The following is a 56951-nucleotide window of genomic DNA, read 5'->3' as shown; positions in this document are numbered from 1 at the left end:
GGGACTGCTGCTGCTGCCGTCACCGCCGCCTCCCTCCGGCCTCCCCGCTGGTGTAGCCGCCGCTGCTCCTTGGCGGCCCGAGAGCCCTCCCCGGCTGGCGGAGGACGGCGAGGAGCCCGCCGAGGTGGGGCGGCTGCTGCTCCGGAGTCCCCGCCGCCCTGCGCCGCTGCCTTCTCCATGGAGCGCGCGGGGAGAGCGCGAGGAGGCAGCCTCGGCCATGAAGCGCTGACTTGCTCAGGGAGCGAGCGCGAGGAAATGACGGAGAAACACCCTTCGCGCCCTCGCGCCCTCCAGACTGACCTGGCCGGCTTCCTTTCCGGCGGGTCAGCGCTGCCTATTGGCGGCCGCAAATTGTCCTTCTCGTTGCCTCACGTCGCGGCACACCAGCCACCGTCTTGCGGCACAGTAGTGTGCCGCGGAACAGTGGTTGAGAAACGCTGGTTTAGACCACAGTGCTACCCACGTCCCTTGAATTAAAGAGTAGACCTGGTGAAACCAATGGGCATGATTAACTGAAGTACCTTGATTTCAACAGGTTGATGCGGAGCAGAATTTAGCTGAATACAATCCTCTAAGTCAGAGATGGCCAAACTTGGCCCTCTAGCTCTTTTGGGACTGCAATTCTCATCAACCCTGACCACTGGTCCTGTTAGCTAGGGATGGTGGGAGTTGTAGTCCCAAAACAGCTGGAGGGCCAAATTTGGCCATCACTGCTCTAAGAATAGAGCTGTTTCTGTAGCCCAGATCTGAAGGTGGTGCCCTGAAGGAGCCTGAGGCTTGTGAGAATAGATCTGGAAGCAAACAAAACTAAGGTAACAATAACCATTTCTTGCATTCTGTAGAATCTAATGATCTGATGTTACTCTCTTCAACATAGACATTGAATGCTAGAAAGTGCTCCTTCCCAAGTATGTTGAAGGGAGCTTCCCTGACATAAAATTGTTAATAAAGCTTTTCCTGCCACTGCTCTGTGATTTAATGGAGGGGATTACAGTACTTTTGTTTTCTAAAAGCCTGACAATCTCCACTAGAATGGTTAGACTGGAGTCCTTGAGTCTGGAAAAATGGCTCCACTTAGCTGTTTCATTATCTTTTTTAAGAAGACACAAGACCTTCTTTTCATTGGGTGTAATGCAGAAGGGATCCAGGACCTATCAGAAACAGTTTGGATTCTGAGAAGGGGAATGCAGCCAGGTTATTATTGGATACTTGGACACAATTACGGCCATTGGAGCCCTTACTTCCAGCTGGTTGTCAATTCAGATGGTTGCTGTGATAAACATACTCAACTGAATAGTCATATAAGGGGAGAGATGCAACCCAGACATCTGTTTTTGGAACTGCCCAGCAACTTCCCAAGCTGGTAACTTGCAAATTAAGTTTTTTTAACTTGGGGGTAAGATTTTAATATAACAGGATGTCCACCTATTACTCTTGCATTGGCTGGAGATTGTTCAAAAGCCACCATCACAATGTGGCATCACACTGCTTTCACTCTTCCTAGGCTTTTCTAGTCTAAATTTCAAGGAAAATTCCAGATGCATCCAAGCACTCCCCCTTGGGACAGATGTTTTGTACAACTCCCAGCATACCTGATCATTGACCTTATGGGCTGGGAATGATAGTAGTCCAGAACATCTGGAAGACACTAGATTGGAGAAGACTGTGTTACAGGAAAGCTCATCCAAAGAGGTTTCAAATCAGAAAAAAGGAAGTCCTGCATACAGGGTTTTGAGGGGCCATCATGTCAGTAGGGAAATAGAATATATACCAGACTGGTACACGTGATCATAGTGGGTATCATACCAGTTCAGTGTCTCTGGCACATGCTGGAGCATGTCTCCAAGCCAGTAGCTACTAGCAGAAGTTGAGTGTTTAGGCAAGCTAATCTCTGGCTCCCTGCTTGTCTTTTTTGGAGTAGGGATGGGAGAGGAAGAACCCTTTTGCCTAATGGTCAATTCTTGCTATTGGGTTCTCTCTTGCCATTAATGTAATGTAGTGGCTCAAGCTGAGATCTCCCATCTCCACAAAGGCAGGCAAGGAGAAAGTCACTGCTTGTTGCTAGTTTGTTGTCCCCTGACAACATTCCCAATAATTCAGAATGTCCTCCTGAGCCTGCCCGATAAATTTTTGTGCTTGATTTTCAACACATGGGTAAGTAGTACATAGCTTGCCAACTTTTTTTTAATTCATAGAGCCAATGAGTGCAGCTAACAAATGTTTCTATCATTCAATGACAAATACACAGCATCTGTTCTTCATTTAGCCACATTATCTACTTTTTCCACAAAAATAATCAGCCCTTCAGCATGGTTGCTCACTTTGCTAATTGAATGGGACAATAAAAGCTATGGCAAAGAAATCAAAACATCCTCCTCTTTGTTATAAATCACAGAGGACGCACACATTGATCACTTTGATGCTCGATGACCCGGGAGTGGCAAGAACAGCTTTATGCAACTGTAGAACTCAATTCACCTACAAAAAACTTTCTACCTCTAGAACACACAACCCCAATAGCTAGACTAGGATTGCTCACAGAAGACCTGCTAATGAGCAATCATTCTGATTTGGTGAGCTAGACAACATTGTGTCAAACAAGTGTTGTCTCACCCTTTCTAATGTGTTTTCCTGTCTTTTTCCTTATAGCAAAAAGTCTGATCTTTGGGGAATTGGGTGCACATGCCCTCAGGGTTAGGGTCTCAGTCCTAGGAAGTATAAGCCTTTCATCCAAGGACTTGCCAACATGGGTTGAAGGTGCAGTGCAGTTGCAGAAAGGCAAGTTCAAGCATGGAGAATCAGTCTTGGTCCAAACATGATCCGGAAACAAGAACCAGCAACAGTTGAAGGTCAATCTCACAGGGAGTTCAGAAAACATATAACACAGCAAGGCAAGGGGATCTAGAATCAGAAACAAGGATCTAAAGATCAAGGAACAAGAGACCCGAGTTGTTTCCAGCAACCAGAAGGCTCAAAAAGACAACCGTATAAACTCTGGCCTCCGAGAGTGTACCCCAACCCCAGCTGCTAATACTAGTTTCACAGATTGACTAGTTTCTCACAAGTAGACCCCCTTGTAAGCCATGCAATGGCCCTGGGTCTATAGACACACACCATGTTGTTGCTCTTTGGTATTGCATCCCATTTAAGAACAAGCATTCTAAAAGGAGCTCAAATGACAAACCTATTTTTCCATTGCCAGAGAAAGTAAAACTGTAAATAGAAAGATGCCAAGGCTGTCCAGGCTCTCTTCAGTCCCAACTTTTCCCACCAAGGAGTTGCTCAAAACAGCTTAAACATTAAAAAAAATATTGAGGGAAGATTTCAATGTTATGCTAAGACATTTAGGGCAAGCATTTCAGTTCTATAGAAATGGCAGGAACCATTGCAGCAGAAAAGAAATCTGATGCCATCTTGGCCTTTCAGAAATTAGAATTGCAATGCAATAGATACAATTTAAAGATAGATTTTATTCTCTGATGACTTACTCATGCAAACTGCACATTGAAGAAAAACAGTACAGTTTGTGAAACATGTCAAATGCAAGGATCTCGAATGCGAAGTACAGAAGTAGTGTGACATACATTTTAAAACGGAATCTGTGATTATACAACTGTTCTCTTGTTTGCTGAACATAGGATTTTAACTAATCCCTTCATTAAAATCATTTACATCTCTCCTTGCACATATTTAGATTTACTTTACAACAGCAACAGCTTTATTACTAAAAAAACAAACGAACAAAAAACTTTTTATTAAATAAGGTTTAAAAATAGGACTGTATTATACAACGTCAGGCACTGCTAATGCATGAACACCATTCATTTCAGTGGGCTGCTTAGGAGCAGAAAGGAAGGTGGGTAGCAAGAGCAGTGCCTGGCAGATTATTCCTAGATTTAGTGGAGGAAACATAACCACTTTGTTCTTCCAATCCACACACACTCCACCCCGATCCATAGGAGGAGGAGTATGTGTGGAAGCCGGCTTCTACGTGTATATGAACTTGTGGAATTGCAAACCATGAGTATGCATCAGGCACACATACAAATGTAGACGTCATATACCTGCACTGCATTGCTTTCAACTGTATTCACATCTCCATCCCAGTGTGACTAGAGTTGAATCCTCCAGAGAGGATTTTCTTATAGAATTCACAGTTTGTGCTGGAGACTTCGTCACTATACTTGTGGGTTAAAAATAAAATAAAATTAAAGCTTGTTTCTGAAATTAACCCTTTAAAACTGATAAAATGAAGGTGTCTGGAGCACTTTTTGTAAAAAAAAACAAACTTGTTTCCTTACATTTTTAATACACAAAATATTTAAATTCTTATTTTCAGACTTAAAGCACTGAAATGATATATACATAATTTTAGGACTTCGTTCATCTTCCATTATAGTTTGGTTGCAAATCATACAAATTAAGAGTTGCTCTCTGCCATTACCACCAATTAAAATCCAATGATTTAAAACTGAGTATTTCATAGTTTGATGGCACCCTAGGTTAAAACAGAGCATAGAACATATGAGTTACACAAACCCACAATAAATGCATTAAATGTTTGTTATATACATAATGGAATTCTTTTTTTACTGCCAGATGCTGCTAATGTGTAGTTTTTCTCTGCTGTTATGCAAAGATTTTCGGGTATGAAAGCACATACCTATTTTTTTCCTTTTTGCACTTTTACAACTTAATCGTAAAATATTATATATTTTTAACATGAGTACAGAATTAAAATAGATAATGGCACATTAAAAAAACTCAATATCCTGCAGATGATTGGATAATGAGAAAAAGTGTACCTACAATCATCTTATCAGAAACAAACTACATCATGGAATGTTAGTTATCCAAATTCACACGGTAAATAACATTTCAAAAACTGCAATCACCTACCAAGCCAGCATCACACTGAAGGCATCTTTAAACATTCAAGCACAGATTGCCGGCATAACTACTGAACCATTCTCTCGCTCTCTCATTCATACACACATACACACGTCACACTATAATTACATTGTTTCCACGGTACGGTAAATATTGATTTTTTTTCTCCCCACAAGAAAAGTATCAAAATTTTGCTACTAAAAGATGACAGTGCTTACACAAGAATAAAGTACAAGTTACCTTGCAAATACAATACAATAACAAAAAAAAAGTCTTGAGTAGTTTGATGAGGGAATTTCAAGCTTTCCTGGCACCCATACTATCTTGCAGTATGAATAAGCTCCTCTTTAAGACTCAAGAAACCACAAAATATCAAGTGAGCTTTGAAAAAGTATTCCATCTTTCACAACCCTGTTCAGAATCTTTCTTTTGTTCTTAGTTGTTTAGGGTATAGCTGCAGGTTTTTGTTTTTGCAGCAGAAGCAAAGCTCCTGATTTTATAAAATGGAAGTGCTAGCTAAGCTGACATCTATTTTTAAAAAGAAAATCTAGCTAGTTATGACCCTGATCAAGATTACATATGTGCATAAAAAGTACTGTATTCCATATACTGTACTGGCCCTGTTAAACAAAATTCTTTAAAAATACCCAAACAGTTAAAAAGCCAAAGAAAATGCTACACAATATAATCAAACATATTCTCCCAAAGTTCCCCCCCCCTCTCATAATGTGCAAAACAATATAAAGGCAAAAAAGACTAAAAGCAAATTTCCTGTTCCTGTCTTTTTCTCTTGCCTAGTGCTTTAATGATCTTGTAGAGTTTACGAAGTCAATAGGATTCTATGCAGAACTTTGGTATAAAATATTACAAGATTACTATCACAGTTTTTTGGGTGAGCATTTTACGTGACTGCTTGGAATACCACCAAATTAAAGTAGTAAGTACATTTAAACTGTACCAACACTTTACATGACGAGCACTGAAAATAACTAGCAATCCTAATTAGGAAAGGAAAATGAACTTGGTGTCTATTAAGAGACTACAACCCGCTGTGCCATTCCTGTTCGCCAACTTTCAAAGCCAAATTCAAGTTTGAATTTTACAGATGAATCATTTTTAAGCTACAGATTTCTCCTAAATGAAGGCTGCTTTCCTTGGTTTCCCTTTGAAGTTGCTAAGGAGTATCTAAAAACAATGCAAGTTTTTAATCAACTTCCTGAAGGCTGCGACTGAGATGGAGGAGCCATTACAATCTGCGAAAGCACTGGCTCTGTACTCTGGTCTGCCATCTGGGTGAGAACCGATGTAGCCACTGCTTCTGCCTTGGAGGTTGAGCTTACACCATTGGAAGTGCTGACCGAACTATGCTGAATAGCTTCTGTGTGAGGACTACTTGGCACGGAAATGTCTTCAGAACTATCATCTTTATCTGTAGCTGAAAAAGAGAACAAAAACATTTCCATGTCCTCGTCAATGAAATGTGCAATTAGAATATGAAATGCTAGTTCCATATGCTGTATAAATTCCTGAAGGATTTTGATGATAGCCAAAGCAGAGGGACTGAAATATTGGATTAGGAAAAAGTACACTTATTTTAAGGTTATGTTCTAACAAATTCAAAAACTTTGGGAATTTTTACTGGAATACCTAAATATTTTAAGATGTGACAGCTCAATAGCATGCAGTTCCCTTCTGTTATTTAGATTGTAAGAAAAAAAGGAAGGTACTGACAACTTAACATAATAATTCTAGCATACTTGAAGAGCTGTGTGCATAAATGTGTGTTTCCTGGAAAACTTAACAGAAAAAAGTTAAATATAATTCTTGACTGTTGATTGAACCAGCACTGCAACCATTCTAGTTTACCAAATGTAACATGTATTGTAATCATTCATTACATTATTAATTAATTTTATGAAACAAAGTGCAACATTGTTGTAAAAAAAATGGAAACCTTTCTACATCACAGATGGACACATTAAGAGGATTTTAATTTTCATCAACCCTATAAAGTGGGCATGATGGAGAAAATAATGTTGTACATAATTTCATTGTATAGGTAAATTCTACATTCTGACACAGCTGTTTTTTTGTATCTGCAGGCACCTATGTTGTCAAGACTACTGAACAAAAGCAAATGAAGACTTGACAGAGAAAGGGTTTCTGATTTGCTTCCACTGAAGGATGACACTGACAAGACAGTGGGTGGGTGGAGGCAATTTGCAGCCCCAAGCACTACCTCTCCCAATTCTCTAAAACTACTCCTTTTTGTGGGGGGGGGCAACAAGAATTGCAGGGGGGATTCTCAATTCTGCATCCCACTTCCCATAATGGGAGCATCTCGTAAGCAGAGTTCTGCTCACAGGGTCTTGAGATCCAAAGCAATTAGTTACTACAAGTCCTTTCCCAAATAGCTGGCCTTTGCACTGAAGAGTTGCGCTAATTCAGACTTGTCTAACAAATGCTTCCAGTACACCAGGATCTTCTCTGAGGGAATCTCCTGAAATGTCATCACAGTTAAGGATTACAACGTGTCCGTTTTGGATGTAGCCTTTTTCAAGTGAAGCTATTTGGTATTGCACTTTAACCTTTAATGTGCATGAACTTGCCAGTTAAGGGACCTGCACAAGGTCAGAAATGCTGTAGCAATTATTATAGGGTTTATGCTTAGCTTATTCTAAACATCTAAGATGGAGCCTGAGGAAGATGCGAACATTGCCTAGCTGCACAATGCAAGGAAGAAGCTTTTGTTTATTAAGAATATACTAGGCTATACAGACTACAGGCTGTAATTCAAGGTCAAGCAAATGTTCCATCTGTGCAACCATATCAGCTTGCCAGAGGGAACAATCCTGCCTCCCCCCCCCAAGACAATTTTGAGGGAAAGGTCCACTGAGCTAGCGGAAGCCCTTGCACAGGGCTTCTTCCAGCGACAGGGCTCTTTAGGTGAACCTTGCCCTATAAATCTGATTCTGCCCAATCCATCTTATTGCATATTTACAATGAGCTATTATGTATAGTTATTCCTGCAGACCATAATCCAATATCTGCCAATAGTGACAACACACACTGCAAATGAGTTTGCAACAATAGTGCAAATTTTGGAGTATGCACTTTTTCTCTGTGTGTGTTAGTACTTTAAACTTGCAAGCTAAATGTACAACCAGATAGTTCTCTTTCATAATATCAGCATTCAAGACACCTAAGCACATTCAGCAAACTATGCATGCATAATGTAATCCTATAGCTGCTTCTATATGGAATAATGTTGTTTTGTCAGATGGGAACCATAATGGCCTCATCCCTGCAACAATCATTGTTAATATAAATTCAAAACATATTTCTGCACGGTTTCAATTTGCTCCAATATGCCACTTTCCATCCTGTCAAAATGACTGGAGATCAAAAGGACCGAGATTTATAAGCTCAAAACTGACAAAATCGGAGTTCTAAATATATACAGCCACAGAGTGTTGTAAATCTCCGGAATCTCTTAAATTAAAAAATATTGCCCATTCTGATGAAACTGCTTACAATGACTACAAGTAAAGATGGTGGCCATTAAGTTTTATCGCAAGCACCTGAGGAACTGTTCGCATGCAATACAAAATGTTCTTTTATTCTCCTAAATTACTGACACTGGCAAATTAAAACGAAGTGGCTACATATGGCAGAAACAATCTTCACATTTACAAATATACTGAAATATCACTAAATCATAAAAATGAAAGCTGTGGGTTATATATTATGAATGTTGCCTAATGCATTCCCAGCTCAGTTATTTGTTACAAATTTGTGTACAATGGACAAAATTGGCCATTTATTCTACAGCAGCAGCTGGTTCTAGCGCTGAGTATTATATCCAAAAAGAAAAGAAAGAAACACACAATTAACCTTTGAAATGCTGAAAAAGTAAAAGCATTAAGAACATTTCCCCAGCATTTTACCAATTTTACTTTTACCATAAGCATTAAAGCTCATTCTTCCTTCACCAAATAAAATTATGGTAAACATTTATTTCATTTTATTTCTGGTGGAAAAATTGGTAAACAACATAAAGAGATTCTATCTCACAGCTATGACCTGTGAAATAACTATTTTTATTTTTTATTAAAAAAAAGTAATTGGATACTATTAAACTGCATACAATCTCTAAATATTAATACATACCATGCTGTAACTCAATACTTTTTTAAAAATTGTAAGAATCCAGAAGAAGATTCAATATGTCATTGCATTTATCTTGCAACAGCCTTGTAGGAATTGTTATATTTAAAGTGAAGTATTTGAACATCACTTCTCAGTTGTAATGTTATCTCTGTTTGCTTTGGCAGTATTTCACTGGTACAGCCTAAGCCTATATAGGTAATGGAACATTACTCACTATGATAGCCAGACTTCTTCTGCATGGCTGTTACAGGGCAATCTTTATGAGCTAGAAGAAGCTGTTTCAGCTGCGCCACTTCATTTCTCAGCAGGGTGACTTCACTCTAAAGAAGAAGAAAAAAGTTATACACTTTACCAGGATCAAGTTACATACATTTCAAACTGAGATTTACAAGCTTTCATAAAGACAAATGCAAGACACAGCACACACTTTCTAGGCACATTAACACAACAGTTTATCTATGAACTGCAGCAGTTTTGGCTAAGCAGCTTGTTTGTTTTGTAGATTCAAAGAAAATATTGGGAGTTGCTTTACATTTGGTCTATTACAGGCGTCGGCAACATTTTCTGGCCGTGGACCAGATCATATCCACGGACCATCGTCCGTGGGCTGGACATGCCTGGGACATGCGCCGAAGCGATTTCCGTCGCCGTGCTGCCCATCTCTGGGGCTCCGGAAATCGCTTCTGCGCATGCCCAGATGCGATTTTCTGCTTCTGGACATGCGCAGAAGCGATTTCCAGAGCCCCAGAGATGAGCAGCGCGGAAACGGAAATCGCTTCTGCGCATGCCCAGACATGATTTTCTGCTTCCGGACATGTGCAGAAGCGATTTCCGGAGCCCCGGAGATGGGCAGCGCGGCGATGGAAATCGCTTCTGCGCATGTCCAGAAGCAGAAAATCGCATCTGGGCATGCGCAGAAGCGATTTTCGGCACCACTCGGCGATTCCCCGCGCTGCGCCGGTTTAGCGCAGCGCGTGGGGGACTTGCCGAGCGGGCGGCTCGGTGACCAGGCTGCTTGTGGGCCAGATAAAAGGTCTCCATGGGCCGGAGGTTGCCGACGTATGGTCTATTACATTCAACTCCTTGTGATTCCTTGCTTCTATATGCAGTCTGATATAGATATCAAAACGTTGTGCATCACATTTTAAGGGAAGTTTGTGGCATTGACTAATTCTTTTGCCATTACAGATAATTGAATGGAGAATTCTAATGTGACATTTTTAAGATGAATACAGTACATTAAGGAAGTGGGGAATTTAACATATACTGGATATAGTTCCATTGATCTCCCAATATTTTTAATTGTCGCTATACAAAAAGATGTAAGTATCAATATTCGTCTGACCTCATTCTGCTGAGGCAGAAGCTGGGGATTTTTCTGCTGTAGCTAAAACAACTTCCTACAAGTCCAGCAAGAAAAGCCAAAGGTTGAGCCCACTTCTAAACTCTAAAAGTGAGCCTCACCATACAGTAATATTTTTATATTTCATATTCATATGTTTCAAACAGTATTTCCCAGCTCATTTATTCTGTAAAATTGACAAAACTAGAATGATTGACAAAACCAGCACTATTTCACAGCTAACATGCTGTGGAAGCCAAACGTATCAAAACACATATTCAACTTAAGTCATCATGGGTTATTACTACCTGGCTGTGCCAGCTTTATCAAATGATAAATCATTTTGGAATACAGGATTAATATTTTCAGATAACGAATAGTTTAAATAATTTATCTGCCATTCAGTTTTCTTTACAAGTCATTCTGTTCTTCACCTTTGCCAGTTTTGTTGCTGGCAGACTATAAAAAAAATCTCTGCTTTACATGAAAGAGATTAACCCTTGAGACTCTGCCGTGTGTGTGTGTGTGTTCCATTCTATGCTCATAAAAATATGTTTAAGTAGGAAAAATCCATACAGAAATGTCCATTGTCTTTTAATGCAAATAAAAACATAGATGAGTGACATCTATGGGCCAGCCTCCCCCAACCTGGTGCCCTCCAAATGTTTTTGTGTATATTCTTATTTAGCTACCGTCAGCCTTGCCAATCATATACACAGGCCTCCTGCACTTACATTACACTGTTCTCTGATTTGTTTCTACATATTCCATTATACCTTGAAAGTGAAGGATTAGCCAAGAAGGCAAAAATCTTTGACCTTAGTTGGTCTTTAAGGTGCTACTGAAGGATTTTATTTTACTTCAATCTTACAGTTGTCTTCAGTTTTTTTTTTTAATAATGCATGGGTAGATACACCTGACTGGCTCTGGAACTTTGCTGGAGCACATCTACACTGTGAAATGGGTACAAGCAGCTCACGCCCACCACGCCTCTTAAAGCAGGCTTGCATTATATGCAATGCCCGATGGCCACTTGTAACCTCACCTCACCCTATGTGCACCCCACTGGGGTACGTTCCAGATATTCAGAGCTTGCACCCTTTCCCCATCTCTTTTTTGGGGAGAAGGCAAAAGAAATGGAGCTCCTGAGACACTTATGGGGAGGGAAAGATGAAATATTATGGGGCGACGGGGTTCAGTTCCCAGCACTCCACCATATGATGGGACATAGGGTGTCATACCCTGCCGTGTGCCGGCAATCACACATCATTTGGACGAGCCGAAAATTACACTGTTTGCTCTGGACCTGTAAAATGGATTCAACTGCTTGGGCTTGCCGATCGGAAGGTCGGCGGTTCGAATCCCCGCGACGGGGTGAGCTCCCATTGCTCGGTCCCAGCTCCTGCCAACCTAGCAGTTTGTGTGCTGCTCTGGTTTCGCCAGAAGTGGCTTAGTCATGCTGACCACATGATCCGGAAAAACTGTCTGCAGAAGCCTGTAAAGTGAGATGAGCACTGCAACCTCAGAGTCATTCGCGACTGGAGCTAATGGTCAGGGGTCCCTTTACCTTTACTCAACTTTCATAGCGGAAGCCAACACAAGGATTCCTTTCCTCCCCCACCCAAAAATCAAAAGGAGATCATCCTTTCTGGCAAGTAGAACAATCATATTGGCATAGCGTTGAATTCCACCTATTGCCTTTAATTATTGTATTACATTATTATCAGATTATTGTTTTAAAATTGCAAACAAGCAGAAGGAAGTACCTGTAATTGACCATTTAATGAGCTCAAGTCTTCAGCTTTCTTCTCCAAAGACTGCACCCAAACTTTTCTTTTTTGTCTACACCTTGATGCTGCCGCCCTATTCCGCTCTAGGAATTTCCGCCTTTTCTCATCAGGATCTTCATTTGCTGCCCTTCGTCGTCGACCCCCTGTATTTGGCGTTTGCGGTGCAAGCTGTGCTGGAGAAGCCTGCAAGAAGCAAGGAATGCCAGAGACCATTGCCACAAAACTTTTAGTTCGAGCTTAAACTTTGGACAGAAATTCACATTCCTCTAATATACCACACAGCATTGACTACAATGATCTCATTTAGAGCAGAATATAAATTAAACACATACAATCTTGAACTTTCGTTTTAAAGAGTTTCACAGTAAAAACAAAATGCACTGTTGACATGTTGGCTATAGCAGACATTAACCAAACACAGGTTGGCAATGTGATGCCACAGTACTAAAGTTCCAACTAATAATAATATAATAATAATAATAATAATAATAATAATAATAATAATAATAATAATTTATTTATACCCCGCCCATCTGGCTGGGTTTCCCCAGCCACTCTGGGTGGCTTCCAACAGAAATATTAGAATACACTAATTTCTTAAAGATTAAAAGCTTCCCTAAGCAGGGCTGCCTTCAGATGTCCTCTAAAAGTCTGGTAGTTGTTTTTCTCTTTGACATCTGGTAGGAGGGCGTTCCACAGGGCGGGTGCCACTACTGAGAAGGCCCTCTGTCTGGTTCCCTGTAACTTGGCTTCTTGCAGCGAGGGAACCACCAGAAGGCCCTCGGCACTGGACCTCAGTGTCCGGGCAGAGCGATGGAGGTGGAGACGCTCCTTCAGGTATACTGGACCGAGGCCGTTTAGGGCTTTAAAACTCAGCAGCAACACTTTGACTTGTGCTCAGAAACGTACTGGGAGCCAATGCAGGTCTTTCAAGACCAGTGTTATGTGGTCTCGGCGGCTGCTCCCAGTCACCAGTCTAGCTGCCGCATTCTGGATTGTAGTTTCCAGGTCACCTTCAAAGGTAGCCCTACATAGAGTGCATTGCAGTAGTCCAAGCAAGAGATAACTAGAGCATGCACTCTGGCGAGACAGTCCGCGGGCAGGTAGGGTCTCAGCCTGCATACCAGATGGAGCTGATAAACAGCTGCCCTGGATACAGAATTAACCTGCCCGCCTCCATGGACAGCTGTGAGTCCAAAATGACTCCCAGGCTGCACACCTGGTCCTTCAGGAGCACAGTTACCCCATTCAGGACCAGGGAGTCCTCCACACCTACCTGCCCGCCTCCTGTCCCCCACAAACAGTACTTCTGCTTGTCAGGATTCAAACTCATGAAACCTTACCCAAATTTGGGGCATTCTCCCAACCCCACTGCAACCCTGTAAAAAAATAAATAAACCCACCATATTCACTAGACTCCCCCTTTGGAGAAGCTTTTCAGGGATGCAGAGGGGAAGAGAAATGATAGATTGGTTGTGTGAACTATCTAATACTTGCACAACCACTGGATACATCACAGAAGATACTATTATAGAGGCAGAGTGGAGCTGAATTAAATGGCTTTTCCACCCTCACTTTAGGGTGGGGTTTCTCTCTCTTTTTGTATTGAAAAAGAGGAAATTCTAGGATTAAAAAAATCTTTGGTGTAAGAGTTCAAGCACTTGCAACACAGGGCTGGTTCATATGCAATGCTAAGCCAATGTTTAGTCAATGAGCCTCAGTGAGCCTGAAGAAAGAATACAGTGGTACCTCATGTTGCGAATGGGATCTGTTCCAGCGGCCCGTTTGCAACATGAAAAGGCCACAACATGAAGTGCCACATCTGCGCACGTGGCACTTCTGCACATGCGCGCAGGTCACGGACACGCCGAACCTGGAAGTAACCTGTTCTGGGACTTCCGGGTTTGGCGCGTCCATAACCTGAAAAGACGCAACATGAAGCAGACATATCCTGAGGTGTGACTGTAGACGCTAAACAAGTCAACTACAAACCATGGGTTATGAAGTTACCTTGTTTAGCAACCTGGTTTGTTGTAAGCCAAGATTGCTGGTTTGCACATAACACTAAGCTAAGAGTCTGTCAGGAAGCAACACAGGATGTTTATATGGTAGCAAACAGCATCTTACCGGTGTTTCAGTAGTAGATGTAGCAGGCTGCTGCAGCGACTGTGGCCGTGCTTCCTCTGACTGAGTTCTAACCAACCCACTTGTTTGTCCCTTTGCAGTATCTCCATTTGTGACTTGAGAGTGCTGCTGGGTTAAGGCAGCTTTTAATCTCTGAAAGACAAAAATGAATTTTTCCACGATGAACAATTGCAGGCTGCAATAGTCAACTTACTCTGTTGTTCACTAGCTTAAGAGTTGCCTGTGAAAGCTGCTCATGCCCAATTTTTGGAGATTCTCCTCCTGCTGCAGCTCTATTCCATAACCTCTCATGAAGACCCCCAAAATTCCAGGAGAGGCTTTTTGGAGGGTGCAGGGTGCTGCCATGAGAAGGGAGGAAACTTCCCTTGTGCGAGTGCACATCCACTCGCACAGCACTGGAAACAACCCACTACTTTCATTCTAAGCATATGCAGTGGTACCTCAGTTTACAAACTTAATCCATTCCAGAAGTCCGTTCTTAAACCGAAACAGTTTTAAACCGAGGCGCACTTTCCCTAATGAGGCCTCCCGCCGCCGGTGTCCTTCCACCATTCAGCTTTCGTTCGTAGACCGAGGTAAAGTTCACTAACTTCCAGTCTTGCGGAGTTCTTATACCGAATAGTTTGTAAACAGGGCTGTTATTAAACAGAGGTACTACTGTACAGGCAACTCCCGATTTGTGCAGGATTTGCATTCAATGTCACTGCACGCCTGTGTGAAATTGTGTTCAACTAAAACACCCCATTCTGCCTCCGCCCCACCCTTTCAGCGAAGTCTTTTATGACATTTCCAGGTCACTTCCAGGTTCAATGCTGTGCACATGTGCGCAACTGCACACACATCAGTCGCGCCTAAAACAAGAGTTGCCCTTACTTCATTTTGCCTCCCATGTCTTTTTCCTTTTAAAAAGAACTGACTAATACCACTTGTTCTAGTTCCAGAAAATTATAGATCCACAATGTTAACAAGATGATGGGTATGAAACACAGAGTTAAAATGGTTAGCAAAAATACTATTATATGGTTAAGGTATCAGTATATTTCTGAGCTAGTAAGAAGGGGTACTTCAGGTTGTGATGTGGGTTATACACCCCCCCCCCAAAGTGATCCAGTGCTTTTGGCCAAATACAAGTACCAAAAACATCAAAGGGACCAAAGGATAACAATAGGTATCTGTTCCATAGTTCCAATAGCTAAAGATGATCACTAAAAATATTACGTTCTTTAATCAGTGGGTTGATAATATGGTAACACTTGCAACCTATGAATGGACTGCTTACAGCAGACGTAGACTTTGCTTGGATAAACATGATAATATTTGGAAGGAATTTATACAAAATGTAGTAGACTGTTAATATTTCTATTCGTATTAGGATAATAATATCAAATTTATAAAAGAATGTATGGGTTAGGGTATTTTTTGTATATATTCATATAATGTTTTCCACCTTTACACAGTTCTGTGTTTTGTTCTTTTTCCTTTTCTTGTGTATCACTTTACTGCTTTATATTGGATTTTTTTACAATAAAAATTAATAAATGCAAAAAAAACTATTTAAAACCCCCTAAAATATTACATTGTGTTTCTAACTACATAGTATATATGGTTATAGAAAGAATATCCAGCCACAGGTGTCCCCCTCCCCAAGCTATTTTGCTTAAGGAGCAAAGCTAAACTGGCTCGGAACTTGCTGCTTCACTCAGCCAGCAACCTCCCCGCCCCCCTCAACTGGGAAATATATCACTGTATATTCACAGAAGCATTCACAAGCCACAGAAGTATTTTGGCTCAGCCAGCACCAGGTCCTCAGCCTTCAGGACTGTATTCCCTCCAGTCAAATTGCTGATGCAGGGCAACAACCGCTTCTGAGAAGGGATGCCTCTAGTCCCCAAGGAATTTAAGAATTTAGGCCATCCACCCCCTGCCCCCACCATAGCATTAATGGACAAAAAATGGACCAAGTCACTGAAGAAAGGAGTGATGAAGTTGGAGAACTGAGCCACGGGACAAGGGAAATCACAACACCTATAGGAAGAGTGCCAAACGATGCCATTCTTTCCGGGACAGCCCTGTGTAACAAGTTTGAATAGTTGTTCCTAAATAGTCTCAAATATTTTAAAGCCTTCATAGTTTACCAAAATGTTCCAATAATCAACCCAATAATTTCAACCTGTTAAGTAGATTCACTGCTACCATTTGGAAGTCTGCTCTTCCTCCAAGGAGCTTGGGGCAATTTACACGTACCCCCAACCACCCAATGAAGTAGGTAAGGTTGAGAGAGAATTTGCTCAAGGCTACCCACTAAGCTGTAGAACTGAGCTCTTTATTCACTGCACCATACTGTTGATAGTGATTGTTAATGTTCTCTCTAGTGATATAATAAAATACATATTTAAAGTATAATTAGAAATGATGAAGTACATTGATAGTCATTCAATTTGTATTTGCAACATTGCTCAAACACTGACTACATTCTAATCCTGAACAGCAAAGGCATCTTTTTAGTATAAAAAATATGTATACCCTTCAAAATAAATCCCTATCACATCTGTCAGAATTGGTAGGAATAGATCACTCCATCACGAGTTCACAGAAACAAGAGGATATATTGTAGAAACAATTTATGAAAAAGTCAGATCCATATTTCATATCTGCCACAAAACCTCATCAGAATAATAACCCTCCTTCTCCTGGGTGTTATCTTACCATCTGCTGCTCTATTACTTATCTTTATTTTGCAACTAATTAACAGCATAATCTTCTAAATTCAGCAAGTTAATTATCATTATTGTGGTCTTTGCAGCATCATCAGTCCTTATGAAGTCTTGTCTCTCCCCTCCCCCCAGAGAATCTATGAAAATGAAGTAGGTTGGGAGAGGGTCTGTTTCTTTAGAGCAGGCTCATTAGGTGTTTGCTGATTAGCTCGGCATGCAGAGAGGCAGGTCAGGAGAATTCTGCCGAACACAAGGTCCCATGCCGAGCTCAACAAAGTTAATGTGAGTTTCTGAACATTTGCCAGGCTGCCCTCTGTCAACTCTCAGTAGTAACCCCTGCAGAAAACCTACTGGCTACCCACTATGCTTCAGGTATTTCTCAGTTTGTTAAAAAAAAAATGTATGCAGAAAACCACAGAGAGCATCACTTACAATTTTTTTTAAAGAGGCAAGGCAATCCTAATTCAGAGGGTCTTATTTGTTTTTATATAGAAATGATTTGTTAACTCTGCACTCGCTACAAATATAACATTTCAGATGCTTTCAGAAACAAAATAAAAGATGATCATTAAATGAATTCACCCCCAATCGAGAGATTTGAAGACACTTGTATCTATTATCTATGTACTGCCATTAGCATGCATTCCAATCTACAGAGTACAAAGGAACAGGTACTTGTCCCAGGGAGGCTGCAATAGAAAATTCAACAAAGGAAGCTGGATCCAGAGTAACTGTGACTGAAGGGAGTTGGTGGAAGGTGACTTTCTTGCCCCCTTCTCCCACCTACAGCTTCACAAGCTGTCTGAAACATCTCTCCTTAGGGTTAGGGGAACCTGCTAAATGGGGTGGGCTAGAGTGCGAGGGTTAACAGGGACTGATCACTCAAAATGAGGCTAGGCACCTTCTGTGAGCAGCAGCTCGGCTCATGGATGATTTTTGACAATCTTCCCCCTCAGTCTCTCAAGATATGCACAGGAAGGAGCGTAACACAGACATTTTAGAGGTAATGATGAAGCTCTGTATCATCATCTAATGAATTTGTGCTTCAAGTTTTATAATTCTAATAATATTATGTTCAAAGACTATATATGCTGGTTAAGGGCACCCTACCCTCAAATATAAGTCAAGCATCACCAGAGCTCTAAACATTGATATGTTGTATGTAGGTACTGAAATACTATTATTTTTCCCATAAGTGCTTAGTAAAAGGTAAAGAGACCCCTGACCATTAGGTCCAGTCGTGACCGACTCTGGGGTTGTGTGCTCATCTCGCATTATTGGCCGAGGGAGCCGGCGTATAGCTTCCAGGTCATGTGGCCGCATGACAAAGCCGCTTCTGGCAAACCAGAGCAGCACATGGAAACGCCGTTTACCTTCCTGCTGTAGCAGTTCCTATTTATCTACTTGCATTTTGACGTGCTTTCGAACTGCTAGGTTGGCAGGAGCTGGGACCGAGCAACAGGAGCTCACCCCGCCACAGGGATTCGAACCGCTGACCTTCTGATCAGCAAGCCCTAGGCTCAGTGGTTTAACCACAGCGCCACCTGGGTCCCTAAGTGCTTAGTATGTACCGACTAAAATTGCAATTCAATCCCCTACAGCTTCAACTGAACTTGTTTGCCAGTGCATGCATGTTTGCAGTCATCTGTTAATCTCCCTGATATGTTTCAGTAGAAACTGTTTTACAAATTATTTTTCTGTATTTTCTTGTTATTTTATACCTCTGTTTCTCAAACTTGGATCTCCAGCTACGGTTGGACTACAACTCCCATCACCCCTAGGCAGCAGGATTAGTGGTCAGGTATGGTGGGAGTTGCAGTCCAAAAAAAACAGCTGGAGACCCAAGTTTGAGAAACACTGTGCTATACTGTATGACACCCTGTGCATTTTTTTAATTGAAAAATGGGGTAAAACCTATGTTACACAATCATAATTTGCAATTTCAACCTTTGTTGAAAGTTGGTCAACCAAAGCCTAACTAAATGGAATCAGATTTCCTCCCTAGATTCACCTATTTCAGCATCCAGGGCCTTTCCTATTTACAACTGGCAGCACTGTCACTCATTCTTTTAACAGGTAGGTAGCCGTGTTGGTCTGACGTAGTCAAAACAAAAAATAAAAAAATTCCTTCCAGTAGCACCTTAGAGACCAACTAAGTTTGTCATACGTATGAGCTTTTGTGTGCATGCATCTGAAGAAGTATCTGAAGAAGTGTGCATGCACACGAAAGCTCATACCTATGACAAACTTAGTTGGTCTCTAAGGTGCTACCGGAAGGAATTTTTTTAATTTTTTGTTTCATTCTTTTTATATATATATATATATAAAGTCATTTGGATTAAATCTAAGACAGTGGTAATTATGTAAACATTAAGAAGTATGGAAAGTAAGACACAGAAGTCTCTCTCTCTCTCTCTCTCTCTCTCTGTGTGTGTGTGTGTGTGTGCATTCACAACTTAGGAATATAGAGGAACCTACTTTTCAGCATGATCTGCCATGTAAGTTGTGTAATTCTAAGCTGGCAACACTACAAAATGCCACTAGAGAGCACAAAGCAGATTTAAATGCAAGACAAACACTCTAGGCGGGACATGTAATTACAGTATAAGGTATATAATGGGCAGAAGGGTATTATGTTAGATGAATGCAGGATAAACATATCAGACAAATTAATTACTGCTTTCGTTTCTAAATTTCTCATTTCTCAGGATGAGAAAAAAGAAAAAGGAATTTTCAGTCATGATGTATGCAGACACTGACTAGGATTTAACGTATAAAATATACTGAAATAAGCAATAAAAATATTTGTACTGTCATATGTAATGTTAGAAGTAAAAGGATCCAATAATCAGTAAATTAGTACTAGTGGAATAAAAACGGGAGATTTTAAAATGTGGGTGGGTTTTAAAACTTGAGATAACCCCCCCCCCCCAAGTGATCCTCTAAAACTTTGACACATTCCCAAACCATGCATTAATCAACAGAAGCATTTTCTAATTGTGTCATCTGAACTGAAGCAATTATTAACATTGCTGAAGAGGTAATAAATTCTAACTGGTTCATTAAGGGTTGCCATATTCCCTAAAGTGAAAATCCGGACATTCTTGGGAACATCTCTCCCCCCCCCACTCCCCATTAATTTTTTAGGCTCTTTAAAGGCTTTTTAAAGCTTGTTTTTTTAAAATTGCTGTGCTTGCCATACGTCCGGGTTTTCACTGACATTTTGCTGATTCAGCAAGAATCCACCCAAATGCCATTTTCAGATCTCGATTCCTGGGCAGGTCTAGGAAAATCCAGACATATGGCAATCCTAGGTTCATAGCTCTGCTATATATATATAAGGAACGATTAATATACCTGCATTTGAAACTCAAAGGGTGACAGCCCTACATTTTTACTGAACCTATACAAAAATCAGAACAGTACTCATGCTCCTTTGTCTTCTTCTCCAGGATAAATCCAGTCAGATACAGTTCCTCAGATTGTGTCCAGGCCCTGCAGCTCTCTCTGCATCCAAGAAACAAGGTTTTGATGGCTACTTTTTAAAAAAAATATCCATCACCTCACTGAAAGAAACAGTTGAAATGCAAATATTCACCAAATTTTATCAACTAAGGAGACTGCTAAAATTTAAACACAGCTATTTCTCCTGTGCTTTCGCAATATGTGCTTCTTTTATATTTGTATAACAAAAAACGTTTGCCATATTGCGCATATAAAGGTTCACAACATGCTGCTACATTGTTTTTCTTTTCTGACACATAAATTCTACAAAGTATTCTGAGCAATTCCATGTCAGATAACGCTGAACTACCAACACCAGTCCTGAGTTAACAAAGTTATAATATGACTGCTATTCCTTCTCACACATCTTTTAAGAGTTAAATTTCTGGTTCAGACCAGGAGGAACATAGCCTTAAGGAGACCACTCTGTCGGTGCAAACATTTCTGCTTGCCTGATTGAACAATCTCTGCTGTGTTTTATTTTTGGGGGGGGGGGTCCTCTCAATCCCCCTTCAGCCAATTGTGGGGGGAAGAGGCAGTGTGGGGGGGGGGGGAGCAGCCCGGTTAGCAGAATCGAGCCCAGCAAAGTTTGCTACAATATAGATGATTTCTTCCACTTCTCCCTTTTCACATGTGGAAGTTGAAAGGTTATACTTTGCAGAGTTGGAAAACTTATATTTTGAGTAAATGAATTTCTTGTTTTGTCTGAACTCAAGAAACTAGCTTATTCTAACTATGACTTGTTAATAAATCAGGATCAAATGATGTTTGCTATCCTGGTTTGTTTTAATTAGGTAAAGGTAAAGGGGCCCCTGACCATTGGGTCCAGTCGTGACCGACTCTGGGGTTGCACGCTCATCTCGTTTTATTGGCCAAGGGAGCTGGCGTACAGCATGTGGCCAGCATGACAAAGCTGCTTCTGGCGAACCAGAGCAGCACGGAAACACCGTTTACCTTCCCGCTGTAGCGGTACCTATTTATCTACTTGCACTTTGACGTGCTTTCGAACTGCTAGGTTGGCAGGAGCTGGGACCGAGCAATGGGAGCTCACCCCGTCACAGGGATTCGAACCGCCGACCTTCTGATCAGCAAGCCCTAGGCTCTGTGGTTTAACCCACAGCGCCACCTGCGTCCCTTATTGTTTTAATTAGTCACAGTTAAAATAAGGCAGGCCCTCCCAAGATTGAACGTAACAGGAATTGACAGTTTCCCTAAAGTGAAAGTGAACACTTTCAACCTGCTGCTCTTGAGGGCAAAGATGTGAGGGAGCCTTATTCACAACACCAAACAACAGTGTATTATTACATACAAACTCTGTCAATTTCTTGGCTATTTCTCATAAAAGGCATTTTCCTGATAATTCTGTAGTTGCTCTTGTATTTTTTTCTTTTCTTAACAAAGGGTTTTTATATATCATCCTTTCAATAACACACTGGCTTAACAATAATGTAATACTTCTATACATATTCATGGGCAGAGCTTATTTCATTTTAGGTCTGCAACAGTGAGAATCTAAGCATGATAGCCAGATGCAGCATCCCACTTACACAACCAATTTTCACTAGCACAAAAGAGATTTACTCATCCTCCCTCCCTCCCTGCCACAGCCCCTGCAGTTACCCAGATGTGCTTTGGAGGCCATCTGAGGGTTGTAGGAAGGAGGAAATGAAGTCCTGCCATGCCCACCGGTGCAACATTGTACTTATCAAAACTTTCATTTCTATGCAGTACGTATAAAATTAGCAGCCCATGCCGGAGCAGATTTCAAAAATAAAATAAAATAATCCATGACATTCTTTATTACTGTGTATCCTTGACTTTGTGAAAGGTCACCACTGAATTTCATCTGCTACACACCAGCAGCGATCATCTTAAACACCTACAGTGATAGTTTCATTCTAATTTCATTGCAGAAGGAACGTAGCTCAGTGGTAGAGCATCTGCTGTGTAATCATAATGTTCCAGCTTTAATTCCCAGAAATTCCAGGTAGCACTGGGAGTGTCCCCCATCTGAAACCCTAGAGAGTCACTGCCGGTCAGTGAAGATAATAGTGAACTAGATGGATTCAATATAAGGCAGTTTCCTATGTTCCAGCTGGCCACAACATGTGCATGTTACCCCTGCAATGTTGAACACAAAGCAGGTATGCAAGGTCCCTTTCCAACATAATCATGACATCACCAGTCACCTAAAATGCTTCATGTTGGGAATTAACCAATTTAAAATGAGGTACCCTCTCTCTAGCTACCAGGTAGATTTAGTAATCTCTGTTAATGCACACATTTGTCTGCTACTGCATTTCTACAATAAATGGAACAAGTAGTCTCTCTCTTTCCTCTCTGTCTTTGATTTTCTATCCCAATGCCAGCCCCCTCCTTCCCAGCCAAACAGCATTTTGCATTCGCTGAGCATACTCAGTCCTGGTTTTTTGTTTTGTTTTTGTTTGGTTCTCTAAGATTTTGCCTCCTGCCAAAGATCTTTTGGTCTTTTGAAAACCTCAGGGTTTCCCTGCACATGCCAATACCCCCTTCTTGCTTGTAGGTGGTGCTGTTTTGGATACATAAGGATAGGCACTTGAGAGAATGAATTTGCTATTAGTATAGATGCTAAACCAGGCATCCCCAAACTTCGGCCCTCCTGATGTTTTGGACTACAATTCCCATCTTCCCCAACCACTGGTCCTGTTAGCTAGGGATCATGGGAGTTGTAGGCCAAAACAGCTGGAGGGCCGCAGTTTGGGGATGCCTGTGCTAAACAAAGGCAATTAAATAAAGATTTCATTGGAAGCACTAATTTATGCACCATAAGGAAGCCAATGATTGATTTAAGCAATAAAAATATGATTCTGTAATTGTATAATTTACAGAGGTATCTTTTAACACCCTGTTTGATACCACAAATTAGGTAATTTTAATTGCCACTTCCCGTGGTTCCTTTTCACTTGATAAGCAGAGTAGGGAGATCAGAATGTAGCAGAATTCCAGGCAATCCAAAAATTTGTGATTACCATCAAATGTCTTCAGAATTTTCCCAACCGTTCTTCTATTCACTAACAATGGCTGTACTTGGGTGTCACACTAAAATATGGTTTAGTGTGGAGTGGGCAAACTGTTTCTATTAAAGGCCACATTCCACTGAGGGTCATTTCTTACAGCCTATATGTGGACAGTGGGCAGGGCCAATTGTGGGCAACCCTTTTCTCTTTCCTCCTTTTTCTGCTGCCCCTTTTCAGCAGGCTGCCAAAGGAGAGACGGATTGCTCTTGCCACAGAGCTGACTGCTTGCATGGTCTCTCCCCCACTCTTCCATTATTCCACCTGTTCCTCCCCCCATGAAATTAGGCAAAAAATTGCACTAAATTAGGTCAAAGGGTGCCCATCCCTGGTTCAACAAGACATGAGTGAATCTAGTGCTCCAGGCTCACTTACTACTTGCACACAGCTGGGAGGAGACATTTGGGAGCTTTCATTTCTTGTTTGGATTAACTGAGCATGCTGTGTCCTGCAACTATAACTTCAGAAATCATGTTTTGAAGTTACCATGTACCAGGTTTAGTTTCAAATCAGTCTGGACAATGTAAGAAGCCCTGGTTAAGCAAAACCAAAACGTGAAAGCTTCCAAGCTCCTCCTTCTAATGTGTGGGAAGATTGGGGGAGGGAGGTATGAGCTCAGGACGAGGCAAGATCCATTAATGTCTTGCCATTGTTTAGTAACGTTAGTATGACGTCTGAACTCAGCCATTGCTTTCTGGCCATAGGGGTCTTTTCACTGATTCTTTACAATGGGTGGAAATTCAAACTGCTGAACAGTATCTAAGCCAAGAAAGGGAATTTTCAGTCACTTGTATGGTGCATTCAGTGCATTAATGCGGAACAGAACTATAACTTGTAAATTGTACATTGGCCCACTCTACAGAAAGATCCACTAATGTACAATTTGTGATGGCACTATGCGATAGCAAATGATAAATACTTTGAAAGTTACAAAATGCTGTATAAGTGTTAGGTATTATTTACTCTTGCTGTGGTTGTTATTAAGTAGTCTTTTCTCAATGTCCTGCTTTCCAAAATGCAATAGTACTGCACAACACACAAATAGTCACATAGCTAATATCTTTGGGACTGAAAGTACAGTTCACTTATATGTATGTAAAACAAAATTAGGTTGTATATAAAACAAAATAAATAAAAACCAAATGTATTACAGTGGTACCTCTACTTACAAATAACTCTACTTACGAATGGAGCTCCGTCCGCCATCTTGGATGCGGTTTAGATAGGATTTTTTCTACTTACGAATTTTTAGATAGGATTTTTTCTACTTACGATTTTTTTCTCCCAATGCATTCCTATGGGATTCAACTTACAATTTTTTTCTACTTACAAATGTGCATTTGGAACGCATTAAATTCATAAGTAGAGGTACTACTGTATTGGATTTTCTGGCTCACTTTCTATATTATGCCTAAATTCATCTTATTGAAGAACTTACCAATTTTGCCTCTGACTGCACAGGTTGAGGAGATGAAGGTCCTGGAATTCCTGGGATACTAGGCACCATGGTGACAGGTCTAACAAGCTGTTCAATATAATCAAGAATTAATACACAATTAAAAGCATATTCTACTTTATAACAGCTAGGGTGCCTGTTCTTTCCAGTAAAAGATTGCTCATTGAGCAGTTTTAGTGCCAGCTTTTTGAGGCCATTGTCTGAGATTGTGTGTAGTTCACAAGGAGGGTCTTCTCAGTGGTGGCCCCCTAACTGTGGATACCCTGTGAATATTTGTCAGGAGCCAACACTACTACCATCCAGGTGCCAAATTAAGAAGACTCTTATTCATCTAGGTTCTTTAATGGTTGAATTTGAGCTCTGTTTTATACCGGTAGTTCTGTTTTTTTTACTATTTTTATTGACTATTCCTTCATTAATTATACCTACTTTTTATTTGGTTCTGTGCCTTTTTAATAGTTTGTTTACTGTTATGGCTTTAGATTTGGACATTGGTGTAATTTTACTAGCAGAACCTCCATTCCAACAAGTCTATTTAAAAGTGGGTAGCATGATGTGTTCAGTTGGGGAAAACCAACTTTCACCTACCCCATTCTTCTCACAAGTCTGGGTTGTGGATATAAGAGTTTATTAATAGCTGTTGTGTAGTGCTTCACCCTGTCTTTCTTCCCTCTCAGTCACCTAAAGCAGGGGTGGCTCATAGCCATACCTGACCCTGAAAATTTTTTTTATAGCCGTCTAAGACCCCATCAAATATCATTTAAAAAAAAAATTATATAAAAATGTTGACTATCATTGCGAGTCCTCTGCTGTGGTCACCCAAGGCCCTGCTACACACACACACACGTTAGTTTTAACTACAGTCGTACCTCGGGTTACGACCACCTCGGGTTGCGAACAATTCGGGTTATGAACTCCGTAAACCCGGAAGTATTTTTTACCGCACGCACGTCCCGCGCATGCGCAGAAGCGGCGCTCGCGCTTTGCGCATGCGCAAAATGGCGGTTCGGGTCACGTTCGGGTTACGAACTTTTCGGGTTACGAACTGCGACCCGGAATGGATCGTGTTCGTAACCCGAGGTATTACTGTATATGCTCCCACGGGTTCCCCACTGTAATACCACATTTTTGGGTCGCCCCTATTTCTCTTTTTTCCTGCAATGACAATTTTTGTGACACCCAATATTATTTCCCCCCTGAATTTAATAATGCATAATTAATTATTAAAAACAACTGAAAATAGCTGAGGGGAAAGATTTTTTGGAAGGCAGCCATGGGAACCACAGTTCTCACCGCATCCACTTTTATACTTTAACCACACCCACTTTGACATGCAGTCCCAGGAACAGTGAAGTTCAGTTTCCTATGCTCTCAACTGTTTCTTCTCCTGGGAACGTGCCTGGGATGGGGTTCAACCCCCCAATGGTCAGCGTGTGGACCTCTGACCACCTGCTATCCTCCTAACTGGCTTCTACCACTCGTTCTCTTCTGGATCAAGTGGTGCTAGAGACATAGCTGTTTCCAAGAATTAGGATTTGAGGACTGAGCCTTTTCAAAAGTCTGGGAGAACGCGTTTATGCTGTATATACACACACATATACACACACTTACTGGAACTGCCGTTGGGACATGCACGTTAGAATTTGTGATCGCGGCAGGAATAGCGACAGGCATGGTTTGTCCATTAGGAAGGTGCAACAGCAGTGGGAAGGGACCTGGCACCGGTCTAAGAAAACAAATGGAAAAAGAAAAACACTTATGGTACAAAGTACATTGCATGTTTCACTCTTTGGCAGTACAGTGGTACCTCGACTTATGAAGACAATCCGTTCCGCGGCCGTCTTCGTAAGTTGAGGTTTTTGGATGTCGAAGCGCCCGCGATTCTGCTCATGTGCTGACCACGCACGCTGCTCTGCGCAGGCACAGAACATGTGTGCCAGGTGCGCGGGGCGAAAGGACTTCTGGGGGTTGTCGACTTCGGAAGTCGAAACCTTCGGAAGTCGAAGCATGACTGTATGTATATTATTGATATGCCAATTTAAAGACAGGATCCATAGATAGAGGAAGGAGACTGCATTTCTGTTTGCCTGATGGAACCATCACTGCCTCCCCCCCCCCAGCAATGTTCTGGGGGCTCTCCTGACTACAGAGAGAGGATATGGAAGAGGCGCATGGAAATCCCTGTTGCACTAGCAGGAGTCCTTGCACTGGCTTCTGCTAGAGGAACAGGTTAGTTGAATCTGGCCCATATTTTGGAACCAGACTTGCTTTATGTTGGACCAAGAACCAGAAGCTTCTGCTGAAGGAAGGGGGCAGGTGGTTTTCATTAAGTCACCCTTCCCCCGGCAATCCAAGCACCATCTCCCATACTGTTTCAGAGGGAGAAAGAGATATTGTCAAAAATCACATCCCCACCTTCAGTTGAAGCCTTTCATGAGTAGAGATCAACTCACAGGAACTCAAGATCCAAGCCAGAGAGATTCTGACTTATCCAAGAACAAGAGTGTTGCTGGATCCCCCCCCACGTGTGTGTGTGTGTGTGTGTGTGTGTGTGTGTGTGTGTGTGTATCTTGGAATTAGTTTTTTAAAAGACAGTCCTTCTAGCCATTAAAACCTTATGAGGTATTTTATCTTTAAATAAGATCAATCTAAAAAATGATTAGTATAAAGGAGGAGATAATATTTAAGAACCATAAACACGCCTTACAAAGGTATTTCACTAGTTGTAAATATACAGAAAACTTACACTATTGGCCGGTTGGAGGAGGGAGCATGGGTTATGACAGTGCTAGAAGTTGGTGAAGGTATGGCTTGCTGAATAATGACACTTGAGTCAGAACTTGCAAGCAACACATTAGGAACCTGTAGAGAAGCTGGACGAACAATTGTGGATGTAGGCTGGGCAGTCTGCTGCAGTGACACTTCCTACAGGAAACAGGAAACATTTGTTAACATTAGTTTTACCATTCAGTTTTTCCTCTATGGATAATAGAAACATCCAGTTGTATCTGTATTGGATTTGAAATTGTTTTTATATATGCAACTGCTTTATTTTATATGCAGCAAGCAATTGTTTCTGTCATGTTTCTGTTGTATTGTGAAATTGCTTCATGGAAAGCAATTCATAAATAAGGAAATCTATGTTGATGTAGCTGCCAAGGTGCAGGAGTTCCTCAATTTAGTCTCTCCTAACATGGGCACATTCACATTAGCCTCTGTCGCTATATCAATGTGCAATACTGGCATTGACTTTCCATGTGGATCTCTGGACTGTAATCTCCTTGACATCATGGCAGGGAAGACTGCATGACAACTGCATGACAACTGTGTATGCTTTAGAAATGTTCGCAACAATACTGTACTTTAATAATAATTCAGAACAACAAACTTTGCCTTTCAGATGACCAAATATAGAGGCTTTAGTAAACTGCATGATTTGGGACTCTCTTGTGTTCAGACTATTGAAGTGCTGTAATTAATAACATAGGTGGAGAGGGGGACACAGGATGAGCAAAAATGTTTGAAGCTCTTAAGTTTCTTGAACTTACTGGTACAGATCACTCTTTTAAATCATGAGAAATTACTACCTTTTCGTCACTGGTAGTGGACTCTGGATGAGGTAAAGGACTATCCTGGTGAGTTGTCTCAACAACAGAAGGCTCTTCAATCTTATTTCGTATAATTGGTGTTGCGAGAGGCGATAAATCTAGAGGCATCTAGAAGAATTATCAGGTAGATGCATTTTAAAATCTGAGCAGGGCTCTCTTCAAAGAGTAGGCAATTTACAGTGATGCTAATATCCTGGCCAGCAGTATTGTCATCTCTTTTTAGACAAGTGTTGGCAGTAATAGCTAATGAAAGGAAATTACATTCTGCCACACTTTCCCTCGTTAAAAAAGTATTACTCACGTTACAAGCAAGAGGAGTTCATCCCTGGCAACAACACAAAGCAGATGCCAGTTAGGACACTTTTTATACTTTTATTTCCTTTTTCAAGCAAAATAGCAATAAATGACAGTAAGTATTTTGGTGTCATTTGGAATTATTCCTAGCACCCCAGCTATGAGAGTAGTCTAGTTTGCACATCATGTTAAACCATAGTTTAACCATAGTGCCTGCTTTCCTCCTCCTGTCTTCCACCAGCTGGGAGGAAACATTGGTTTAGCATTATGTGTAAAGGTGTGCACTTAGTTTAGAGCTTGTGTTTGTAGAAATAAACCATGAGCGCTGGTCCACACACAATACTAATCCAGTATTGCCTCCCACCTGGGGAAGTCATAAACAGGAAAAGAGCAAAGCTGGCAGAATTGAGAAGCATGCATCAGCATGACACTTGTTCACATTATAGAGTTGGGGTTTTTTATGTGATTGACTTGTCATGACAGATTGACAGAAAGGTTACTTCACAGAATACTTCCTCCAAGTGTGGTTTCTATATTTTTCTAAAATATAAGGATTAACAAGAATGACATTTTTTTCTACCGGTGCAAGAGTCCTGGTGGTGAAGGGAACCCAAACAATTGGTAGTCTACACAGTGATTTAGCTTTGATCGTCTTTATAAACATACTTTTTTAATATCATCTTCAGAAGCTTTTTTGAATTCATTTTCAAAAGGACTTGCAAGCTCATTGAATAAACCAACTTCTTCACAATTCTTCAGGAATCGAGTTGGCGTTGGAGTCTGATCTAAAATTTAAAAATATATATATGATTTTCCCAATTATATATTGGCTTTTATACATATTTTCAAATTAATGTCAATTTTTATGTTTCAATCACTCTAAAATTTGCAACTGATCCTGACCAGGAGTGCAGTATAATTAAAGGTTTCACTGTTAATGTATCCTTTAATGAAAAACAATGCTACCTTTTTGCCAAATCTTTCCTTTTAAAATCAGTACTGTATCGCCAAAACACACAACATAATCAGAAGGGAAAAAAAGTAAATTCTATGTGTGTTTGGTTTGCAAAAGTCTTAGACACCTTACAGACTGGGCAACAAGAAATCACAGATTTTAAGAGAAAGAGATTCCTTGAATTTTTGCTGCTGCTGTGGCTGAATGATATGCTTTTCCTGTTCTTAATCAGCCTGCCTATGGACAACTGAAAAAAGAGAGTATGACAATGCACTGAAAAGTGTAGATTAAGGTGTTTTAAAATGGCATGCAGCTGTAGGGATGTGCCTCCCTCCCTGAATATATAGAAGAAATCTGGGAACAATTTAAATAGGTAGCATTTAAGATTGAAAATTATCTCTTAATCTTTAGTTTATGAATAAAACAGCTGGAGCTAAAAAAAAAGCATAAGGATTACTTTATTTTTAAAAACAAAACAGTATTGCACCTTGGCTGCAATTCTTCACCCATTTGCCAAGGAATAATTTCCATTCATCCAAACAGCACTTATTCTAAAGCAAGCAAGAAGATGATTGCAACCATAGCAAAACATTCTAATGACAATGAACTTCAATTTCAACCATAATTGTTTAACTAATAGAAAATAAAATACTATCCCAACACACAATAAACTTACATTGTGGGATTAACAAAGGAATAGTTGTAATGATCACTACATAATGGCTGAAATTTAAAGATAAAGGGGAAAAATACTGAGGAAATCATGGCATTCTATTGCTTGTGCTTTATGCAACATCTAAAGATTAAAGATGTGTGCAGAAATCAAGACACGTATTATTCACGGAGTAGTGATCTGATACTTTTCATATAGTACTTACATTGCCTGCAAAGGATCAATACTGCACACAATTCCACTGTATCCAATACAGTAGAAAAGTGTATAATGTACTTTACTGCAATTCACAGTATCTGCTTATCAGGTGTTGGCTTTCATGAAAAATCAATGCCTTGGGTCCAGAGAAGAGCAAGAAGAATTCTATGTGTCTAGTAACAAGGGAGAATTGGCAAAACTTGTATAGAGTCTTGTTTGAGTACATGTGTCTTTCTGTTCATGCAAGGCACTTTTGGATGCAACCCATTACTAAACTGGTAATTACTTCTGGTGAATAACCACCGTTTCAGGAAAAAGTAGTGGGTAAATGTTATTAGCATGCACTTTTGATGGGCTAATCCTTAAAATGCAATTCCCTAGAGTCAAGCAAGGGTTGCTTTCAGACCCTCCTCTTCATTCTTTATGTTTAACAAAACATTCTCTTTATTCGCTATCCAGCCAGAATTTTTCAAAAGAGGGGGTTGAGATGAAAAGTTCACCATAGAGGAAGGAACTGAAAAAGAAATTAGAAGATCAGAGAGTATAAACTTTGACCAACTGCTCTTGAGACCAAAAATATTTTATGCTATAGCTAAATTTATAAGAAGCAAAATGACCTATATTTATCAAATACCCATTTACAAATATATGACATTGATTTGACTAGGATGGTGCATGTAAGTGTTTTCTATCATCAGTGCCTTACTCTAATTGCGAGGTATGATTTGCTGTGACAACCCTTACAAATAGAATTTCAGTTTCATTGGACTGCTCATTATTTATTAGTCAAAGCCTATATAGACAGATGATTAATTTTATAAAAGTAAAGGACAACACAGTTTACAAATTCATTTCATATTCATATCTTTTGATGTTGCTTCTGATGAGCCTAGAGATTTCGAATCATATACAGAAAATACAAAGTGTGTGCACATTCCAAAAGAAAGATGGATTAATAGAAACATATACTAACCAGCTACAATGACACTGTCATTACGAGCTGGACCAAATTTCAGTGTCATCTCATGTTTATGTTTATGGACAGCCAAATGATCCTCGTTGGTAAAACGCTGTGGCAAAAAGTTTTAAAATATAGTTATAAATTTTAATTTTGACTAAAGTGATAACAACATGGAAAATCATTTTCATAACAGGTTAAAACCCATTAGCAAGATGTTAACATCTGATTTTTTTTTTTAAATGACAGTCTGGATGGTAAAGTAGGAAAACGATAAAAGTAAGTTTCATTGGACAAAAGGGTGTTTTTTTTAAAAAAATATAATAATCTGCAAGATATCCTCAACATATAAATAGCACCAGCATAAATACTAAGAGGTCAATTACCAACTTTTGATAAAGGTTTCACTCCACCTATAACCTTGTTTTGAGCAGCTGAATAATATCAAGATTGTAGCTGCTCAGGCAGACTCACAATGGGATTGTCTGTATACAAAGTGATTCAATTAATGGCAGAAAATTATTCAAGGGAATGATAGAGAGAAGGGAATATGCCTTTTCTTTAAAATCTCTTATACCAAACTCCCAAGTCTATTTTTGTACTTGGCAAAGCTTAACAGACACTTTGGGGTTTCCTTAGTGCAGCTTCTGAGAAACAAACTTTTTGAAAAATTCAAGTGTAAATACAGGTGCACGCCCTGCTGGAAGCTGGAGATTATACATAATACAGCAGTGCTGCCATTGTATTTATCAGAATATAAATTTTCTGTTTCCCAAAAATGAAATGCTGTGGGGGGTGGGGTGGGGAGAGTAGCCTGCAAAACTCAAACAAAGAAGAAAACACTCAAAAACAACATTCATTTCTGAATGTTGTTTTCCTGACATACCTACTCTTTTCTCACACTTGTTAATACTCCAGTATATAGAATGATTTACAAAGGTGAAACTAGTGTGCTAAATTTTAAAATATTGAATATTAATTGCTCCTAAGCTACTGCATTACAATATATTGGCTAAGGCTCCATCAGTATAGCTGGCCATGAGTGTTGATGAACTTCACCCCACACCCTTTTCACGAACTGGCTAATCTGTTTTAAATCTAGTACTGACCTGTATTATTCTTGCAATGGACTTGACTTGGTATGGCCAGAAAGCTTTCTCTGCTGTCAAAGGGCTTAATGCAGACCACAAGTACAACAGCCCTACTGGCTGTGAATGTCTATTTTGCATGTCACATTAAACCATAGTTTAAAAACAAACTGATGTGTGCTACACTCCTTCTCCTGCTCCCACTGGGGATGAAACAAGCCAGAGCCTGGCTTGTCATGTTGTCCTAATCTGAGCTCGTGGTTTGTTTCCTTCACACAAACTGCAAGTGGTAAACCACTGTGATATAGTTTTATGATACATAAATATTTTAACAAATAAATAAACAGAAACAAACCATGGTAACTGCTCATGGTAGCCAGCTGAGCAGCACAACAGTAGTTTCTCTGTGTGTAATACTCTCTCTCTGTGTAACATTGATATTTAATTAAATCAGTTTTGAACACAGAACTCAGTGGAAAACACATTGCAGAAATGCTACTACAAACAACCTTTACGAACCATGCTGATGTTGTTCTAAAGTGACTTCAGGGCTGAGAGAGAAGTTTCAAATGCAGAAAGAAGTAGTTGAATCAGTCGAAAGGTTAAGAAGTTGCTTCTTTTTCAAAATCAAAGAAACTACATTAAATTTGCTGTTGAAGCTGATTATACCCAAAATAGATTCTACCACTGCAACAGCCATTCCATTACAAGAAACATTGACCATGCAACATGAGCTTCCACTAGAGTAAAATGTTTTTATGCACTGGGCTCATCTGCATGTCCTCAAAACTTGGTTTTAACTTGCCTGCTCCTGCCTTTTTGGGGCACGAACCACATTATGTATTCCTTCCCTGTTCACAATTTGGATGTCCTGCAGCAAAAATTTGCTCCCCACCACCCCAATTCCAAGAGTATCACAGTTTTTCCTCACATACCAATATAATATGCCCATAAAGCACATTAGGGATATACCATTTATTGCCTTGTCTTGGATTTTCTTGCCGCGCCCACAACCACGTCACATAGACCTTTGCCCCTCCCTGCCTCGTTTTTCTTTTCTTTCTGCCCATTTCTAGGTGCAACTTTCTATCCTTTCCAGGTGGATTTACCTGGGATGGAGCTCCTTTGCACTCAATATGAGTAGGAGTGCCTGACTGTGTTGTTAGCACACCAAACCCAAAGCCCTATCCTCACTCCCTACTCCTTCAACTTGCAAGAGCTCTCCTGCTCACTCACTGCTTCAAAGTGTGTCCAATAGAACTTTCACCCAGGTAAATGGGGCTGAGATTCCAGCCATAGCGAGGGGAGCAAAAACTGGACTGCAAAAACAGTCCACCATCTCCTCTCAACTTTCTTATGGCTCTCCTTGGCAAACAAACTTACAGGAGAGTAGCGCAGCCACCCACAAATACCCCTCCCCCCAAAACTATTTGTGGGCAAACACACATCTACTTAGTACTAAGTCCTACTGAATTCAGTGAGGCCTACTTCCATGTAAATGATGCTCAGATCTCAGCTTTTGCAAGGGAGTGAAAGCTGGATTGGATCATTGAACATATTTTCTCTCTTTCTCTCCCCTACTTCCAGCTTTGGGCTGGAACAAACCACACATCTTTCTCCACCTCCCTTACACCCCTTTCACACGAATTTAGGGTGTATTTATCTGGGAGCCTGCCCTATTGAATTCAATGGGTTGTATTTCATATAGACACATGTAGGATTGCACTGTAAAAAAACTCAAAACTCAGTCCTTGTCATGCCCTATCAAAGCCTCATGAAGGGAAAGTTCAGAAGCAGATGAAACATCCATCATAGCTGCTCTGGGAAATAAAAGGCTTCATACTGTGTAAGTGCTGATAGTAGGGTGAGGTAGAGATGTGCATCACTGAAATGCATTGCTAACAACAATGTTTAGTCAGAGTGCAGCAGTAATCAAACGATGTTATGGAAATACTGAAAAAGAAAATGTAGGGTGCATGTTTCCCCCTAAATTCTGCTGCAAACAGTGACAGAAAGGAGTGTCCTCAACTTTATGTGTTAATGACAAGGGTTCTGTGGGTGGGGTTTTCAACATGAAACTAGATCTGAGAAACAAATGAGCAGAATATATGGTCCTCATACAGGGAAATATGAAATCAGTTGATAAACAAGAGTGGTATAGAACCAGAGGCTATAATGCACAAACAATGCACAAAATAGATTTGGAAAACATGGGGTGTTTAAAGGCTGTGTAGAAGAGCCCATACAGAACAGGAATAAAGGGGAGGTGAAATCCCCTTATAGAAATGAAGATAACAGTCCAGTATGATAAAATACCAACAATCCTTTTTTTTTTTAAATTAAAGAGCGCTCAAGATGTCACTCAGTAATCTTGAGGATCTTGGTAACTCTTCAAAGATTCTACTTCTCTTTGAAATACCATAGCCAAGCTTTATTTTCTGTCATCTATAAAAAACATTTAGCAACTCTAAAAGTTGCTGACATTATATAAAAGTTGTCATCCCTTCACCCAACCTTCTGCACACTGATCCCTCCTTGAATCAAGAGCTCTCATGAAAATAGGTATTAATGTGTGGTGTTTAAAGCTATGCAGCTTCCATTGCTCGATTGGGGCTATGTGTGGTGTTCAGTATAGTCAGTAAGACCACCACACAATGCTCACTTGGAGGCTGTGGTGACAGAGTTCTCTGCTGCCCATCCCAAATAAGTAATGTTGGCTTTCAGAGCTTATAGTGCCATCCATTTAAACAAGTAGTTGAGCATGTGCAGCAAAGAACCATGCAGAACTTGACTGTTACAGATCTTTAGGCAATGAGTAAAAATGTTCTTAGGACTCAAACTGAAATGTAAACTACTTCCTCTGATACAACAAATGTTTCTCTGTTAACTAACACAAATAGTTTTAACATGTATTACCTGTCCACATCCAGGGGCAGTACATAAAAAGGGTTTGTCATCACTCATATTCCACAGGTCCTTGTATTACCTACATTGAAGTAAGAAACATATCCAGTGAGTCAGGGCAATTGCTCTAAGTCAACAAACTAACATCCTCCACAAATGCAAGAAGAAAGTCTGTGTGTATTGGTACCCCCCCCCTATAAAATGTCTCTTTATGACCAAGTCTCAAAAGCAGCAGTATTTCAACAAATACTTTCAACAGTTTTGAAGGTAGGCTTCCAAAATCATGTGAGGAACACCATGAAAGCCAAATAGTTTATGGTATTTATGTCTCGCAGATGTGAAACTGAATCTGACACATTCCTCTGCATGGCAAGCTGGGAAACATTTCTGCAAAATAGAAAATATCCAATGTGGTGGCGCACTCGCACAAATGAGACTTCTTCTGCTCTCTACAGCCCCCCCCCCCCACACAATCTGCTATGGAGGGTTGGGAAACCTCTGGAAAAGCTGGGGGAAGGAGGACAAGAAGGGAAACTCCCATTGTGTCTGCTGGCACAATGTTGGAACTTGCTCACAGAAGCTGTGTTGTAAAACAAAATATAAATGTATTAAAACATGCACATATATATGTACCTGGCAGATTTCACATGTAAGCCAAATTTCATAAGGTAAACGATTTATTATAGCCTCCTTTTCATGACAGTGGTTCTGTAAATCAAGAAGGGAAAGTCAATTATTAAATTATCTCTTTTTTACCATTTCTTGAATGGTTGGAGTGGATGCATCCGATTTCCATGAGAATGGTATATTCTGCTTCAGTGCCTGTACTTTACCAAATATATTTTCCCAACAACATTATGAGGTAGAATAGACCAGAGGTGGGTTCATGAAATAATTCTGCCCCAGTAAATACTCTTGACAGTCCCTGAGGTATGATGGATATGGGCAAACATGATGAATTAGATGAATGTGAATATGGAAAGCAGTAAATTCTATCATCATGATGGCACTTCCTCCAGCTGGCAATCATAGAACCTTTGATGGCAAAATCCATAAAAGCCTTGTTTACACATTATGCTTGCCCATGTAAACATGAACCTGGAGAAAGTCAAACCTGCTCACAGGGAATAAAATGTATACTCTGGACTTATCCTTAGAGATAGTGATAAGTCTCAGCAAGCTTCCGATTTGTACTATCCCATCTCATATCCTATCCCAACACTATCCAGAGCAGGGGTCGGCAAACTTTTCCACCAGCAGGCTGGATTGCCCATGCGCAGGAGCGCGCACACACACGCTGCTCTTTCCCTACTGGCTTTCCCCATGGCGGGGGAGGAGGCAGTGTATGCGGCTTCCTATTGGCTGCAGGAGCTTCCTGCAGCCAATAGGAAGCCATAGCTGCGTCCCGGAAGTCAGTCTCCGCATGGAGCTAAACTGGTGCACTGCGCTGGTTTAGCTCCACATGGGGACTGACCATATGTGGCCTGCGGACCGTAGTTTGCTGACCCCTGATCCAGAGTATCACTCTGTTCATAAGAAATTAAGATGTTATCCAATTCTATTCCTTGCATATGTTATACAATGCCAGTATTTATCTGGATTTTACATATACTGTAATATGATGTTCATGAAGCCAACAGTTCTTGATACAATAAGCAATATTATTAATCTTTTCTGTCCATATTTGTAGAAGCACTGGAAAGTTGTTCTTTTCAGATGAACCAAAGCAGAGAAGGGAGATAGGCAAGATCTGTCTCAAGTTACATGTGACAGCAGCAGGCTAGCATGTCTAAGTCTGTTTTGCTTATACAAGTAGCGAGCCCAACTGGCAGAAAAAGCAGGGAAAGGAAGCTAAGCAGCTGGGTAGCATGTAGTTCCCACCTACATACTTCCTTATACTCTTAAATACAGACTTGATAAATAATTGGGAGATAAACAGCTTAAATATCCAGATCTGCCAATGTCACGTGCAATTTGAACCTTGGTATAATGATGAAAAGAAGTTCATAAAGGTGACCAAGACAACAAGGAAGCCAAGCCAAAAAAGCTTTATAGTACTGTAACCCCTTTTTATAACCAGAACAAAAACCTATTTTTATCCTGGTTATATAATGCATTAAAATTTTCATCATTAATAGGAGCTCTTCCATTTGCAGAAGTCATACTCAGGATACAAATCACTATCTGTGACTTTGGTTAACCGATGCAGCATCAGGTGTATTGCTTTCAATGGGCAGAATTCACCTAACAAGTCCTGTCAGCAGAAGCCCTGAATAAGGACTTCCTCTTGCCGATGAGGCCTCCCCCAAACATGTGGTCCCTGCAATTGTCTTGGAGCAGATTAGGAGACCTCCTGTAACAGTTTGCAGTGGGAGGGGAGGGGAGGGGGATCATTCTGCCTTGCAAACTGAAATGCTTGCACCGATGGAACGTTCAACATAGTGTGATAGAGAAATCCTCCTGAAGATAGAACAAACTGCCTTAGTAATCCATGCCTGCTATTGAAGAAACCAATGTCCAAAGTCTAAAACGTGCCATGAAATCCCCAAAGGGCTAAGCTCAGTAAAAGTAATTTTTAAAAACTATTTTAAGAAGAAATATTGATCTATAAAGAAACTGTTAGTTACTTTCTAACAAAGAACAATTAGAGGCTCTCCAGCAAAATGGCAAGTTCTATTCCAGCACTGATGAAAGCCAATTGCTACATAATATTATAAATCCTGATATTAAGCCAATTTGAGAGTGGGCTAGTAACTGTTGTTCTCATGTTACAACTCATTCAGGAGTTCTTAAATTCCGCCTCGACAAGTGTTCTTAAAGAAGATAAAGGAACAAGAACAAAAAGTACAACCCCTCCCAAACGTAACATTACTTGCTACCCAGTTTGCACATCATATTAAACCATAGTTTATTTTAAATTATGATTTAATGAACAACATATTACCGCAGTGCTCAAAAGTCCTCACTTCACTTCTCCCCTACTCCAGGAGAGAAGCAAACCAGAGGATGGATTAGAATGAAATGCCAAACAGCAAAATATATGCTAGCTAGTACAGGTGAACAACTCATTCTTTCACATCACTGGATAATGCCCCTGAGCCAAGCAATAGCACAGTGACCACCATAAATGCAAACACAAAGACACTGCAAAAGAAACCTTTTTAAAGCTGAGGTAGGCGATATTTTAGCGGGCTAGGAGAAGATAACAGGAATAGAATCCATGCATAGCCCTCTCTTTTAATTTCTCTCTTTCTAATGGTTTTTATTAAAAAAAATATCTTGGGTAACAAAAAGGTACCGTATTTCATTGTATGAAGGGCAAATAATGGCACCTCAAGTCCAGATGGTATTTTATGGTGTTTGGTAGGGGCATTAAACCACGAAAATACACTTTTTCCAAAAGGTTCCCACAATTTTGGCCACTAGTGTACAAATTATTCAGATACTCTGAAAGGAGGGAAATTTCTGTATTTATAAATCACTGCTTCTTCAACTAACACACTATATATTTATATCCACTTCTGGTAAGATACTTTGAGAAATACATCTGTTATTAAATTTCGCTTTCAGTTTAAGTGCATTCCTAAAGACACTACTAAAGAAATGTCATAATTAAGGGAAGCCATTTTGAACAGTTTCTTCCTACTACACCAGGAGTGCATATGAAAGTATTTTCATCTATCGATACACTAGAATATTGACAATAACTGGGGAATTGCAAACTGCAATAGGTCAGCGGTTTTCAAATTTACTACCTTCAGGGACTTTTTCTGTATCAATTTGTCTAACTAGGGAACCTCGACATTTCTGAAAATCCTAGGGCTCTTGGGCCTTGCTGTCACCCCACCTGAAATAACTGTACACCCTAAAAAACAGACAACATTCTCTTGGGGTTGGGCATTGCAAGAAATGTGTGAGTAGTGGCCAAGCCACCTTTCAGCAAAACTTTTTTGCCTTTAACATTCTTCACATTCACAAACTGCTAATAAGCTCTTTAAGCCTCAGGTTCTCCCAGAACATACTGTAGTTTGAAAATCAATGAAGTGGATTATCACATAATTTTTAAGCAAAACTCTTTCAAGGCTCAGCAAATGTTATAAACTGCAATGCGCTCTACGTGGAGCTACCTTTGAAGGTGACCCGGAAACTGCAATTAATCCAGAATGCGGCAGCTAGACTAGTGACTGGGAGTGGCCGTCGGGACCACATAACACCAGTCCTGAGAGATCTACACTGGCTCCCAGTACGTTTCCGAGCACAATTCAAAGTGTTGGTACTGACCTTTAAAGCCCTAAATGCCCTTGGTCCTGTATACCTGAAGGAGCGTCTCCACCCCCACCATTCAGCCCGGACACTGAGATCCAGCACCGAGGGCCTTCCGGCGGTTTCCTCATTGCGAGAAGTGAGGTTACAGGGAACCAGACAGAGGGCCTTCTCGGTAGTGGCACCCGCCCTGTGGAACGCCCTCCCAGCAGATGTCAAGGCAATAAGTAACTAGAGTGGTACCTCTACTTACGAATAACTCTACTTACGAATGTTTCTACTTACGAATGGAGCTCCATCCGCCATCTTGGATGCGGTTTAGATAGGATTTTTTCTACTTACGAATTTTTAGATAGGGTTGCTTCGACTTACGCATTTTTTCTCCCAATGCATTCCTATGGGATTCGACTTACAATTTTTTTCTACTTAAGAATGTGCGTTCGGAACGCATTAAATTCGTAAGTAGAGGTACCACTGTATTCTACTTTCAGAAGACAGCTGAAGGCGGCCCTGTTTAGGGAAGTTTTTAATGTTTGATGCTGTACTGTTTTTAATATTCGGTTGGAAGCCGCCCAAAGTGGCTGGGGAAACCCAGCCAGATGGGCGGGGTATAAATAATAAATTATTATTATTATTATTACTATAAAATACAGTTTTCCAAGTATCAATATTTTTGTTAATGCCGGGTTCCTCACCTTGGTGTGTTAGATATTTTGGAGTATACAACTCTCATCACCCCCAGCCACCATAACCAATAGTCAAGGATTATAGAAACTGTAATCTAGCAACTTCTAGAGGGCACTAGGTTGGGGAACGGTGCTCTTAGCTAAGACTAATTGTTTTCACAAGGAACCCATGTTGGTCTACTGCAGCAAAAACAGAGTATTGTGTCACCCAGAAGACTTAGCGTAAACAAATATTATGGTACTGTATATGCTTTAACAGGATAGAGTCCACATCTTCTGATGCATGAAGTACTGTGCTGATTATTTATTTTATGCACACCCACATGTACATTTGAGGGTGGGACTGGATTGTAAACAGTAAGGAAAATGGGAAAGCAAAGGCAGAAATAATTATGCTATTAACAGTGACCATTCACAAAGCAAGTGTTGATGATAACACAAACACTGTTGTGGCATTGATAAGTTAATCCACAGCTGTTAATAAAAACCTGCCACCCTAATTCATGCTACCTGTAATAGAACTGAACCTCCTGATACAATTTGGCAGATTGTCACTTTGTTCAGCAACAGTCATTCCCCCATCCTCCTCCCAAATGACTGGGAGGATTTCAGAAGTCCTTGCTTCTACTTTTGATTAATTGAGGTTTGCCATGTCATCTGCACCAACATTTGCAAGTTCCTCTAGTGTCTTATGTTTGGGACGTGGGTGGCGCTGTGGGTTAAACCACAGAGCCTAGGGCTTGCTGATCAGAAGGTTGGCGGTTCGAATCCCCGCGACAGGGTGAGCTCCCATTGCACAGTCCCAGCTCCTGCCAACTTAGCAGTTCGAAAGCACGTCAAAGTACAAGTAGATAAATAGGTATCGCTACAGCGGGAAGGTAAACGGCGTTTCCGTGTGCTGCTCTGGTTCGCTAGAAGCGGCTTTGTCATGCTGGCCACATGACTTGGAAGCTGTACGCCGGCTCCCTCGGCCAATAACCTGAGATGAGCGCCGCAACCCCAGAGTCGGTCACGACTGGACCTAATGGTCAGGGGTCCCTTTACCTTACCTTTACTAGTGTCTTATATGACTCAAGTTAAAACAACTTCAGGTGTTATTATGCTACATGCATTTGATAAAGTATTCAATTAGTTACAAAACTGCTTGCCATGATAAACTGCTTGTTTCTGGCAGGGTTTCTAAAACCTTTTAAGCCAAGACATCCCTCTAAACTTGCTCCTGCTACTTCCAGGAACATGCCCAGCACCAAGTATTTGTTCCCATATAAACACACAAGGAGAAATGTTCCTTTAATTATGTGACATGCAAACCTGCTGCTGCACAAAAGTACCTGCTTCCTGAAACATGTTGTCCCCATCAGCCCAATCATCTCATGCAAGGCTGTCTTGCCTCTCCCCTGGAGACATCAGTGAATGCAATGCCAGAATTCTGCTAGGATGTATTAATCTGCTTGGCTCAGGATCCTCTGCCTCTCTGAAACTTTAAACACATCCGTACTCTTCTGTGTCAACAATCCCAGTTTGAGAATATACTGATTCTCTTAATTTACAGAATGCATCTTGGCCACCCAATCAGAATGATCAGTATGCTCTATAACATAACAATTACCTTACACTTTAGAGAACACTAAATAATTAGGTATGTGTTCTGTGTGTTTGGTCCATAGTTAGTTTATGCTGCTACTAAAAAAAGCAGCTTTGAAATTATATAAAACTCCCATCCCATAATCATCTACCAAAAACCAATGGGAACAAGGAGGTGGGTTCCCTTAATGGAAAAACCGAAGACAGAATTCTACAATTCAATAAAGATATTCCTATACTCCAGCATCATATACCCAAGAAAATACCTCAGAGATTTAACAGGAGATGCAAAATTACGGTAGTTATTTTATATAAAGGGCAATGGGGGAAAGAATGTACACAAATACACCTGACCTAAAAAGCATCATAGTGGTAATGAAGCAATTTACAGAAAAAGTTTGTTTTGAGATACCAAGGATGTAAAACTTTAAACAACTGAGATATGCTGTATTATGTTACTTCACACAATAAAAACCAGATGCTTTGCATATTCTAAGTCAGAAGGCAAGGCATGTCATTTTCTTACTGCTCTATGGGAAGCAAATGTTCTTTGGCTGAAGGATGGGATGAAAATTCCTTAAATAAACGAATACAGAAGAGGCTTCTCCAATTTCCTTGCCTTTTTATCAGTAAACTATGAAGAACCACAACATAACTTACCACTACTACTTTATCAAACACTACCTATCAGGGAACTAAAATGTGGAATGAGACACAGCCTGATAACTAAGATTTGTGGCACAACAGTCTGATAACTAAGATTTGTTATCTTACCAGCCTACCAGCAGCCCGAGTGATCTCTAACACAACACAACACAACACACTTCAGCAGCTTCAGGAAATGCAGCATTTGGGCCTGAACACACCATGTGTTGCTGCTGAAGTTCTGCCCTCCTTCACTTTGCTTTGGAGAGCACAAAACCTAAGCAGGTAAATGGGTAAATACACATGCCTGAGTATATTTTTTTACCCCTCCCCCCAAATATGTGTAACTGTTTGCACTCATTTACCTGCAGCAAACGTATGGGTACAGCTGTGTATGCTTCAGACCCTCCAAGTGTCCCTATTTTCCAGGGACAGTCCTGGATTTACAAAAGCTGTCCTGGTTTCTGGTGTGATCCTGGACCATCCCGCTTTTCCTTAGGACGTCCCTACTTTCAATGGAGAAATGTTGGAGGGTATTGCATGCTTTCATCCACCAACTTTCCACAGGAGCGTGGTCCTTAGGAAAAATTCCGCAGGTGTCCTCAGCATGCACCCTTCCTCAACTGGGAGGAAGGGGGGGAGGAAGAAAAAGAGAGAAACAGAGGGGGGAGGCAGAGAGAGACCAGGCCTCAGGGCACCCTCCATCAGCGAGAACTATCCTATGTGTATGTGTGTGTACATTTCTCTCTGCAGTGCAAGCGCTTCCCTACCCCCCCCCAAAAAAACCCTCCACCGTGACCTGTTCCAGCAACACACCGGGCGCTGCGTGTGTGTCAGGCTCTCTTATAACGTTCCTTCCAGGGAGGTGATGGAGTGGTCGGCACCAAGGGCAATGGGGAAACCGGGGGGGGGGGAGAGAGAACGAATGGTAGGAGCCAAATTCGGTCTCCCCCCCCCGCCGTTCTGTGACAGTTAGTGGCGGCGAGTAACGGCTTCCTAGAGCTCGCGGCGTTCTATGGCCAACGGGCACAAATAATAATAAAATCCCACCCACCCCGCTCAGTTCTCTCTATGCAGAGCAGCGGCGGCGCCATGTTTCAGCCTGCCAGGCTCCCCCCACCTCCCCTCAAAGCAGGGCCCGGCGACTTCCACCCCTAGGCCAGGCTCGGGTAAGGCCACACCCCGGGCTATTACACACAAAAAGAGGCAGCGGCTTCTCCACCTCCTCTGTTTACCACCATCCAAAAAAAAAAAAAAAAGGCCACACACAAAACTCACCCCTCACGACCGCCGGGAAAGCCGCTCATTAAAGCCGCCCGTGTCCCTCACAGGCTTCCGTCACATCTCGCGGGAACTCACTGACACATCTTTCTTTCTCGCTCTCTTTCCGCCCGGACCCCTCCCCTAGCACCCACCACCAACACGCCGCCGCCGCCGCCTCACCCCGTAGGAAAAGATGCAGCTAGTCACGTGACGAGGCGCTTTGGCGGGGAGGGGAGGGTGGTTCTGTGGAAGGAAGAGGCAGAGAAGACACACACACGCGCACTGGCGCCCGAAGCGGGTTGACACGTGGTTGTGGGTGCCGCGAGGGCGGGGCTCCTGACCGAACCTCCGTCCGGAAACAGCCGAGCGCGCTCGTCAGCCTCTCTCTCTGATTCTGAGCAGCAGGCAGGGAGAGTTACTCGCCCATTGAATGTGCATGAAGAGGCTTTTGGGATGATTGCGGGGTTTAAACAAGTGTACACGTTACGTGGGATTCTTGGTCTCTTAGGCATCTCCAAACTCGGCCCTCTAGCTGTTTCGGGACTACAACTCCCATCATCCCTAGCTAACAGGACCAGTGGTCAGGGATGATGGGAATTGTAGTCCCAAAACAGCTGGAGGGCCGAGTTTGGGGTTGCCTGGTCTTAGTACTTGCAAGAGGGAAAGGACACTCCCCCCTCCCCCATAGAAATCTGCCTTAGAACCATAGAGGGTTTTCTAGTCAGGGTTTCTCAAACTTGTGTCTCCAGCTGGTTTTGGACTACAACTCCCATCATCTCTAGCTAGCAGGACCAGTGCACAAGGAGGATGGGACTATTCCCTGCTATTCCAACTCCCTACAATGCAGGAATCGGTTTGGTGCTCGAACTCACCACCCTGAGATTAACAGTCCCATGCTCAACCCACTGAGCTAAGTGGTGCGAGTGGAACTAGTGGCCAGTTTAGCCTAGTTCTGCCTGAGCAGCTGCTCTCCAAGGTTTCATCAAGATTGCAGGGGGTTGGACTAGATGACGCTTGGGGAATCCCTTCCAGCTCTACAATTCTATGGTTCCAAAATGTATTTCATGACATGGGGAGAGGCTTTGGCTGGAAACAAACATACACAAGTCTCTCTTGGAGCTGTTAGCTAGCAATGGGAGAGTTCTAGCTTTCACACATACACTTAACGAGGCAGCAGGCACTTTGTAGCAGGTGGAAGTTTAAAACAAAAACAGTAAAAGCAACAGAAACCACCAGAATGACTGAAATCAAAGTTCAAAAAATGTTTTCATTATAAGCATTTAAGTGCTATTACTTCCATTCCATGTTATTTGAGTGCTCTTTACTATAAGCCTGTAGATCAGCATTATTTCTGTATTTCAAGTAGGACAAGGCTGTGAAGGTGCTGGGTTTTCTAAACAACACGGTCAGTGTTTGAACCAGTTCACATTTAGCCTAACCCCCCACCCCAACTACTGCATACTATAATTTGATGTGCTGCTTGCATCCTTAATTATGAATTTCCTATTGAATGCAGCTGCATAATTAAAAGGTGCTGCCAAGTACATCCTTATACCTGTACACCTGGAAAACATTAAGTGTTTTCAGCACTGTTTCTTTGCCTTCTGCAGCAGGCTCTCTGGTGACTGCCCAAGGAAAGACAGTACCTTTCAATCATTATCTGAATAAATTCCAGCTTTTCCTTGTTATTTCTAGGCCAGAACTGAGATTTCCATTTAGAAACAACTTAGTGGTTACTGATCTTCCTCATTCCTGAGCAAAACATCCATAAAATGTGGTAGGTATTTTACTTATTATCTTCACTTCCTTGGACTGAACCTCTCATTGACGTAGACAATTTTATTGTAAGTTCTATGAATACTCGAATACATCTAAAAGGCCCAAGATCTGTTATATGAATTAGGGCAAGTTATCTACATTAATAAAGTACTGCAGGTAGCTTGCTTTTATGGAGATGCATACACACACACACACATATATATAAGCAAGTTCCATAACCTTGTGACATAATACAACGTATACGGTAATTGTGGAAGCCAGGTTAACTGCATGATAAAGCTGAAGTCAGGTGTATAATATGATGTGTCAAGATTTACAATACTGTTGCACTGAGTTTGTCTCAATTTCCCTGACCTGGATTTCCCCTTCTAAGGTCTAAATTTAGACCTTGCGGTGCTTGGGGAAACTCTTGAGAAAGTCAAAACAAAAACATGACACAGGCAGAGTTTAAACTTGTTACCATCTTTAATTAAGCTGCTTTGAAGTAGCATACATTCCATGATAAACATATTTCGAACCCAGGTTCACAGAATCACATTGTAGTTCATTAATGCCAATGTTACAAACAGATCTCTTCACATGGCAAACAAGATCAAGAAAGCAACCATCAGACAGAAGAGACCCATGGCTTCAGACAGGGCAAATCCCAGAATAGCATATGAGAATAGCTGCTGCTTCAGAGAGGGATTTCTGAAATAAAAGGTAAAAGTCATGTTTGCATTCATTCTGAAGCAAGTCTTTTTAACAAATGCATCAATATTATAACTATGACGAGAAAAAAAGTTACAGTGGTACCTCTACTTACGAATGCCTCGACTACCGAAGGTTTCGACTTCCGAAGTCGGCAAACCCGGAAGTATTTTCGCCCCGCGCGCGGTCTGCGCATGCACAAAGCGCAAAAAACGTGCTTCGCACATGCATAAAATGGACGCTTCGACATCTGAAGGTTGTCGGATTGCCTTCATAAGTCAAGGTACCACTGTACCAGCTTATGGAGCAAATTGTTTACACAAAGGGTTTATTTAATTTTTAAAAAGTTTGTGCGCAAGGCACACAGCAACTAAACAGGAATTTACACAAGTTTCAGCATGGCTTGTCAGCCAAGTGCCTGCAGCTCAAATGACTGAAAAGGCTGAGAACCATGTGGCTGTTGCTGAAAGCAATGCTATTTGGCAGGTGTAAGTACGTGAAGTGCATAGTCTTAATATTTCCTCTGGAAGAAATGGGGAAACCTTTAGATAGTTCTACCTACAACTCCCATAAGCCCTAGCAAGTGTGCCCAGGGACTATGGGAATAGTAGTTCAGCAACATATGGAGGGCCAAAAGTCCCCTCTACCTGCTCGGAACAAAGGCAAGCACCAGCAATTATGTAATTTCACTGCTTACTAAAACTCAATTTATTTTCACAGGACTTTGTTGATCATTAGTACCAGTTGCTTGTATTTATTAATTTTATGGCTTTGTTTTATTTTGTATTGCAATTTTAAAATGTGTTTTTTTACTATTCCGTCTCATAATTTGAAATGAAAGGCTGTGTATCTTTTAAAATACATAAAAAACACCACCTTAAAGCCACTCAGAAAATGGGAGGTAGTGGCTACACAAGACTTACCACAAGAGTTAGTAATTTCAGCTGCCTCTTCCCATGGAAAGTTATACCCACCAAACCTTTTAGTGACATTGTGTGGTTCCTGCTCAGTTTCCCAACAGTCTCTACTTAAACTTGAATCTGATATCTTGGCCAAAGCCACTAACATTGTATGCTGTTATTATACAATCCAGAAGAGTATTTACGAAGTTTAGAGCTGGAAAAATTAAAGAATTGGCCATATGCATGCAATCCCCCATCAGCACTAGTAACTACAACCCTTTATAGAGAGAGATTTTAAAGACCTCCCACTTTCAGTTGAATAGTTTCAATTGTAAACATTTAGTTAAGGACCAAGATGAGGCAAAAGTGTTGTTTTTTAAAAGAAAAGCTTCAAATGGCTTTAACAGTTTCATCTCTGCCAGTTCCTTGGTCTCAATACAGGAAGTGTCTTGTCCCATATCAAGCTGCCCACGTGTTAAGATAACTGCCTGATGCCCTGCTCCAACCACCACCTCTATCAGAGGTAAGTTGTAAGAGAAGGCTTTCCTTCCATGGACAATACCTGGATTGTGGACTGCTCCATTCAGAAGGCTTGCCTGGCAACAACAATATCTTTTAGGCACAAGGCAAAGATCTTTCTGTTCAGCTAAGCATTTTTCAATATCCTGATCATCTTAAACTCCGACTTAACTATAAAAAGTATAGCTACTTGTTTAATGATTGTAAAAAAGGTAAAGGACCCCTGACAGTTAAGTCCAGTCGTGAACAACTCTGGGGTTGCGGCGCTCATCTAGCTTTACTGGCCAAGGGAGCCGGCGTTTGTCTGCAGACAGTTTGTCTGCAGACAGTTTGTCTGGGTCATGTTGCCAGCATGACTAAGCCGCCTTTGGCGAAACCAGAGCAGCGCACGGAAACACTGTTTACCTTCCCGCCGGAGCGGTACCTATTTATCTCCTTGCACTTTTTGGTGTGCTTTTGAACTGCTAGGTTGGCAGGAGGTGGGACCGAACAATGGGAGCTCACCCCATCACGGTGATTCGAACTGCCGACCTTCCGATTGGCAAGCCCAAGGCTCAGTGGTTTACACCACAGTGCCACCCGCTTTAATGATTGTAGAGGTTTTTAAAAGTCTTCTAAGCGACTTCAAAAGTTTTCTAAATTCAGATCTATGGCAGTTAAGAAATGTATTAAGTAAACAGAATGAGTTATGCTTTGTTACTTTATACAAGCCCCAAGGTCTTCAAATTCCTGACAGGTCTAATTTGCTACTCCTTCTTACGCTTGGGGCAAGTGCACAGCCTTTCTGACAAGCCTCCTTCTATCCACACCCATTCTGTCCCCAGTATTAAGGAGCTTTCCTCCTTAATCCCAGGGAGAAGACACATGCAGAGCTGGCAGAAGCCCTGCACAGTTATTTCCAGCTTTCTCTGCTTCCACCAGCTCTGGGAGCCACAGCCAGGCTAACTGTGCCATGTGGGTGAGCAGAACAAGCTACAGTATCCTAAACTTGGAAAAAAAGATGTTGCAACTTGAACCCCTTTCAGTATAATGCTGAAAGTTAGAAATAAAGGACCATTACCTGGCATAGCCAATGATTAAACTCCCAAAGACTGTTCCAATACCAGCACCGGAACCAGCCACTCCTACTGTGGCAGCACCAGCACCAATAAATTTGGCAGCCGTGTCAATGTCCCTGCTGATAGCACTAGTTTGAAACTCCCTTAGTGCTAGTTGACTGCCAGTGTTCTGAGCACCAGTAAGGAAAGTTGTGTTGCCCTGAAAGAAACAAGAAGAATTGGATTACATTTGGCACAAGTATTTGCTATAGATTTGTACTGTACTACGAAAGTCACAAGCTTCTACAGCAGGGAAGGAGAGCTTTAAGACACATTTCTTTGGACAGGTGAGTGAGAAGATTTAGAGAGGGTTAGGTTCTTCCTAGATTTTTTTTTTTAAGAACCATGGCGGAAAGTGCCCAAAGCAGTTATGATTCTGATGTCCCTAACAACATCTGCCCACCTGGAACCATCGACAGCATGACGCAATCCCACATCCCTGGAAGAATTAATCGTACCGGACTGAAATTCTGCAAGACAGGTTTAAGCCATCTACTGTGCATTTTGCACTAAATGGCTTGAAGGCATATGGGGGTGGGGCAGAACCTAAGCTACTCTGACTCTGAGCAGTACTTAGATTGGAGACCACTCAGAAATAAACCAAAATATAAGCAGCTTCAAGATCCTTGGAATAATAATAATCAACATCATCATCATCATCCATCTGGTTGGGTTTGCCCAGCCACTCTGGGTGGCTTCCAACAAAATATTAAAATGTCTTCTAGTTGTTTTTCTCTTTGACATCTGGTGGGAGGGTGTTCCACAGGGCAGGTGCCACTACTGAGAAGGCCCTGGTTCCCTGTAACTTGGCTTCTTGCAGCGAGGGAACTGCCAGAAGCCCCTCAGTGCTGGACCTCAGTGTCCAGGCAGAATGATGGGGGTGGAGGTGCTCCTTCAGAAGCAGAGTACAAACAAACACTTTACTACCCGTACTCAGCTGCAGGTCTGTGTTGTTCCAAGTTCAGACACTGAACACAAGGCAGCACGTGTTTGCCAAAAATGAAAATCCGACACTTTGTTGCAAGTTTTACTATTACAAGGCAACAACACATGGGCTCACCAGATCGTTTAGGAAGCTACAGAATTGTTTAAGGTACCTCTCCAGTCCTGGCTTCTGGCCTAAACAACACCGTTGCAGAAATTGGTCTGTACAGAATTCTTGATCCAGTGCGCATCTGAAAAGGGGAGAGGATGAAGAAGTGTGTTAAAGTAATGGGCACTCTCACAAAACTCTGTAACCATAGCCTTCAAAGCAATAACTACACAACATTCCCAGCAGCTTTTGGATTCCTGGGATTTAGTTCTCTTTACGATCACAGTTCAGTAAGTCCATCCATTGAGGAAAATTCTTATTCTATGAAGCTTATCAATGGCTCATCAGGACTTGCAAAGGCACAATTTTGATCTGCAGTCATTCTTACTACACTGACTACAGCTAAAGTCAATGCCACTGAGAAAAAAACTGCTCTTGAAGTCTGACCTTCACTTTTGGCACACGTGGGTTAGATAACACAGCTCATCAGAACCTTGTATTCCCATACGGTATTAAAAGTGTTTTTGCTGTTGAGATAAGGATTTAGTTGGGACTCTAAGCAAATTAACCTTGAAGGATCTCCTCCATTTCTCTCCTTTCCATGTTATCAAGCATTAGCGCCTTAACCGGTAGCAAGATTTCAGAGACAGCTCATCTGTTTGCCTTCATTCTACAGGTACAACTAAGAAAGCTCAGAGCTCCTGTAGCACACTGTCATTTGTATGTTGGCACACATTGCCTAAAGGGGTGCAACTCTGCTGTGCTCAATGACCTTCAGGTCGCTCCAGACCCTACAGGTCTGCAAAAGCAATTCTAATATTTTAATCCTAAGAACTATTAAAAGACAGGCCTGGCGAATTCAGCCTAACTCGTTTTGTGGGGCAACCAAGCAATCCAGGTTTCAGCCTAACACACCAAGACCAGCCAGTACCCTCAGATAAGCACTCCCAGCCCCGGAAACCAGTTCCCAGAAAATCCAGCAACACCCCTCCTCCCTACTATAAGTTGATCTGTGGACTGACAGGTCAACCTGTCAATTAACCCTTGTGGCCTAACCCTCCAAGCACAGATTAAGAGGAAAGGCCTTATGAATGAATGGCTGAGAGGCTGCTGCGGCCTGCTCTTGCCCTTGGATCGCCTACTCGCTTAAGGTCACCCAGTTTTCCCACCCCCACCCCGCCCTCTTTCTGCAGCAGTGGGCCAACTCGGGGGGGGGGAATTTTGCAAGGAGGGCCACATTGTCCTTAAACATATGCATGAAATGATAGACGTGGAAAGGCAGCTTGGCTGCAAGCAGCAGCTAGGGCAGAGGAGAGAGGCATGAGACAAAAGTCTCCTTGCAAAAAGCACCATTAAGACGCAATGCCCTCCAATTGAATGACTTAACGGGGATCGCCTCTATCCCAGAGTCCAAATCTCTTCCCCCCCCCCCCAAATCATCAACGACCCCAACCTTTTGCAAAGAAAAAACCTCAAGGGCAAGAGGGGGAAGCGACCCACCCTGACCAATGCGCAGGCCCCGCTGCCAACTCACCAAGGCGGGGGACCCGGCGGCGAGCTTGACACAGGCGAACATGGCTGCGGACGGGCGGGCGGGCCGGTGGAGCAACGGGGGGCGCTGCGCGGGCTATGGGGTCCCGGGTCTAGGCCGTCTGGCTCGCTGCAGGGGAGGAGAAAGGAGAGTTTTAGGATTCCGGACGGCAGCGCTCTCGGAGCGGGAGGAGGGCTGAGCTCCCCGATGGAGACGGATACAAGGACGGGATCCGGCGAGGCCTACCTTGAACCCGGCAGCGGCGGCTCCTCCGGCTGAGTTGGTGCAGCGGTAGAGGTCGAAGGGACTGCGAGCTCTCCGCGCAGGCGCGGCGACGGCGCTGGAGGGGCGGAGCGCCCAGATGAGGAGGGGCAGGGGGGGGGAAGAGAGAGGAAATTTAATAGGAATTATAAAGGAGGCGAGCGAAACGTTTGCAAGGTCGCTTCCGTCGCGACTTTAATCCATAATACTGTATTGTGGTAGGAATAAAAGGAGGGAAGACTGTATCGACAAGGAAAAGCGTGCTTTTTAAATAATAATGATGATGATGATGATAATAATAATAATTATAATAATAATACTGTAATCATGTTGTTGTTGTTGTTACTATTATTATTATACTGTAATCATAATAATTTGCTTGGTCCCAGCTCCTGCCAACCTAGCAGTTTGAAAGCACGTCAAAGTGCAAGTACAGTGGTACCTCGGTTTATGAACACAATTGGTTCTGGAAGTCTGTTCATAAACTGAAGTGTTCATAAACTGAAGCGAACTTTCCCATTGAAAGTAATGGAAAGTGGATTAATCTGTTCCAGACGGTCCGCGGAGTACTTAAACTGAAGCGTTCATAAACTGAAGCGAACTTTCCCATTGAAAGTAATGGAAAGTGGATTAATCTGTTCCAGACGGTCCGCGGAGTACTTAAACTGAAGTGTTCATAAACTGAAGCGAACTTTCCCATTGAAAGTAATGGAAAGTGGATTAATCCGTTCCAGACGGGTCCGCGGAGTACTCAACCTGAAGCGTACTTAACCCGAAGCATGGGTGTAATTGGTTCCGGAAGTCTGTTCATAAACTGAAGCGTTCATAAACTGAAGCAAACTTTCCCATTGAAAGTAATGGAAAGTGAATTAATCCGTTCCAGATGGGTCCGCGGCGTTCATAAACCGAAAATTCGTAAACCGAGGTGTTCATAAACCGAGGTTCCACTGTAGATAAATAGGTACCGCTACAGTGGGAAGGTAAACGGCGTTTCCGTGTGCTGCTCTGGTTCGCCAGAAGCGGCTTTGTCATGCTGGCCACATGACCTGGAAGCTGTACACCGGCTCCCTCGGCCAATAACGCGAGATGAGCGCCACAACCCCAGAGTCGGTCAAAATTAATTTATTCCCTAGCCACTGTGGGTGGCTACCAACAGAATATTCATAATAGTAATAGAGGGGATTGAGAGAACGTCTTGAAAGACGTGCACTTTTCATAACTGCAGGGTGGGATGCTTGTGAGCATGAAAGGCAGAAAATGCCACAGATTGCTATTTTCTTTATGCCAGCAATTTTGTTTTCTTTTTGCCAGGAAAGTGGGTGGGAGAAGTCTCAGTGTCCCACCTGCTGAATGTTCCCTGAAAACATAGAATTGTACAGTTGGAAGGGACCACGAGGGTCATGTCTCATCCAACCCGCTGCAATGCAGGAATCTTTTGCCCGACATGGGGCTCGAACCTGAGATTCAAGAGTCTCATGCTGTGATGCTGTGCAGACTAACAACCCAGCTTTGCCTGCAGCTATTAAAGATGCAAAAGCCTTATTAGGAGGATCAGAAAAATGGTTAATTTCCATGCTGCATGTGGCATAATAAGGTGATGGTTGTACACAGGTGCTCCCATGCTCCACCCCCTCAGTATTAGGCATACGCAAAGCCCTTTGTCGCTTTTGCTGCAGGAGGGTAATTGCAGCTACCCCTCTGGAAATTATCCAAATGATGAAATGTAGGTTTGAATAAAAATGGCACCTGTGCATGGAAAATAGATCATAACCCTCTTTTGGATATTTTTTTTCTTCTGTATATGGCTGCCCCTCAGCAAAATTATTTAGGCTGCTTACAAAACAAAAACAATCATGGGACTTTAAAAATACAGTAAGAACAAAACAAAACCCCATCATATACCAGCAAACATAAAGCTTCCGCTAGCGGACACAGGAGAAAAATAAAACTATTTGCATCTCAGCTTAAAATTACACTGAAAGAGTGAGAACATAAAGTTAATTGAAAACCACATTAAAACAGTGAATGCCTGGCCTGGAGTTGGTTTTAAAATACAGTTTTTTCTCACTAGTGTGTTCCTCTCACCACACCCAAACAGTTGCACTGTCCAGCAAGATGTTTGGATCCATCTAGAGAGAACATACGGTACTCTAATGATCCAAACTTGTGTTTGGGAACAAACCCTAGGCCTTCACTGTTTCAATGTTACACCCTCCAGAGACAGTCCCAGATTTACAGAAGTCGTCCCAGTTTCTGATTTGATCCCAGAAATGGATCTCACCTCTGCCCCACCACTATGAGTCTGCCATGGCTCTGGGTGAGCAGTAAAACCAGGTGAGTCCTCTTGTTGCCCCCCACAAGCTTCAGACACAACTTAACAACCATAAAAATCACCCAAATTCAACAAGTGGATTTTTGTTTGTTAATGTATGGCCTTCCTAAAGGATAGCATGGGGGAGAGAGGTGGGAGCATAATATAGCGGAGTGAGTAGAATCCTTGAGTAAAACAGGGAGGGGCCCCTGACCATCAGGTCCAGTCGTGTCCGACTCTGGGGTTGCGGCGCTCATCTCGCTCTATAGGCCGAGGGAGCCGGCGTTTGTTCGCAGATAGCTTCCTGGTCATGTGGCCAGCATGACAAAGCTGCTACTGGCGAACCAGAGCAGCGCACGGAAACGCCGTTTACCTTCCCTCCAGAGCGGTCCCTATTTATCTATTTGCACTTTGATGTGATTTCGAACTGCTAGGTGGGCAGGAGCTGGGACCGAGCAACGGGAGCTCACCCCATCGCAGGGATTCGAATCGCCGACCTTCTGATCAGCAAGCCCTAGACTCTGTGGTTTAACCCACAGCGCCACCTGAAAACAGGGAGACCTGGGCTTAAATTATTAGTCCTAACCTCTCAGCCTGAACCTACCTCACAGGACTGTTGTGAGAATAAAAAGGAAGGGTGGGATAAAAATGTAACAAATGAACAATTTTGAGGGGTGGGGAATTCATGTGCCTCTGCTTGTCATTTATTGCAAACAGAACTCATTGTTAAGAGATGCACATTTGCATATATACTGGAGGCTTTCAGTTCATCAGGATAGATAGACAGATGGAAGACACTGGCCTTGAACCAGGACTCCCTTCAGCAAGGAAGTATTCAGACCCCTGGCACAGCGTTTCCTGAGAATTGGGCGCGGGCAGAGACACCGAGAATACTGATTCTTGATCACTGCTCCTTTGATATCGAGGAAGCATGTCTCCACAAAGTCCCCTACCCCAAATGTTTAACTCATAAGGTTCATAACATAAGGCCCATAATTAAGCTATTTTTTTTAAACACCACAACAAACTGATAATTCAGCACGGGTTTCCTTAGGTTTAAAAGGATAACACGCTCTTTTAACCCAAGATTTATTTCAAAGCCCTCCGCACTGCCTGCCGCGTTTGCGTTCCTGGAAAGGAACTTGTCCCTAATGTTTGGATTTGATGAACACACTCGCTCTCTGGCATGGCTAGATTCATTTCCATCTGTTTGCTTGGCATTGTTCCCATTGGAAATGTGTGGTGCCAACTTCAACAGGGCATAGGTGTTAACTAAGCATGGTTTTGGAAGGGAGGGGGCCCCTTCATAACACAGCAAGCGCCACTTCCACTGCCAGGAGATCCCGCTGTGTGCAAATAATTCCAGCTTAGGGCCACATGCTTCATTACATGAGATCACATCTGTAGGTGCTTGTGGGCGTCATAAAAGCAACAAATGGCTACTGGAGTTCTCTTTCCGCTCAGTGTTTGGAATATTACATGGGAAAGTGTCACTGAGCTTGGATGCAAGAGGTTTTATAGACTCGAACCCTTCGGCAGATCCCTACTTTGACTTAACCTTTTGGGGTTTGCATGGCTTGGTGGGTTTTTAATCGGTACAACAGTTTTATAGGCTTTTCGGGAGAAAGGACCATACCTTGTCCAGGATAACCAAAGATGTATTACTAGCAAATCTGGCACCATGTGCATTAAGTAATATTAATGCAGTACAAGTTTTGGCAGTTATTTTGCTCCATAGCCTGTGCTCACCAGCAAATGCAGTCTGCTAGAAGGTGCATGGAGTTTTCTCGAAGCTACGAACATGAGTTTGACCAAACTGCGGGAGGCAGTGCAAGACAGGAGTGCCTGGCGTGCTATGGTCCATGGGGTCACGAAGAGTCGGACACGACTAAACGACTAAACAACAACAGAAGGTGCATGTGGTTGAAATAGCAAGAGATGAAGCTATAATAGCCTTAAATATATAAACTTGGTTTGAATTATTGAGACTTGGATATGGCCAAAAGGGTATGTGAAGTTTGGAAAGATCATTTGATTTGGGCCATTTATTTATTTATTTCAGGTTTTTTTATTTATCCCAAATAGCACTTTCTGCATCCAAAACTGGGGGTGAAAGCTTTGCATTGCTTGTGAAACCAAGGGTGCATTGCTAAAAACCTCATGACTCAAAGTGGAGAAATGAAGCATATGTCTATACATAGCTGCCAACTTTTCCCTTTTCTCACGAGGAAGCCTATTCAGCATAAGGGAAAATCCCTTAAAAAAGGGGATAACTTGGCAGCTATGTGTCTATATCTGCTGACTTTTACATTAGTTGTTCAAGTGAATGTTAGCACTTAAGGCTTGCAAATCTTGTCCAGTCGTCACTGTACCTTCCCTCATTACAACCCCATGAAGCAGGTCACCATTATTCCCATTTGAACTGCTTAGAGCAGGCATGGCCAAGCATGGCCCTCCAGATGTTTTGGGACTACAATTCCCATCATCCCTGACCACTGGTCCTGTTAGCTAGGGATGATGGGAGTTGTAGTCCCAAAACATCTGGAGGGCTGAGTTTGCCTATGCCTGGCTTAGAGGATTTGACAATGAAGCGGTATACAAATTTTAAAAACAGATTTCAAAAAATAAGATGGACGTGCTGTTTA

General features: G+C 41.9%; 2 protein-coding genes across 6 annotated transcripts; both read right to left on the bottom strand.

Annotated features, from left to right (window-relative positions):
* Window positions 1-245: 245 nt before the first annotated feature.
* ATF2 (activating transcription factor 2) lies at window positions 246-44475 on the bottom strand. 5 transcript variants are annotated; one of them, XM_035134905.2, is made up of 13 exons: window positions 44199-44475; window positions 36376-36450; window positions 35755-35824; window positions 31766-31862; window positions 29633-29751; window positions 28652-28780; window positions 27811-27989; window positions 26676-26790; window positions 25047-25133; window positions 14320-14469; window positions 12169-12375; window positions 9275-9380; window positions 248-6325 (listed from the first exon to the last, which is right to left on the bottom strand). In XM_035134905.2, exons 3-13 carry the CDS (start codon window positions 35800-35802, stop codon window positions 6099-6101), a joined length of 1464 nt encoding a protein of 487 aa, XP_034990796.2. In that variant the 5' UTR covers window positions 35803-35824; window positions 36376-36450; window positions 44199-44475; the 3' UTR covers window positions 248-6098. The 5 variants fall into 5 exon arrangements, with proteins under 5 accessions (XP_034990836.2, XP_060136963.1, XP_034990796.2 ...); XM_035134914.2 differs by lacking the exon at window positions 44199-44475 and adding an exon at window positions 43975-44161; XM_035134935.2 differs by lacking the exon at window positions 31766-31862.
* Window positions 44476-46405: 1930 nt separating this feature from the next.
* On the bottom strand, window positions 46406-52062 carry ATP5MC3 (ATP synthase membrane subunit c locus 3). Its single transcript, XM_035134892.2, has 5 exons — window positions 51981-52062; window positions 51738-51863; window positions 50268-50345; window positions 49134-49330; window positions 46406-46652 (listed from the first exon to the last, which is right to left on the bottom strand). The coding sequence occupies exons 2-5, from the start codon at window positions 51777-51779 to the stop codon at window positions 46538-46540; spliced, it is 432 nt and encodes a 143-aa protein (XP_034990783.2). The 5' UTR covers window positions 51780-51863; window positions 51981-52062; the 3' UTR covers window positions 46406-46537.
* Between the last annotated feature and the right edge of the window lie 4889 nt (window positions 52063-56951).

This window comes from Zootoca vivipara, chromosome 1, assembly GCF_963506605.1.
Source record: "Zootoca vivipara chromosome 1, rZooViv1.1, whole genome shotgun sequence".
In the NCBI taxonomy this organism is placed as follows: Eukaryota; Metazoa; Chordata; class Lepidosauria; order Squamata; family Lacertidae; genus Zootoca; species Zootoca vivipara.
The sequence above is the reverse complement of the archived record's forward strand: the minus strand, read 5'-3'. Positions and strand labels throughout refer to the sequence as shown.

Excerpts from the sequence above, each read along its gene's own strand:
- ATF2 (XM_035134905.2), bottom strand. The coding sequence starts at position 35,802 with ATGAGTGATGACAAACCCTTTTTATGTACTGCCCCTGGATGTGGACAG. Across the intron at positions 26,791-27,810 it reads TCCTCCAACCGGCCAATAGT|ACCGGTGCCAGGTCCCTTCC; the intron begins GTAAGTTTTCTG and ends TTGTTTTCTTAG. Across the intron at positions 9,381-12,168 it reads CATTAAATGGTCAATTACAG|AGTGAAGTCACCCTGCTGAG; the intron begins GTACTTCCTTCT and ends CTTCTTCTTTAG.
- ATP5MC3 (XM_035134892.2), bottom strand. The coding sequence starts at position 51,779 with ATGTTCGCCTGTGTCAAGCTCGCCGCCGGGTCCCCCGCCTTG. Across the intron at positions 50,346-51,737 it reads CCGCCGGGTCCCCCGCCTTG|ATGCGCACTGGATCAAGAAT; the intron begins GTGAGTTGGCAG and ends TCCCCTTTTCAG. Across the intron at positions 46,653-49,133 it reads TTAATCATTGGCTATGCCAG|AAATCCCTCTCTGAAGCAGC; the intron begins GTAATGGTCCTT and ends CTTTTATTTCAG.